Source organism: Dryas octopetala, chromosome 3, assembly GCF_963921425.1.
Source record: "Dryas octopetala chromosome 3, drDryOcto1.1, whole genome shotgun sequence".
NCBI lineage: Eukaryota > Viridiplantae > Streptophyta > Magnoliopsida > Rosales > Rosaceae > Dryas > Dryas octopetala.
The window spans coordinates 17156647-17228735 of NC_141368.1; the positions used below are offsets into that span (position 1 = coordinate 17156647).

General features: G+C 34.6%; 4 protein-coding genes, 2 long non-coding RNA genes and 1 pseudogene across 10 annotated transcripts in view; 4 read left to right on the forward strand and 3 right to left on the reverse strand.

Annotated features, from left to right (window-relative positions):
* The first annotated feature begins 11703 nt into the window (after positions 1 to 11703).
* On the forward strand, positions 11704 to 15128 carry LOC147291441 (uncharacterized; annotated as a pseudogene).
* Positions 15129 to 20494: 5366 nt separating this feature from the next.
* Positions 20495 to 24606, reverse strand: LOC147291442 (uncharacterized). Of its 2 annotated transcripts, XM_086238540.1 has the most exons (3): positions 24121 to 24606; positions 21267 to 21293; positions 20495 to 21043 (listed from the first exon to the last, which is right to left on the reverse strand). In XM_086238540.1, exons 1-3 carry the CDS (start codon positions 24589 to 24591, stop codon positions 20573 to 20575), a joined length of 969 nt encoding a protein of 322 aa, XP_086094666.1. In that variant the 5' UTR covers positions 24592 to 24606; the 3' UTR covers positions 20495 to 20572. The 2 variants fall into 2 exon arrangements, with proteins under 2 accessions (XP_086094666.1, XP_086094668.1); XM_086238542.1 differs by lacking the exon at positions 21267 to 21293 and having other exon boundaries at positions 24121 to 24588.
* Positions 24607 to 33875: 9269 nt separating this feature from the next.
* LOC147291443 (uncharacterized) lies at positions 33876 to 34868 on the forward strand. Its single transcript, XM_086235944.1, has one exon. The coding sequence runs from the start codon at positions 33894 to 33896 to the stop codon at positions 34866 to 34868; it is 975 nt and encodes a 324-aa protein (XP_086092070.1). The 5' UTR covers positions 33876 to 33893.
* A 1084-nt stretch (positions 34869 to 35952) lies between these two features.
* Positions 35953 to 40202, reverse strand: LOC147291444 (reticulon-like protein B17). Its single transcript, XM_086235946.1, has 7 exons — positions 40078 to 40202; positions 37714 to 37788; positions 37520 to 37619; positions 37352 to 37448; positions 36710 to 36775; positions 36498 to 36620; positions 35953 to 36071 (listed from the first exon to the last, which is right to left on the reverse strand). The coding sequence occupies exons 1-7, from the start codon at positions 40200 to 40202 to the stop codon at positions 35953 to 35955; spliced, it is 705 nt and encodes a 234-aa protein (XP_086092072.1).
* A 6654-nt stretch (positions 40203 to 46856) lies between these two features.
* Positions 46857 to 50809, reverse strand: LOC147291445 (WAT1-related protein At1g25270-like). Its single transcript, XM_086237878.1, has 7 exons — positions 50604 to 50809; positions 49752 to 49814; positions 49238 to 49354; positions 48538 to 48799; positions 47997 to 48155; positions 47519 to 47670; positions 46857 to 47064 (listed from the first exon to the last, which is right to left on the reverse strand). The coding sequence occupies exons 1-7, from the start codon at positions 50804 to 50806 to the stop codon at positions 46857 to 46859; spliced, it is 1164 nt and encodes a 387-aa protein (XP_086094004.1). The 5' UTR covers positions 50807 to 50809.
* Positions 50810 to 53511: 2702 nt separating this feature from the next.
* On the forward strand, positions 53512 to 57611 carry LOC147291446 (uncharacterized). The gene is made up of 4 exons (XR_015121455.1): positions 53512 to 53743; positions 55730 to 55797; positions 56346 to 56429; positions 57446 to 57611. It is a non-coding gene; the product is annotated as an uncharacterized LOC147291446 (long non-coding RNA).
* A 12957-nt stretch (positions 57612 to 70568) lies between these two features.
* LOC147291447 (uncharacterized) overlaps positions 70569 to 72089 on the forward strand; it is a 2496-nt gene continuing 975 nt past the window's right edge. The window contains exons 1-3 of one of the 4 annotated variants that reach the window (XR_015121410.1): positions 70569 to 71016; positions 71353 to 71508; positions 71854 to 71986. This is a non-coding gene — a long non-coding RNA (uncharacterized LOC147291447). Of the gene's footprint in view, positions 71509 to 71853; positions 71987 to 72089 lie in introns of all 4 variants that reach the window. The other 3 variants (XR_015121411.1, XR_015121412.1, XR_015121408.1) reach the window with 3 other exon arrangements.

A 72089-nucleotide genomic window follows, 5' to 3' on the forward strand; every position in this document is an offset into this window, starting at 1 on the left:
ATAGCCATTACAAAAATAAAGGGTTCTTGACTAAAATGCTGCTATGTCGCGCTTCCACTCTTCCCTACAGCCACGCCTAAAGCTGGTGAAGATGTGTTCTTTTTTTGTCTTCTTCTTTGTTTTTTTCTTTGCATAAATTCAATTTAGACACATAATTATATAAGCTATTTCAATAGGGTCCATGAATTTTAAAATATTTCAAATATACACCCGATCTATTATCTAAATTGAAAAATGAATTTCTGTCCATTGATTCGTTGAGAAATCAGTTAAATGACAGCTTGGCTTTTGCTGACCGAGATTACTTGACTACGTGGCGCTATCTCAGCAAACATTTCTCGCCAAATGAGCGACACGGGCCCACAATTTAATAATAATAGAGAGAGTGAGAGTTTGTGGGCCCGTGTCAGGGTTAGGTGGACCCGTGTCGCTCATTTCCCGCCAAATGAGCGACACAGGTCCACCTAACCCCTGACATGGGTCCACAAAGTCATCATCTCTTTCTCGCTCGTTGAACACAAGTGAGAGATTTATATTCAAATTTGGGGGAAACGTGATGTTTTTTTGAGACTAAATGGTCAGGAGAGCGTTCGACGAGCGGGAAAGAGGTGATGGGTGTGTGGGCCCGTGTCAAGTGGACATGTGTTGCTCATTTGGCGGGAAATGTATGCTGAGTTGGTGCCACATCGCCAATTAATCTCCGTTAGCAAAAGTCAAGCTGACATTTAACTGATCTCTCAATAAATTGATGTACGGAATTTCATTTTTCAATTTACATAATAAATCAGGTGTATATTTGAAATATTTGAAAGTTCGTGGACCCCGTTGAAATAGCATATATAGTTATGTGTCTAAATTGAATTTATGCCCTTTTTCTTTTTGTCTCTTTGCTAAAGTGTCTTTTTTTTTTTTTTTTCGCTGAAGCTACCTTCTTTTTTTTTTCTTTTCTTTTTGCATACAACTTACAACTCTTTAATATATTCTTAGTTATGAATTTGAGTCAAAGCACATAAATCGACAATAGCTAAAATAGTAACAATTCATAATATTAATATTATTGTTATTATAAAATAGTAACAATAACAAATCAATCAATAAAATAGTTATAAATGTGACAGTAATATTTTAAATATTAATAACCAACATAAAACACAAAAAATCAAGATGAAGGAGTCCCATTCATAACTTAATCTTTTGCGTTTTAATAGTAAATATAATTGTTACTATCGAATAGTAACAGTTCATAACATTAATATTATTGTTACTATATAGTTACTACTCGACAGTAACAAATGACCTGTACTTCCAAATTGCGGTAGCACATCCATATCGCGCCCACAGTAACAATAATTGTCACTGTATGATAGTAACTATCATCTCAGATAGTTACTACTCGACACTAACAATAATTGTCACTATTCTAAGGCCTCGTTTGAGATTGCGGTGGAGGACCCAAAAGCTGCTGTGGATGACAATTCTTAATCATCTACAGCAATTTTGGTGTTTGGTAAAAAAAAAAAAAACTGCTTTTCCCCACAATTCTCAATTCCCCACAATTCTCAACTCCCTACAACAAAAACAGAAAACAGGTTTCTAGGTGCTTTTGAAAGCTGCACTTTGAAAGCTGCAGTGACTCACAGCAACAATGAATATTTTATTTTACCCATAATACTCTCAATGATTTCTATGATTTTTATTTGTTTATTTTAAATTAAAAAATATGTCCATTGTTAGTTATATTTTATATTGTGATAATTAATTATGATATTTTATATATAGGATTAAAATTATAATATACCTAAAAAAATAATAGGCATACTTATTTAATAATGTTGTTCTTAGAAAAATTAATGCTAATAAAAATTTGTAGTCAAAAATTTCAAAAACAAGTAAAAAAACATATTATTTTTACCAAACAAATAAGTGAAATGCACTTTCAGCATCATGTCCATTTTAGTAATTATACACAGTCATAGCATTTTTATATTAACATTTACCAAACACTTTGATACTGTTTTTTGCACTCACAACACTTTTGAAAACATAGTTTACCAAACACTCAACTGCTTTACTTTACAGGTGACTTTACTTCACAGCTGTTTTTTCTCACAGCAATACCAAACTGGCCCTAAATTGTTCCTAGCACCTCTAGATCGTGCCCACAGTAACAATAATTGTCACTGTATAACAGTAACTATTGTCCTAGATGGTTATTACTCGACATTAACGATAATTGTCCAAGTCTACTCTACCGTAACAATAATCACATTTCATTTCAACAACTAAATAAGAACCATTAGAACATGGAAGATCCATGTCCACCTGATCACAATTAAATAAGAACCATTAGAACATTAATGTATGGAACATTATAAAGGAATGTAAATTAAAACAGAGCAGGACTACCTGACCAGCACCAACATCAATTATTGCATGAGTTCTGATACTGTTCGCAACTGAATTTACAACAGCAGAAAGGACTTCTATCTGCACACACAAGATCATTTTTTGATGAACTATACTACACATAAATAGGAAAATCTAGAAATCAAAGTCTATTCATAAGAAGCACTAAAAATGGGGAAAACAGTTCAATATAAATAATTCAACCTACTTCATGCTTTGTCTTCAAATTCATGCTTTTACTTCATGCAATTGAGTGAAGTCAAGTTCATGCCAGGTAATACCTGCCATGAAGGAAATGATATATTATATTGACATTTGACAGAATAGCAAAGCTTCATTTGTTTGCCCCGATTTGAGAGAAAAAGAGAATAACATATATTTTACACACTACAACAAAAAAACCCTTTCCATGACGCCCAAAAAACGTCATGGAAGAGTTTTCATGGCGTTTTCCAGGCGCCACAAAATACGTCCTTGATACCAGTGCCATGGAAAGGTGGTCTTATTACGGCACCCAAAAAACGCCATCTTAAACAGTTTCCATGACATTGAAAATTTGTCATCCTTTTACACTTTTTATGGCGTTTGATTCGTGTCATGTAAAATCTTTCCATGGCGTTACTGGAATGTCATTGAAAATGATTGACTTTAGATGACTTTTAATCCATGTCATCTAAAGTGTTTACATGGCATGGCTCAAACGCCATTGAAAGGGTGCAATTATATGGCATTGGATTCATGTCATGCAAAACCTTTCCATGGCGTTAATGGAATGTCATTGAAAATGGTTGACTTTAGATGACTTTTAATCACTGTCATCTAAAGTGTTTACATGGCGTTGCTCAAACGCCATTGCTTTTGGCGTATTTGAAAAAAAAATAATGATAATATTAATAAATTTTTATCAAATGCAATCTAAAGCTAAACCAATAAGAATGACAACCAAATTTGAATTCACATTAAAGACAACCAAATTGTTCAAGGTTTTCGACCATTACAACAAAAGGATAATTACATAGTAATGAAATCCTAATACTAATATAGTCATTGTTTCTAGCTAGCTAGCTAGTACATACACCACTAGAAACTTAAAATATATATTGTCCCAAAATGCACATATATATGACCTCAAAAACCAACCTAATAGTGGTAATTTGAGTGAGGATGATTCTGTCCAAAAAGCAGCACTACTTGTGAAGGTCATTCCTAGCTAATTCCACTCTTTGCTTCTTGATCTGCAATGACAATGATATATAACAAGTGTGAGCATATAGGCTTTTGGATGAAAAAAATCATGCACATCAGGTCTCTTTCAATCCTTAATTCATTAGAAAACAGACACACCAAAAAAAGCCATAAGAACTAAAGTTCAACACTTACTAGCTAGTATGCGAAATATAGATGTTGTACAAATACCTTAACAGCAAGAAAATTAACTAGTTGTCAACTAGGTCTCTTCTAAAACATTTCAGATAATTGAATCATCTTGACGTACACAGAGAAAACAAATACCTTTTGAAGGTAGTCTAGTCTAATAAGTAACTAATTAGAGAGATGAAATTTAAATGGCTCATCTTGGCAGCATTTGTGCCGAATGCCACTAGTTCTTAAGATTTTAATATTAGCTTTTATAAAACTATAAACCATATATCATATATGACTTGGCTGAGAAATTAATATGCATTAGCCCAAAAAATTATGCACATCAAGTCACTAGCCATATGTATGTATGTATGAAAAGCTAAATCCCTAGTTGATATAAACTTTGATCAAACTCAAGGCAAAGCTTTAATTAATCAAAGCTAGCAAATACAAGGATGTTGCAGAGGACAGAAATGATGAGGTTGGAGTCTGCCAAGAAAACATATACTAAATGGGACTTCCCAGGCCTAGAGTCCATTCTCAATTTGATCTCAATTCTCAACTAACCACTAGAGATGAGCACTTTGAGATTAGGCAGCGCACATCTAAATTCTCAACTCTCAGAACATAAAAATTTGGGACTTCCCAGGCCTACTTTCTATTCTCAATTCTTAAGCACAGATAAATGCAAAATATAGATGCTATACAAATACCTTAACAACAATAAAATTAAAGATTGACAAAAATAAAAAAAGAATTAGACTCTCACTGTGATGGATTGAAAAAATAAAAACTCAAACTAGCACTTGGTTGCATATACATTGGATATCCAAACACAAGCTATATGTATACACACCACATAAATATTTTAGTGCCCCTTAAAGTAAACCACATGATTAGGCCACATATTTGCAACTTTTGACTCTCATTAAATTCAAAACAAAGTGGGAGAATAAATAATTAAGGAAACAATCATAAAATTTATAACGAGATAATAACCTTGTCAAGAATGGCAGATAATGGCAATTTAGAAGATGATTAGCAACAGTTTGCAACCAATGTCTTTCCTGTACTTGCAACCAGGTAGCTTAAACATCTTTGATATGCTATTCATCCAACCTTGTCTGCATATTTTATTCAAAAATTCCCAAAGGTAGGCATATATAAGTCATCTTAGGGTGAACGAGACAAGTTAGATAGTGCAAACACGCAAATGTAATTGGAAAAAGTCAATATGAGAAAGAGAGAGAGAGGGGGAAGGTTAGAAGAATTCATACCAATCCATTCTGATATTGCATGGCCAAGAGTGCAGCAATGAAGAATGTCTAGCCAAAAGACAGAAAATTGTAACTTTAGGTCCACTTTGAATTCTAGAAGCATACATATGATTAAAAGAAATCATGGAGAGTTTCAAGTCTGGGAAACTAGCTTTATGACATAGTTTTCAGGCCCATAGTCGAAATGTTTAATCCAACATGATAGCTCACAACAGTTATACGCAATCTCAGTCAATGTAATGACCAAACCTTATTGGCAGCCAAGTGAGACGTAAAGATGTACTTAAACATTCCAAAAAGTGAAATTAATCTTCAAATTAGCAAAGTACAAAATTATGATCATCTTAGCCCCATATCCCAACTCGAGAAAAATTGTCATCTCTAGTAGATTTAGTTACATGGATCTTTTGCACCATAATACATTAGTTTAGGTCACTATTATGCACTACTCAAGAAAAAATTGTCATCTCTTCTCTTTCTCCCTCTTATGTTTCTCTTTATTGGTTCTGCATCAAGTTTCTTCTTATCTTCCTTTTAATGGTCCTAAAATTCTCTAAAACCTTAATGCATGCATTAATTTTTTTGTCAGGTATAATAGCCAACAGATGATGTACGTATCACCCCACATATATGTCCCACATATAATTCCTTTGTCAGTACAATAGATTGTTTTGAACATTGAACATCTAATTCTAGTAACACTTTTAAACCGTACGACAGACCCCTAAAAAAGAATGGGTCAACAATTCAGTATTCTGAACTAGCCAATGACATTATTGAGATGGACAAACAAATGAATGAAGGGCACAAACAAATGTATTAGTTTTATTTGCATAAAAAGAAATGTATTAGTTGAATACAACAAGTCTATCACATAAAAGGAGAAAAGAATGCCACACAGCCTAACATAGAACTAGTTCCCAAATGTCATGAATATAGAAAGAAAAGAGAAGACAAACTTCTATAACATCTTTTTACCTAATTATAGCTTGTCGCCAATTTCAGAAACAAATATTAAAGAGAATGCAGTTGTGAATCCTGATTTTGCAATTGCTGCTACAAGTGTTGAAGGTCCCCCTATTACAAAGGCAATCAGAGAAAACACTATGGCACACCCAAGTAGCACAAGAGCTACAGAGAGAGGATAAGGGATTCGAATCAGAGGCTTCTCACTGCCAAATAATGAAATTATTATACATGAGTATAGTTATATAAGGTAGATTGTTATGGATTATTAGCAGTTTTACATACGATAAGTCAAAGGAATCAAATCGAAGATATATAATAACACTCCTACCAATAAGGATAATGAATATCAAAGCATCTTCTATGTTTCTATATGGTTGGGGAATCAAACACATAAAAGAGAAGAGCTATATGTTTCATTCACTACAAGAAAAACTACATTTAGCGACGACTTTTTGGGCGACCGACCTCAATTCCGTCGTCTATATGTGTAATTAGCGACCAAATATATTATCTCGTCGTCTATGATTTCATGTTTGGAAAACTAATATGTAAACTCATTGGCGATGAAACAAATATAAATTGGCGACAGAATATTTCGTCGCCAATAGATTATTGGGCGACGAAATAAATATTTCGTGGCCAATTCCTTGGTGGGTCTATGAGCGAAGTGACTGAACTTTAGGGCGACCAAATGGTTGGTCGCCTATTGTATTTAGGTTCGTCGCGTATAATTAAGGCGCCAAATTTTGGCTCCCATAATATTTTTCCCCCAGTTTTTTCCCTTGTCCATTTTTTTTAATGATTTTTTACATTTCCCAAAAAGAAACTTCTCATTTGTTCTGAACTCTTTCTGATAGAATTCTTTCTCATTTGTCCTAATTTCTCTTCCACTCTTTCTTTCTCTTCCTCACTCCGATTCGGCCCATTCCGACGGCGGCGCTTGATTCTCAGCATATCTTCCCAATCTACAAGTGCCAAGCTGAGAGGTCTTCCATTGTTTGTCTTCAGGTTTGCATTTCCTAAACCCTCTGTGTTTGTTTAGTCGTATGTCTGAGTTGGAATGACTGTTTGGTTAATTTTCATGGATTAGAAAGGAAATGGGGATGCAGTATTTCTCTTTTCGGTAACTACATGGAATGAAAATTACATAAGATTGCCATTTATCATTCGAAAACCATACAAATAAAAAATAAAAACTAGAAACCTTCTTTATCAGAGTCATGTATAGCCTCTAGAAAATTTGTTCTTCACTCTGTATCTTATTGGTCTCTGCAAATAACTATATTCTTTTCAAGAAGAAGACAAAGTAAAAACTTAAATTATCTCTAGCAACCTTTTGAAAAATCAGAAACCAAAATGTGCTCTGCTAGTGCTGTCTTCTCCAAATTTCTCATTATCTCATTCTCTCCCTTCGTTCCTAATTGACTTGTCATGAGTCTTGATGACAAATGTTTTTTCTGCTCTTTCTAAGTATTTATTTATTTTGGGGTGCTGCTCTTTTTTTTTTCCCCTACTCTTTTTTTTTTCCCCCTACTCTTTCTATGTAGTAGCGTAGCAATCTGGACTGTATTGAAAATGTTTCTCTTCCGTGCCAAGTTGTTGGACTTGCTGGATAAGTTGCTCAACAAGTTGAAGAAGTAAAAGTTTCTGAACAAGTTAATTGTTGGATTTGCTGAAAAAATTGCTGGAGAAGTTTATGAAGAATCATTGTTTAGTTTAGGTTGAGTGCTTGTAAGTTGTAAGACACATGTCCTATAACACTGAGAAAAGGCTTTCTTTTAGCTTTTAGTTGGGGACATGGCCACCCCACTTTTATCTAGGGAATGCTAAAAGGGAATAATGTTGATTTGTAAAATGGGTTTGTCCAATATTTGCTTGGTTGGTCTACTTACGCTAAGACACTCTTATGTTGGCTTACTGTTAATGGGGAGGTATTACTAGAGTGAATGTTCTCTATAATAAAGGATGTAGGCAATGAGAGACATGGCAAATTATCATTTAAACAGTCTTATGATGAAGGCTGTTGCAGAGGCCCATTCCTAGCCTATTTAGGTTGTATTCAATAGCTATCTTTGGTTTTGAATTGCCGGCCTGTTGTTCAATAGAGGTTAATTATAAAATTAGATGTATATCAAATTTCTTTGTTGTTATGCGTGTGGTGAGGCAAGAGGTAAGTGGTAAAGCTTTCCTTTTTAGTTGCATTATGGAGATTCCCCTTTTTCTCATTTTTTCTCTTAAAAGGATTTTGGTTTATATGTCACTTCCTCCAATAACAAATAATGGAGAGTTAACATCCTACCTCCTTATCTCAAAATTATACAAAACCCAGATTGCCATTACAACCCATAACTATACCAAAATACACCGTGCAAGTGAGAACATTAGTTAGTAATTAATTCATTTCTTGTGTTTTAAACCCCCAATATAGAGTTAATTAATGTGATGATGTGTTATTTATAAATTAATTGCAGTACTTCATGCAATGGCAAAATGAAGCCATCAACAGCTTGATTGAGGAAGCCATACTTGAAGCAGAGGAGAAGGGTGTCAAAGTTTTAACTCTGGGTCTCCTGAATCGGGCAAGTTTAATTTGTACTTGTATGTATGTATGTATGTATGTATGTATGTATGTATGTATGTATGTATGTATGTATGTATGTACGTATGTATGCATTTCTCTGTATGTATGCATGTATGTAGAAGGTATAATTAATATGAATTTATTAATGGACCATGCATCCATGTGGGTAAAGTCATCTGTCCTACAAAAGTACAAAGGCAGCTCATTGAGGGCTCTGGTCTTGGATTTAAGACTAATTGTGATAAAGTAAAAGCTTGTGTTGCTGTATTTTCTTAGTATCAAGTTGATTTCTGCCATTTGCATATGCATACCAAAGGAAAATATGCGCAATTACACATCATGTTAAAAGGTTTTTGTCCAAACTAACAGCCAAATTTATATCCCAAACTGCATAAATAGTACAAAATCAACTTAATGCAAATGTTATCGTCTCATTGACCAGCAGATTATATACATACCCATGATATGTTACTAAAAAAAGAAAAATAGACAAGAATTATGTTGCTAATCAGGTTTATATTTGACGAAATCCAAACAAATTAACAAGGGTCAACCCAATATGCTTGCATAACACAAATGAATTGATCTTTCCATTACTTTTACAGTTTTACAGAAACAGAATACATTTTTCATATATTAGTTCGAATGGGTGTTAATTGTATCCTGAATGCTTTCGAAAATTTGAAATTGAGATGATTTGTATTAAGTTCTTCTTTATTAGTACTTTCGGAAAGTGGGTGTGGAAGAGACCAATAAAATTAACTTTATTTGATCCATCAGTTCATATGCATGAGAATATCCTTTCCTTTCACTCTGCCCCCAAGTTTGCTTTTGCCTTGCTGTTATTTGGAGTGATGCTACATTCCTCAAATAATGTAACATTTTTTATTTAATTAAATTTGAGTTTATTCTGAATTTTATTTATTTGTAATAAGTGTATTATGTATATAATAATAATATGTGTATACGGACACATAATTTGGTGAAACAATTGAACCTGTATTGGTAGGAACAGCCCTCCAATTGTCAGAACCATGTTCTTGAATGTAAGAGACTAAAATGATATCTTCTTTTGGAGTCCATGGTCCTTTTTTAACACCTTCTTTATCACAGCAAGGAGGCCTGCCCATTTCACCTTTGTTTTTCTTTTCTTAATTTATTTCTCTCTGTATATTGATGATTTTCACCACTACACTAGTCTCCTAAGTTTCTTCTTATGCTCAACAAATAGGAACAGGTCTTCCCTAAATAGATAGATAGATATAGCTAATAGCTTCTCTCTCTTAAACTAAACTATGTTTTTCTTCTCCTTGGAAAATGCTGAGAGTAAATAATTAAAAAAAAAAAAAACCTTAAAACTGCTGTCCTTTGGGGCTCTTAGTGTTCATGATTGATTGAAGATATTTTACATTATTAAAATGTAGAGTAGACAAATACTAAAGGGATTTGTTTCATATGCATTGCAACTTTGCAAATGTAAAATACTAAAGATATGACGCAAACTTTGTAATTATAGGGATGACTTTAGTACTTTATTGACTTTAATATTGCTCAGCTAAAGATATGATGCAAACTTTGCAAAGATATGACTTTAGTAGTCAGTACTACTCTACCTCTAATATTTGCAAAGATATGACTATATTGACTTTAGTACTACTTTACCTTTAATATTTGCAAAGATATGACACAAGCTTTGCAAACAAAAATTTAATATTTAATTGAATAATGTGCTTTTAGCTGACTCTACTCCTAGTAAAAACCAACACCTCTAGTAATGTTTTGCAAGCAAAGTCTTTATCTCTCTATCAATTAAATCGTTGCCTCCAAAGTCCAAAGCATTTATGCTCACTTTTCTATTCCTTTTTCTTTTTTACTAAGAACAAATACCATGTTAAGGTTTTCTAGAAAAGCTAATAAACGGACGGTATTGCTTGTGCTTGTGCATGATTTTGCTTGTGATTGCCTTGTGTTGGTGTGTTGCTGCCTTATTGATTGAGACAATTAACCTTAAAAATTAAAATTAAAAGTAGCAGTAAGACTTCAAGCACATAAATACCATGAATTCAAATTGTATGAAAGAATACTTACATTATGTCGACGATTTAACATAGATGCATGCCTTAACTAGAGTAAATATTTTTTGACAAATCTGGGTATGTTTCTTCAATCTTGAATTTAGCTTACTTTTTTTTTTTTCCCTCTTTCAGCTCTTTAGTTCTCTCCTCATCGGTCAAATTTCAGCTTGGAAATTGCAGTCGAGACGAATTGAGCAGTTGATTGTAGGTAAATAAGCCTATCAAACCATATTAATTGAATTGCAGTGTGTGCATAGTTAGCTCTGTTTATTTAAATTAACAAAAATAGGTTTCTAATTGTCATGCACAACACAAACCAAATGGGAACCTCTAGTAGCAGCAAATGCATATTAGTCAAATTGGGAACTTGTATTTAGTCATTTTTGTTTGTGTGTTGTACTGGAAATGTATCTGCACTCTCCTGAAATGTTCTTACGACAGCTTCTTATACTCTTATAAATGAGAGCAAAAAAATTTAATAGGTTATGAATATCTGATTTTAATTTGTGAATGACTTGTTAAAGTTCACTCATCGGTCAAATTTCAGCTTGGAAATTGCAATCGAGACGAATTGAGCAGTTGATTGTAGGTAAATAAGCCTATCAAACCATATTAATTGAATTGCAGTGTGTGCATAGTCAGCTCTGTTTATTTAAATTAACAAAAATAGGTTTCTAATTGTCATGCACAACACAAACCAAATGGGAACCTCTAGTAGCAGCAAATGCATATTAGTCAAATTGGGAACTTGTATATTAGTCATTTTTGTTTGTGTGTTGTACTGGAAATGTATCTGCACTCTCCTGAAATGTTCTTACGACAGCTTCTTATACTCTTATAAATGAGAGCAAAAAAATTAAATAGGTTATGAATATCTGATTTTAATTTGTGAATAACTTGTTAAAGTTCATTGATTGATTGAATATATTTTTTTAAATTTGTGAAGTTGACAAATGTGTAGCTTGTTGTTTATTAACAATTGAAAATGATCAAACTTGGTAGTTAGATTAGAAGAATATTCAATCAGTTCAAGATGGACAGAGGATGGATTCACAATCCCAATAGAGTGAGTCAGCAATATATTGAAGGTATTCAATCATTCATAGAAGTTGCAGGCCAGCATGTGAACTCTAGTAATGAGACTCCATGTCCATGTGTGAAGTGTCAGAATCTGAAATGGCAGTCTTTATCGGTTATTGAGATGCATCTAATTCATTATGGGATGTCAGTGGTTTATGACACTTGGATACATCATGGAGAACAAGTGGGATCACAGAGACAAGATCCCCCTTCTCCAATTGCTGGAGGGGCACGCAGACCAAATGATGATGTACTTGATATTATGGATGATGCATTCCCACAAGTTGTAGACATGGATCAAGATTTAGTGGTAGAGGATGATATATTGGGAGCCACTGAACATACAGTGGGGGATAATGGAGGAAACAATGTGCATAGGGCAGAAGCTGCTAAGTATGAAAAGTTAATGGCTGAAGCGAAAAAGGAGTTTTTCCCTGGCTGTGAAGAATTTACAGTTTTAACGGCTATTGTGGAATTCATGAACTGCAAGGTCCTTAATCATTGGACTAACAAGTCTTTTGATATGCTGTTACAAATTTTAAAACGAATGTGCCCTAAACCCAATAACATTCCAGAATCATATTATGCTGCAAATAAGATCTTGAAAGATCTGGGTTTGGGGTACGAAAAGATTGATGCATGTAAGTATGATTGTGCCTTATTTTATAAAGAGCATGCACATAAGGAAAAATGTCCAGAATGTGATGAGCCAAGGTATTTACCCACTCCCAGTTCTAGTGAAGGTAAAAAGAGTAAGAAGGTTCCACAAAAATGCTTGCGCTACTTTCCATTAAAGCCAAGATTACAAAGACTTTTCATGTCAAGACATACAGCAGCAGATATGCGGTGGCACAAGGATAGAAGGGTTGATATTGAAGGTGTTATGAGACATCCAGCCGACTCTATTGCGTGGAAGGAATTTGACCGAATGTACCCATCTTTTGCTGAAGACCCGCGCAATGTCAGGTTAGGTCTTGCAACCGATGGGTTTAACCCATTTGGAAATATGAGCTCATCTTACAGTATGTGGCCAGTGGTGTTGGTTCCATATAATCTGCCATCTTGGAAATGTATGAAGTCCCAATACTCTATCATGACGTTGCTAATACCTGGTCCAAATGCCCCTGGCAAGGAACTTGATGTGTATTTGCGCCCTTTAATTGACGAGCTTAAGGAGTTGTGGGAACAAGGCGTAGGCACTTATGATAAACTAACTGATTCCGGATTTAACCTTAGAGCAGCTATTTTGTGGACGATTAATGATTTTCCAGCTTATGGAAATTTATCAGGTTGGAGCACTAAAGGTTTTTTAGCATGTCCTGTGTGTAATAAGGATACATCATCGCATGGGCTGCGGAGTAAGGTTTGTTACCTAGGGCATCGTCGTTACTTGGGTAGAAACCATCATTGGCGTATGAGTCTTGATTTTGATGGAAAACATGAGATGAGGGATCCCCCTAGGGAATTCTCTGGTGATGATGTCTTGTTACAATTTGATCACCTTATGCCTTCTAAGCCTGGTAAACACCCTGATAATAGGGATAGGAAGAGGAAACGGACACCTAATGAGTTGAATTGGACAAAAAAGAGCATCTTTTTTGAATTAGAGTATTGGTCGAAATTAAAAATTAGGCATAATCTAGACGTAATGCACATTGAAAAGAATATATGTGATAGCATCTTGGGAACATTGTTGAGTATAGAAGGGAAGAACAAGGACACAAACAAGGCTCGACTAGATTTGGCAGATATGAAAATAAGGAACTGCATCTAAGACAGCGTCATAACCGAATTGAGAAACCTCCTGCATGTTATACATTGTCACCAACTGAGCGTAGAGAATTTTTGCAATTCTTAAAATCAGTGAAATTTCCAGATGGCTATGCAGCCAATATATCACGAAATGTTAAAGATGGTAAGATCTCGGGGTTGAAGAGCCACGATTGCCATGTCTTGTTACAACGTCTTCTTTCTGTGGGAATTCGACCATACTTGAAAAAGGATGTGTGTTCCCCACTTGTAGAATTGTCCAACTTCTTTCAACAGATATGTGCAAGGACATTAAATGTTGCAGACCTTGATAGGTTGGAGATTGAAATTGTGTACATACTATGCAAACTTGAAAAAATCTTTCCGCCTGCATTCTTTGATATCATGGTACATTTAGCAGTGCATTTGCCACGTGAGGCAAAACTTGCCGGACCAATTGGATTTCGATGGATGTACCCGATAGAGAGGTACTCAATACTTCTATTCTATTTGTTTCATATTAATTTTAAGTTAGTTAGTTTGAATTGTAATTTAGTTTTTTCTAATTGTGCTCAGGATGTTGGGAAAGTTGAAGGGTTATGTGCGTAATAGAGCTAGACCAGAAGGTTCAATTGCGGAGGCATATATTTCTAATGAGTCGGTGACGTTTTGTGCGCTGTATCTCCAGAATGTTGAGACATCATTCACTCGACCAGAAAGAAATGTTGATGGGGGTGAAATTGATGCGAAGCTCTCAGTATTTTCTCAGAATGCAAGTCCATTTGGTGGTTATAGAATGGTTCATCCCTCAGACAGTGAAAATGAATTATCTTATTGGTATATCTTAAATAATTGCGACGAGGTTGAACCGTTTCGAAGGTACTTTAATACTAATAGCATTCGGTTCATTTTTCTTTGTTAGAATGACCTTTCTATTTATTTTATGAAATTTTTTTAAGCTTCCAGTAATGTAATTTAACTTTCAACATGTGTTGTTTATGCAGAGAGCATTATGAATTGTTACGAACAGAGAGTGCAGTTGACCTAGATAAGAGACATAGAAAATTATTTCCTAAGTGGTTTAAAGAACATGTGAAGGCGCTTTATGATGAGGGTGATGAGTCGGTGACTGATGAGTTGTATGCACTATCATATGGTCCAGATAATCGGGTAGAAACTTACACAGGGTGCATTGTTAATGGGATTCGATGGTGGGTCAACCAAATTGAAAGAAACCGCACGACACAAAATAGTGGTCTTATGGTGCCAGGGTCACATGATGATGATGATTGTGATTTTTATGGAAAGTTGGTTAGTGTTGTTAAGATACAATTTATATATGGATATCAGGTGATCCTTTTCAAATGTGAGTGGTTCGACACAGATAAGAAAAAGAAAAGACTTGTTAAAGATTACCATCTCACCTCAGTGAATGTAAACTGCCTATGGTATCATGACGATCCTTATGTACTAGCAACCCAAGCATGTCAAGTATTTTACTTGGACGACCCAAAACTGGGGTCTACTTGGAAAGTTGTTCAAAGGATTCAGGAGACCACAATCTGTTTTTGTGCTTTGGCTTTGGGTTTCGCTTATCTGATTGCTTGCAGCCCATTTTGCCACCAATAGAACTCTGCAGCTAATTGTATATATATGTGTTCTGAATTATGAGAGACAGAGAGAGACATGCAGGGAGCTAATTAAGGTAGGCTATGATGGGGTTGTACATGAAAGAGCAATGAATAGTTGACCTCTGCTTTACTTGGGCATTCAGTTAGCCCCTAAATTGTGTTTCTTCTTTTCTAATATAGTTTGTTATACCTATTCACATTGAACAATCAGCTGAGCTTGTTAGATGGTTACCAGGAGTGAAGAATTGCAAATTTACTTTGTGTGGTGTTTTGCAGTAATTAAAATACGTTGTGATGAATTTTTGTGGTCGTTTTATGACCTTTTAGACTTGTGTCTTTGTTTGTGTTATTGCAACCATCAAATATGTGTGTGTGTACTGCAGCAAAGAATTTTCCTTTTCTTTTTTGGAGGGATTGCATTCTGAGGAAAACAATGTACAAATTGAGCATGTTGATATTGTTGGATATGCTTTTGAATAGTCCTTCACAACAATAATAAGGCCTTTTCTATTTAGTAATTACTGCTTCCAACCTTGAAATCCCTAAGTTTTGGTTACTTGAATATTCAATAGTAACCTTGGGATTATTCAGATAAGGAACTAAATGGAAGATAGAGAAATTGTTTGTTTTGTTCTTTAGCTCATATAACCTTGGGATTTATTTTTTCTTGTATTGTAGGATAAGATGGTGGCAGAGTTGAATGAGAAGAAGAAGGAGCTGGCTGAGAGTGCACCTGAGGGTACCCCACTTGAGGAAATCATTGTACCTGTTGAAGATCAGTTGGAGATCTTGGGGAGAGGAGTTGGGGTTGCTAAAGGTACGACTATTCGAGGTGTGGGATATGGTCCTCGCCGAGAAACTACTTCTCACATGCATACCACATCAATTGCTTCAGCTGCTGCAAGAGATAAGAAAATTGAGGAGCTTACAGGAAAGGTGGAGGAACTTACCTCTTATATTATGCAGATGAAAGATGAGCTTGCTGCCATTCGAGGTTCCCAACAAAACAATTCTCATGGTGTTTTTGGTAATGATGTTGGTGAAAATGATGACACCTTTGATGATCTTGATGATATTAGGTCTACTTAGGCTGTTACACTTTTACTTGTGGGTATGGTATGTGTTTTGGGTATTTTGATATTGTGGTCTTTTGGCTTCATGCTGACCATTTGGTAATCATTAAGTAAGTTAGATGTGCAGTAGAAGTGCATTAGGTATGTGCCAAATCAGATGTACATGCATTAGGTAAAATGCTTTCAATGTTTTTGAACTGTTTATAAACTTTGCTCCTTTTGAAGTGTAATTAGATATTTCGATCCTAGATGAAGTGTTCAGATATTTAGGTCTCTTTGGCATGTATATATTCATAGGCTCTGGTCCTTTTGAAGTGTTGGAACACTTGTGTATGTGTAGGTTGTATGTTACATTTAAACTAAAATTATCTTTATCTTTATTTTAGTATTTGTTTCATATTAATATTTACATAAATTTCATTTATATTTTATAATATGATTTAAAAATGTCTATTAATTTATAAATGAAAACATAATAAAATTAATCCAAAAAATAAAGCATATTAACTAAATACAAAAAAAAAAAAAAAAAAGCAATAAATGAATTGGCGACAAAATTAGCTTTCCTCGCCTTTGACAAATTCATCATTTTGCGACAAAATGAACATAATTGGCGTCAAAATTTTGCGACGAAATGAATATAATTGGCGACAACACTTGCTGCCAAATATGTGTAGTTCGCGCCATATCCAGGAAACTTGGCGACGAAATTTTTACAATAGGCGACCAACTTTGGCGCCAAAATTCAAATCTCGCGCAATTTTAATTGGCATATTGGCGACAAAATAATGCTATTTGGCGACGAAATATATTTTCGTCTCAGAAAGCAATCCACGACGAAATCCTTCTTTCTTGGCCAATTATCAAGGGCGACGCCCTATAGGCGACGAAACGGGCGACGAAATATTTCGGTCGCCACACGTTTTTTGCGACGAAACAGCAGTTTTTAACGACGAAATAGGGTTGTCGCTAAATGTAGTTTTTCTTGTAGTGATTGTACTAATTAGGTTCACCTAGCGATCCCATTTAAGTATAGGTTTCTTAGCCATTATAGTTTTTAGAAAGATATAAATAGCTCGACCTTTCGGAATAACAAAATTTTTATACTGGAAAATAAAGAAACCAAAAATAAGAAAATAGAGAAACAGGAACAAGAAACTCTTGGATCCTTTCTTTTAATTAAGAGTAAAAAATTGCATTTAGGTTAATCCTTATATGAGTTCTAGGATTCTCTAAACTTGTCTGACATCATAAGGGGTAACTATCCTACATCAATGACAATTTTATAACTAGAAGTTCATTTTCTATTATACTAACCAATTCTGTGAATATTTAAAATTAGAAATGTGATACATCCATGACGGTAACTAGACATCAAGCACTGTTTCACTACCAAATTTCACTTTGCTGTCATTTTATATTAAATAATAACAGTAGCAGCAATGACATCTCAAACTTTAAAACCACCATCTTCTTTCATATAACTCACCTTTCAGATGAAATGTCACTGGGTGCATCATTGGTAAAAATTTTAGTATAAATCCCACAAATTGCATGAAACCTTGACATTCATGATTTAATATAAATCCCTTACCCTTATTAAATACAGAAAATGTGTTAGACATAAAACGAAAAAAGAAAAAGAATGGCATACATACATATTAATTAGTTTATGTATATAAGAAAAGTCACTTACATTGGGATTTGCCAATCAAGACCATCATAAAGTCTTTTCTAGAGGTGGTACAAGCAGCATGGACGTAGCTGTGTAAAAAACCCAGAAGCCCATTATATGTAAGAGAAATACTTGAAACTAATAGAAATAGTAAAATCAATGACCATTTGATTTCTAGGAGAATTTGTAAACTGAAAAATAGTTATGGTGATGACATTTAATTTCTAGGAGAATTTAATATGCAAGAAAATTAATGTACCTGACTGAGCACTCGGTGGAGCCAAACTCTGGCTTGTGAAACTCTGTTTCTATTAGTACTATCCACTACAAATATAAGACCCTGATCAAGTTTCCCATAAACAGCATCTCCAAAATGGTGGAACCTAAATTTATAAACACCACATAATTATTCATTACCCATTTATCAACTGAAACAAGATAGAGAAGAAAAATTTCCATTCATGATTGGGGCAAATATATAAGGACTTGGGGAAACTTTCTGCATGTATTTAAAGGAATTACTAAAATGGATTCTTTTAGCTAGTGAAAATGATGATCTAATAAAGGTTTAAAAACTAAATGGATTCTTTTAGTTTTTACTAAAATCCAACAACATTGAACCCTCTGTATTGAAATTAATTATGGATTCTGCAAGTCAGAATTCTCATGTCTATTAGCAACTATGAAAGCCCAACACCATTGAAATTTAATGTCTTTCAAATTTAACCCTCTGTATTGAAATTAATTATGGATTCTTCAAATGTGTTTACACTGATGAGATCTCGAGATTGAGGGAAAACATTTTCTAGCAAAAAATGCACACAAAACGACGACAGAAAAGGTGAGGGAGATTATTAACTGACCTAGGAGGACAGACAAGGAGGAGGCGGCGGAGAAGACGAGTTGGAGGGATCGCGGTGCAATGTTGAGAACTTCTGACTCAACGACTTCTTTAGCTTCCGAAACGTATCGGCAATCAGAAATCAAAGAAATAGTAAGAAATGGTGAGAGGATGGATATATGTTGGTGAAGATGAAATCGTCTGAGAAACGGTGAGTGGATGGATGTTTGTGAAGTTGAAATGGTGAGACCATGAGAGTGTAGTGACCGAGACAAAGAGAGTGAGGCTAAGTCTGGCGGTAGGTGAGGCTCGTTTATCTGTGAAAGTTTTCAGTCCCGCCTGTTGGAGCCAAATATTTTGGCTGAATTTTTTTTTTAATCTGCCAAATTTTCCATGGCGTTGGAAGAATGCCCTAGAAATCAAGTATCCATGGCAGTGTTTCAAATGCCATTAATTTTATGACATTTATGCGAGGTCATGGTTTAGTCAAAGTATCCATGACGTTGAGTAAACGCCATCCCCTTTTTTTTTTTTTTTATGGCACAGTTTTCACGTCATTGTTTCACTATTCAATGGCATTTTTGCTTGATTGTCATAATTAACAATCTATATATTGCATTTCATGACATTTTGTTTTAAAACGTCATAATAGTATCTTTTCATAACCATTGATTTTTAAAACGCCATTAATCAAATGTCATGAAAAGTGAATTTTGTTGTAGTGACAAACTCCCTTCTAGCCTCGGATTTGGAGGCCGGCGACCTTGCCAGCCTTCCTTCCCGTCAGGTAAAGAGAGTCGGCGATAGACAAAGAAGGGAGGCGAGAAAAAGAGAGATCGCCATAAGCATATCCGAAAATTGAGCAGATCGAGAACGTACAGAAGGAACAAATTAAGCAACAAAAATAACTTCACAGAGACAAGGGCAAAAGCGGAATAAAACAAAAGAAAATATACTGATCAGTTATAAAGTGGACCGGGAAAATAGTACATGGACCTACTTAGAATCTAATTTAAACCAGTGGATGGAAAAAGTGGTTGATAGTCTAAAAGTGGGTGTTAAAATCATTTACTTTTTTTTTACTGGAGATATTTGAGTTTTTATGTTTGTAGGTGTTTTTTTTTTATTTTTTTTGTCTGTTGGAGGTGTATTAGCTAATGTAGGTTCCTTAGTAATGTAGGTTCCTTATTAAATAAATATTCTAATGTAGGTTCCTTATTAAATATGATACCGTAAGTTCTTATTGAATAATTCATGTAAGTTCCTTAGTTTTTTTCTTTTTGTTACAAATGTTTATTCCTTTGTTGTTGTAGGTTATTTACTTGTTTATAGTGTAGGCTCATTATATTCCTTGAAATTTTATGGTGTAGGTGTGTTTTAGTATATATATTCCGTAGATTTCTATTTATTGCATAATATATTCCAATTTTATTAGTGTAGGTTGTTTAATTAGAAGTTTATGAAAAATTAATATTTGAAATAAAAAAAAATAAAAGTCCAAACAATGAATTATGAGCATTAAAATCACCAAAGATTTAGAAAGTAATAACAACAGTTACCAACAATAAATAGTGGAATAACAATCTGACATAGGACTGAGAGCATAAAAAAGATTTACAATATTTAAATTTAAAAAAAATGCTGACTAAGAATATATATATATATATATATATATATGAAAAGTAGGTGAGTTGACAACTAGTCAAAAAGGTTAAGGCATGAAAAAAAAAAAAAACATGTGGGTTTTAATAGAAGAAATATAAATTTGTAGAGGATTTTCTTAATTGTCTATTTTATTATTTGCGGAGTTCAACAAGAATTCTGAAATTTGTTAAACAATTAATTCAAAATGTCTATAGAACATATGGAATTAGAGCCTTGACATTTCGGGGAAAATCTTTAAACTTGGAAAGATACCATCTCCTGGTGGCATAGCTTCTTCCCATCAAGTAGAATGCTGATCCTATGGTGAAGGAAAACGCATACAGAGTTTGAGAAATAAAAGAAACCCCTACAAATCCTATGATTTCAAAGAGATAGTGTGGGCATATCACTAGCGAAAACAAACCACCCTTGGGAATCTTATACTCCTTGTCTCCCTTTGATCTTGTTCTGGAAAGAAGGTAGTGATGGAAGAAATTGCCAGATATCCCTATCAGAAACAACAAGATCCCAGGGTTCTTCAGATCAACTGGTGGCTCCGGAAGTCCTTGCGTTAGATGTTGAGCATAAGTCATGCATGCAGTATACAGGAAATAATTGACAGAGATAAAAACCGAAGTATCAAGTCTCATCCCTCCACTATATTTGTGAACAAATTGAACCTAGATGACAATATAAAACAATATTGTTGAATGAGTAAAAGTACCAAATTGAAGCAAATTCTTAATTTGGAACCCCCCAGAGAGTAGGTGAGGTTCTTTCAAGTAGTTAGTTAAACCTTCCTACATTATTGTTTTCTTTGTGTTTTACTTGATTATTTGAATGAACTGTTAATGATACAATTACAATAAAGCTTATCTTTCATAGACATAGAGAGAAACTTACAACTAGGCATAGTGATGTCGGAGAGACCTGCAGATAGTTAAAAAGTATACAAAGACTCATATAAAAAAAGAAAAAGAAAAGAAATAGTATACGGAGATAATTCAACCACAAAATTAATAAGAAAATAACAAGTTTCTTAAATTCAATATGTACATGTATATACAGCAAAATATGGATGGGTCAGTTGAGAATGTACAAATAGTACGTTTTATCACATATAATATTTGGATTGACAAAACTTAGCTTAGATAGAGATTGCTAAAGATTATGCATGTTTTTCCTCTTTCAATCATTTTTTTTCCTTCTTTATACTTAAGAAAGAGTAGTTATGGTTGAATCGTTTTTCCAATAGGACATCAAGGAATAAATTGAGTGGAATTAAGAAGTTGCATGATGAGAGCCAAATAGAGAAGAGCTAATTTACTAAATAAAAGACTTATCAATTCATAGCATAATTCCCGAAAGCAGTACAAGACTTAAATATGTAGGACTAAAGGTATTGCCACGTAGCAACCCATTAACAAAATAACCAGTAATATATTTCTATATATTTATACTAGATAAGTAACTCATCATTGCATCAAATGGGTGAATGAAATAATGAGGTATATATCATCAAAAGCCCATGTCCAAAGATGAGGCTTTAAGTTCAAATTCACCTTCTTCAAATGCTATAATTGATTGAAAGAATTAAAATCAGAAAAACCCCATGTCCCAAGAGGTATTTTCTTTTGTTCTTTTTCTTTTCAGGAGACACTATTAATGTTAAAGATACTTGACTTGTATTTCGATTACTTGTTACTTAAGTTTCCTACTTGTATAGGGATATATATATAGGCCTCCAATGTACTATAAATATGTGTAACTATATATTGTTCACTAACAAGTTAATGAGAATAACAAGTTTAGAACTATTGGCACTCCTCTTATTTTTAAATTATTTAAATTATCGTTTAACAACTCAATTATCAAGACTACCCTTAATTATTTATTTAATTATTTACACATTTTTAGCTTCTGTTGATTTCTTCTTGAATTTTAATTTTCAAGATTTTCATTTTTCTTCAACAATTAATCCTTTTTGTTACTACCAGTTTTAATTTATAGGATAAATAATTTAGAGTTTGATTTGCATATATCAGCCATCAACCTTTGCTTCTGCTGCACTAGCTTGATGTTGATCTTAGGCTCTCTTAATTAGCCCTAACTTGATGCTTGACTTAGAATGAAGCTTTATGGGTTTAATTTGGTCCTTCATGGAATCACAACGTTAAGTGGTGCTCCTTTGTTCCCTCCGTCGCACCGAGTTCTTGCATGTTGATCGAATTTTTGCATAATAAATAAAAGAAATGAGCTAAATGCAGGTAGATCGAAGGATTTATATAGGAACAATTATGATAGTTGAGTTGTTAAAACAAAACTAACAAAAAAAAAAAAATTAGAGCAGTGCAGGATTACTTTTGAGGAGTGTTAATAACTGTTAATTTGGTAGTTCTCATTGATTTTAATAATGAATATTACAAGGTATTTATAGGGTACAATTATAACCTAGCTAAATACAATAGAAGACTTGAGAAGCACGATACAAGAAATCCTAACGTGTACAGGAAACCAAAGTGAGCTAGGATACATGACCAATATTATTAACAATAACGTCTCCTTTTATTTTTTTTCTTATAAGTTGTTATTCATATATAGAACGAATGGAAGGCATGTGTATTATGTAATTTTCTTTCACATGGACTTAGGTTAGAAGTTAGAACTTAGAGCCCGGCCAGGTGGCAAGGATGCTTTTAAAGCACAAAAACACATTTTCAGACATGATTCTAGAGTAAGTGGAAGCAATGACATGAAAAATTTATCAATAATAAATTCATCCCTACTCTCTTGAATTGTCAAGAGTTTCATTAATAAAAAAAAAAAAAAAAAAATCTAAGTTCATGAATTTCTAACTTAAGACGTGCTGCTATAACAGTATAATTAAATCAGAGGGTTGGGAGTTGAGACCCTTAGGTTAACTTAGACTAATGGACTTTTATTTTTCTCAATTAATAGCTAATTTGATGTAACCAAGACACATCAGTAAAATTTATTAAATTTAAAATTTATGATGTGGCAAATGTCATTGTCACAGCACTTGCTGACCAAAGTTGGTGAAAAAATCTGGTGCCTCTAGTATAACGTACTTAATGCTAAATATAAAGAAATCGATCACTGCTATTAGATGAGAACCAAACATTAATAGAGCCTATTTGGCACTTCCGTTTAGATCACTAAAAGTGTTTTTGAGAAACAATTGAAAGTATTTTTTAGGTATAAAGGCACTTTTAACCAGCTAGCAAGTAGCTCCCATATATTCAAAATATTTAATGCCCTCAAGATCAGGAGAATAATAAATACTAACAGGCTTTGCTAGGTGGATATATCACTTATTTTGTAAAATTTGTATTGCCTGTGAACTAGTAATATCTATCTAATATAGGTGGGGTCTACTTATATAAGTGGTTTCTAGCCATCTAATAGAGAGGTGATATACATTTAATACTAAAAATTAGTACACCTAGCAATTTTGATCCTAACCAATTAGGTGTATTTGCATGGTCTTATATACATTTCTCTTCACTTTAGCATGAATAGCTCAAGCTGGAATTTCCCATCTCGGGGATAAAAGAAAATAATAAAAATGATGGAGAAGCATTCAATGATTGAATATAACAAATTTATTGAAACAGATAACATTAAAGTGGTTTTAGCCATTAAATGCATTATCGGCCCTCACTTATCCTTATTTAATTACTCCCTTAATTAAGCACTTTACTAATTAAGAATTTAAGTGTGGGAAAATTATAAGTACCTCAAGAATCCTTTTGAGAAAATGAAGGGTGAGAGCTGAAGAGAGCAATAGCTCTCTCATATCCTGCCGGGGAAAGAACACCAAGGATGTGAGAGCAGCAAGAAAAGCGGGAGTATAAGCTATTTGCATGCCTCTTCTACCAGATACTTCAATAACTTTCTTATTTGCTTCATCAGATTTTTGAGTCGACCTGGAATTCCAAAACTTGGAATACTGCATGTGCTTTCCTCTCAGCTCCGAGAACCCAGATTTAGCTAATGATCCGAAGGTTATCACTGATATGGCTGTGATGAAAACAGAAGGCGGTGGTGGGAAAATAAATGTCACTAACATGGTCAGTGCCATATGGATCGATTTCTGTTTCGATGAAAAGTACTCTCTGATATCAAAATAGTAAAGAATTAATGAGACGATAGTCAATAGTAGTACTGCATTAAGCCTCTTTGAATGAATGGCTTTCAAACAAGCCATCAAGGTGTGGTGTTGGGGTGGACCGTGCTGTACTACTGTCTATCACCTAACCTTTCGATTTGTCTTTTGTTTTTTTTTTTAAAACAAAAAATTAAACAGAGAAATTGGTTTTAACGGTGTCCATCAGTATCTTATCAAGATAAAATTGGCCCTGCTTATTCTTTTTGAGGGCTGCTATTTGCACATTTTTTTTTTTTCACACCCTTTTTAATAAAAAAACAAAAAAGAAAAATCAATGAGAAAAGACTAATACACCCCTCCTTCCTTAACACACCCCAATCAGACTCCAAAAAAATTTCAGACCCGCACAAATCCAGTCTAACCGCAACCCGCCCAGATCTTCGCCATCCGGCCACCTCTCGACGCAAGACCGGTCAGGATCTCCTCGTCTTGGCGGCGCTGACCTCCCTGTGGGTCAAATCCTTCATCCAGACGCCGTACAATCCGGATCGCAGCCGAGAAGCTTCAGCTGCCACCGGCTTTCTTCATTGATTCCGGTCGTTTTCTGCTACCAGTGGCCACAATTTTGGTATGGTTCTCTTCCTTTCCTCATGGGTTTAAAACCCATATAAGATTGCTTGTTTTTATTTAGTAATTTGAAAGTTGGTGATTTTGTGCAGTGATAGGTGGGTTGGGTGAAGGGGGGAGGGAGGGAGGGAGGTGGTCGGATGAGGGGGGGAGGGGCTGGGTGGGTTGGGTGAAGGGGGGGGGGGGAGTGGTCGAGGTGAGGGAGGGGGAGGTGTTTATTGGTCAGAGTTGGGTGAGGGAAGGAGGGAGGGGTGTGTTGGACTTTTTCTTTTAGTTTTTTATTTTTTTTAAAAAAGGGTGTGCAAAAAGAAAAAAAAAAGATGTGCAAATAGCAGCCCTCTTCCCTTTTTCCAAGATGATGTTTCTGCTTGGTTAAATTCCATTCAATTAATATGGCTCTTAATTTGCCTTGATAAAAAAAAAAAAAAAAAAAAAACCACAATTCAAGACAAAATTAAGCATATTGGAGGATTCAAGACTCATCAAACTCAAGCATATACTCAAGTAAGGTGTTCAAACACATGACACGTTTTATCAATTTTTTGTTATTTTTTTTTTATTTATAATTTATATTATGATTATTTTTTTAAAAACTCAATTAGCATAGAGGATTGTAACTTCTAAGTAGAATCTTTGAGCTAAGTGTGCATTCAAACACCCAAATAAAGCGTTCAAATGACTAATACATTTTTTTTTATTTTAATTACTTTCTATAATTATTATTTTTTGTCCAAACTTTAGGATCGTAAATTTTATACATCACTTCAACCAAGTAAAATCTTACACACATTAAAGTAAAATATAAATTGGTGAAAAATACACAATTCAACAAAATGTAACTCAATAAAATAATAATATCTAACTCAGTGCAACTTACATAGTTAGTTAAATTAATTTTTGAATTCTTTTTAAAGCTTAGGGTTCATGGTACTTTAGAATTTAGAGCTTTAGGCATGCTTAAACCTTAAAACAATATTATATCATTCAACAAAATGTAGCTCTATGAAATTATATAACGTAACTTTACAAAAGTTACATATATATTGCATCAGAACAAAATAAAGTGTAACTCTGTGAGAGTTATATACTGCGTCAAGAAAAAAAGTTTCGTTTTAAGTCATTCCGTTTGGCTTAAAAATAAGATCTTTTACATCGATGAGTGAAACCTGCAACTTTTTATGGCCGATTTTTAGGTAGACAGTTTTTATGGGGCATACGCCTCCCAAAAGGTAACAGAGGCGTGCAAAGGTAATTTCATCGGGCCAGACGGAGATTGGCCCTCGAGTGCAAAGTATACCCTCAAAGTATAAATTCGTTTTTCACTTATGTTTAACAACTAATACCACGTTATTGTGTTAAAGTCACATTGAACAATTCCTTGTAAAGGAAGTACGCCTCCCAAAAGGTAACGGCGGCGTGCAAGGTAATTTCTTCGGGCCAGATAGAGATTGGCCCACGAGTGCAAAGTATACCCTCAAAGAATAAATTCGTTTTTCGCTTATGTTTAACAACTAATACCACGTTACTGTGTTAAAGTCACATTGAACAATTCCTTGTAGGGGAAGTCTTGGCTTTATAATGTGGGTAAGCTTTATACTGGAGTGATAATGATGTAGAACAACTTTGAGGGTCAAAGTTGAAAGTTTGTATTAGGTGATTTATCTACTTAATAAACTTGATTAAATTCACTATCAGTAATCAGACCCCAATTTTTGTTTCATATGATCATTCAGGAACTAGTCAAACAAACACAACTCTGACGATGCAGTAGCTAAAATCTGAAACTCCAGATTGACTTATAAAACCAAAATAACTTTAGTAAATACCACAAATCAGAACACACCAAGGAATTGAGTGACAACCTATGCACTCAAATGATCCATCAATGTATGCATCTCAGTGCTATTAACAACTAAAGTGGTGTGTGGGCAGATTTATCAAACTTTCATTTAGCATTCATGGGTTAAGTTAACATGCTAAAGTGAAGTGTGTGATCTTGTGAAGTTATTTCCAGATTAATAATTAGCAACACATAGGAAACAAACCACAAACAAGGCACAAGATTGTTCACCCAGAAAACCACTAACGGTTAAAAACTAGGGGTCTTTTCCAGTTGACCAAACAATCCAATATAAAGGGTTTCAATACAAGCAATCACACAAATGGTTGGAAAGAAAAATTCCTTTTGGTGGCTAGGAAAGAAATTCTTAGAAAAATGGTTGCTCGGTCAATTCCAGTGTATTTCATGAGGGAAAAGTGATAGAATTAGAACATCCAACCCAAAACCAATTGGCAATGGGTGGAGAGGCCCAAGACTTATAAGCACATATGCTAAGCTCTAGTTTTCCGATGTGGGATATTGCTCAACATTACTCCCAACACACCCCCGCACGTGTGGCGAGATTTTGAGCCTTACACATGAACAAATTGTATTGGGTGACGTGGGAGCACGTGTGGCCGTTAGGCCTTACACGCGGATAACCAAGCTCTGATACCATGATAGAATTAGAGCATCTAACCCATAACCAATTGGCAATGGGTGGAGAGGCCCAAGACTTATAAGCACATATGCTAAGCTCTAGTTTTCCGATGTGTGATATTGCTCAACATTACTCTCAACAAAAAGATCATATATGGGTCTGCTGGATCAATTGGATGGAAGGAATTATGGGAAAAAAGCAATTGGTTGCTCAATCAATTAGATGGTCGAATGTGGGAAAAGAGCATATATGGGATCAATTAGGTCTGCTGGAAAGAATTATGTCGAAATATATAAGTTGGAGGGTGTCCTTGGTTTTCGGGACTTAGCTGCTTTTAATCAAGCTCTGATTGCCCCTTTTTGTTGGCGATTATTCTTATCTCCCATTTCTCAAAGTCAGTAAGACAGTTGCCGTGCTTCTTGCTATTCTTCCTAATGGTTTTGGGCCTGAATATTTGTCGTAGCTAGCCACTTGGGTGACTCATGGCTTTGGAACGGTGGTTGTTCAGGAGAATATCAAGGGAAAAAAGTGAGAAACAACACAAGATTGTTGCTTCTCATAGACGACGCCCACTACAAGAAATATGAGCAAAGTCCACCCTCATTGGTGGCATAGAATGGGGTGACAATTGGGCAATAAGGACTGAAGTATCTTGATTTTAACAAAAATTGATGGGAATTGGGCAATAGGGACTAAAGTTCCCAATTGCCACCCCATTTTGTGCCACCAATGAGGGGTGTGATTTGTTCACATTTCTTATAGTGGCCATCTGTTGATGCCTAAGTCTGGTACCAATAGTAGGTCGGTCTCTTCAGGGTCGAGACTCGGACAATTCCTCTCAATCTGGCAAGTCGGACCTCCCTAAACCGTCTAACTAAAATCCTGCAAGATAGAAAGAGGCTATCAGGGGTGAGACTGGTGAAGTGTTGGCCAACAAAGACCTTCTGATGCTTAAGTTAGCAAGGTGTGTATGAAGTGTTTAGCAGAGTTTGGGTGCCAAAGAATCGTTACCCTAGAATAGAGGGGTCTAGGGCCTTTTATAAGAGGTTGGTCATCTCTTATTCCGAATCAGACTATGTCTCATTTAGGTAGTTATAATTACCACTGTTGGAGGGATATTTTAATATCTGAATTTCACATTAATTAGGGCATAAACATTATTTACTATACCGAAACTCTAGAATCATCGTGTAAGTGAATGAATGCGTCTATGGAAATCTAAGAGAAGAAACATGATGAGCTTGGAGGACATTGAGACTCATGTTATCAGATACTTAGATTCCTAAATGTTCCTAATCGATGAAGGGAATGTTAACTGCACATTAACATTCCAATAAGTCGAAGTGATAATAAAGGTGAGATATACAAGTTCTAAAGCTTTCTCCATTTCTTTCAAGGTACCAGGTTTGAAACTATATATCTATTTCACATCGGTGGCCTCGAGCAACAAAATACTCAAGGATCGCTAACAAAGCTTTTTCTTCAAATGACAACCATTTCTTCCTAGTATTTTTCTTCACTTGTTCAGGAGTTTGAGTACTCTCACTTCTCATTCCTAAACATCCAAATATGCACCTAAAGTTAATGCAATAATCAAATCACAAATACCCACAATCTGCACTACAGCACCTGCAACTCTCAATGCAACACCAAAGTTAATTCAATTTGTATATCACAAAAGCAAATACAAACAAATACATTGTTAAGCAAATACATGAGCAAATACAAACGGAGGATGTCATCCATAAGAAAATACATAAAAATGGTCATGGCTACCCATGCCTTTCCCTCCACTCATTATACATTTATAAAGCCATGTCATTTCTCTTTGCAGTCCATTCGTCAGAGGATTCTACGGTACCAAGCATTTCACTTTCCATCACATTTTCTTCATCTTCAAAGTCATTTATTGCATGTTTCATTGGATCACTAGACATCTCCATTCTAATAAAATTATGTAGAAGACAACAAGCGGTTATATATTATTCAACATTGGGTCTTTATTAGATAGAAAGACGGACTCCTAAGTAAGGCCCACCTAGCTTTTATCAATTCAAAACAACTTTCAATTACATTCATTGGCGATGAATGCTTCATGTTAAAAAATTCCTCATGATTGGAAGGTATATGTCCATCTCTCCATTCGAATAAGTGATACCTTGTTCCTTTATATGGTGCAAGGAATCCAGCCTTCACCGTTTGTATAACCACCATCTACAATGTAATAATATCCTAATAACCAAAATGATAACTCCTATTAGCCTGTGAATGTATACATACAAAAACTAAACTACCTTATAGATTGGACAATAACTAGTAGCCTTACCAATAGAAACTTTTAACTCATTGGGCCTAGTTATTGCATCATGGAGAACTCAAGAGTTTGATGCGGAACCCTCCCAACCCGGTAACACAAATATGAATTGCATGTCTCTTGAACACACACCCAACACATTTGTTGCAATTTCACCCTTCCTTGTTCGATATCTTGGCTTGTCAATTGCAGCTACTCACATTTTTATGTAAGTTCTATCTAATGCTCCCAAGCAATTCTAGATAATAAAATGGTAAATTTTCATTACTTTATACAAAAGTAAGAGAATAATTAACTGAGTTTGTAGGAATTTCAAAAAAAATGAGAACATACCTTAAAAACTCTTCACCTATTATCTGTACTATTATCATGTTCAGGATCTGGGACTTTCAATAGCCTACCTTGCAATCGCAAAACTCTTTGCAACACTGAATTAAAGTACCTACTGACGATCTCTTCTGATCGGAAAAATCTACCGACAATGGTACGATTCTTAACATGATGTGCAAGTACATGTAAGAATATACAAACTTACTCCTCAATAGACACCACACCATCATTCTTGACCCGCCCATCATGGCGAAGTAACTCACATAATAGACCAAATGTCCTTCTATCCATTCAAAGTTCGTTCACACATTCTATGTTATTATTCCATATTATGCTATCTAGATAATGTAAACGAGTCTCATGTCTCACAATGCACGATTATTCAATGATCGTCTTTCAATATGTCTCCGTTTTGATTTTAGTAGGGCTGGCCTTGAGTTTTGGAAGGCCTATGGCGAGAATTGAACTGGGGCCTAATCTTGATTGAACATGAAAAAAAGTTATAAATTTTCGCAAACTTGAAGTTTGCTTGAAAACCAAATTTAGTAATTTTTGCAAATGAATATTTTAATAATAATTATAATATATATATGACAAAAATTTAAAAGGTATATAAGACATAAATTAAAAGGAAAACACTAAAAAATCAACATTACCTTCTTGCCTATTTTCTTTCTACCTAAATCTGAAGCCATACTAACAAATTTCCCCAAACTTTTAATCGAATTTAAAGAATTTAGAATCTTTGATATATAAATCAATAAAAGAAATTAGAGTTTGGAAATTGGGGATAGAATCAAAGAGAGAGAGTGAGAGCTAGAGTGAGAGACTGGGAAATAGAAGACAACCCAAGATGCAAGAGAGAAAGAGACTGAGAAAGAGAAGCTGATTCAGACAAAGAGTAAATTCAGAGAGAGAGAGAGATTGTGGTTGCGTGAGGATTGATTGAAATGAGAGAGTACGATGAACACCAAAGTTCACCCAGTTGCTCGACCTTGGCTTTTCAAAATTATATTGGCCCAAATGTTAAAATTATTTCTTTCATATTTTGGCTACAGTCGACTTTTTGGTTGATTCAGTTAATCAATTCATCAACTCAAGGAGTATTTTTGTCTGAAAAATGGTTAAAGAGCTAAAAAAGAAATGATTTCCCCCCCGAGGCCAAAAAGTAGGAGCCTCATTAAAATAGGCTATTTCACGGAGAAGCCCATTATATTTAACCTGATTGATATCCTAATTTTAGATGTTAGGCCAAATTGCATTTTGGTCCCTCTAGTTTCAATCATTTTCAACTTTCGTCCCATAATTTTAATTTTGGCAATTTTAATTGTGAGACCATAGAATTTTCTGAAAATTATTTTGGAGATAATATATGAAAAATTTTGGTGATTTTCGAGAAATTATTTGGATTTATTTGAACATTGATGAACTATTTGAGGTTATTTGAAATTAAATTGAATATTTGTATCTATTTAGAGACATTAGAATTTATTTGAGACATTTTAGAAGTCAATAAAAACAATAAAGGTTGTTAGAAAATAATACTAGTCGAAACGAGTCTATAGTATTTTTTTAGAATGCATTTCAGATTCTAAATCTATTTATGGTGAATTATTTGGATTTTAAAAGATTTATGTGGACTAGTGAGGAAAATTAAAGAAAACCTATTGGAATCTAGTACTTGCTTTTAGTCTAGATAGATAGAGATCGTGCCTCTACAAGCGTTTACGTGCAAACAGAACACCAATTGATTATGTGGCGTTGGAACCAGCTTGATGACGTTGACCTCCTTATGGGGTTCGTTTTTCTATTCGATCATCGACTTTGAACACCTCTCGGCCCAACTCTAGTACGTACCTACTTTTGCTCTTGATGAGTTGAACTTTGTAGTGTCCTTCCCTACTTCGACAACTTCCCACGACAGAAAATTAAAGCTCCAAAGGTCATGGACTCTCCGACGTATTTTTGGCTGCGGTTTGGGTCGAGTTAGGTATTGATTCTCACGTGGCAATATGCACTAGGCACGGAGCCCAGCGCGCCTTAGCTTTTTTTGTTTTACTTTAGGAGAATTGCCACTGTCCAATAGTGGTAATTATAGTTACTGTTGGACAATGGCAATTCTCACTATGCAACAATCAAAAAAAGCATAAAACCAACACAAAACACAAAAATTCAAGCTTTTGGAGTAAAAATTAAATCTTAATTTTAACAATAACAAATAATTGTCACAGTCCAACAGTAACTATTGTCCCAGATTCGGCACAGCACCTCTAGATCACGCCCTCGACAAACTTCGGCCTCTATACTTCCAGATCGAAGGTTGACAAACTCCAATCTGGAGGTCACCGACTTCTTTTAAGGCTCCAGCGATGGGTTAACGTTATAGTGAAGAAAAGAGAGAGAGAGAGAGAGAGAGAGAGAGAGAGAGAGAGAGAGACAGAGAGAGATATTCCAGACAGAGATTGAGAGGATATCGGAGAGAGAGATGGTTGTAGTCTCGTCGGCCTTACTCGCCGAACAACGAGGGTTCGATCGGAGAAGATGGAAAGAGAGAGAGAGAGGCCATTGGAGAAGGAGATGGAGAGAGAGAGCAATAGAGAAAGAGAAAGGGAGGAGAACCACCAATATTTTTAAAAGATGAGTTTAAAACTAATTAAGTGGGTTTTTTTAGGATATAGGTAAAGTACGTAAGTGAGTTTAATTATCATTAAGAGTCCAAAAGTGGACTTTATAATAATTAGAGATAATTAGGCTTGAATTCTTTAGGAAAACAATTTTTAGATTGAGACCGAGGTGTTTTAAAATTTATAAGAAAATCATTTTAATTCATAATAAAGTCCTTTAATTGATAAGAAATTTTTTTTAATTCATAATAAAGTCCTTTTAATTTATAATAAAATCATTTTAATTCATGATAAAGTCATCCCCGGATTTGAAATATATTTCCTCTTTTAGGGTGTAGAGTGAGCTTTGTAGAGACTGCATGTTAAGTTTTAACTCCGCCCAAAATTCCGGAGTTAAAACCTAACATAAAGCCGTCAAAAAAGAAAAATAAAAAGACGTACTTGATTAAAAACACTAAATCACTACCGGTCTTAGTATAAAAAATACTTATAAAATAGACTGCACTATAAATTTCCCTAATACTTGTTTAAAAAAAATTACATGTTTTGTTGGTTAATTGATCGACTTTAGCTACTGAATCACAATATTTTTAATATTAACTACCAATTTTATGTCATTTCGATCAGTTGATCCATATTAGTAGCTAACTAAAAAATTAAGATTAGTCCCTTATTGATTTGCTGAAAAAATTAATATAATTTGGTATTTAATCTTGATTAAATTGAAATTGTCACATAATTTCACATATATACTAACAATTTTAACGCGTTTTACCGAGTTAACGACGTACCCTTTCTTTTCCACATCCTTCTTGGAAACTTAGAAGATCAGGTTACCAGCTAGAACAAGACTTGCTCTTTGTTTTCCACATCCTTTTTAGAAACTTCGAAGATCAGGTCACCCCCAGAACAAGACTTGCTCTTTACGCCACTCCACTCTACTTTACTAGGTTACTCCACTCCTCCACTCTCTCTCTTCCACTCTGCGGCGACTCTCTCACTCTTTCTCTCAAAACTTCATTCTCAATGGCGGTGTTGGCTTCTAACAAGCGTAGAGCATCGGAACCCTCTGTGGGTGTGGCTCAGACTCAGACCCAGAAGAAGCAAAAGCTTGGTTTGGGTTTGGACGGCAGATTGAAGGTGTGTTGTTCTTCGATCTTAAAGGGTTTAATGGAACATCGCCATGCCCGGTTCTTCAACAAGCCAGTTGATCCCGTGGCTCTGAAGATACCCAATTATTTTGACGTGATTTGGAGGCCGATGGATTTGGGGACTGTGAAATCCAAACTGGACAGGGATGTCTATTCTTCTGCCAATGCCTTCGCTGCTGACGTTAGGCTCACCTTCTCCAACGCTTTCAGGTATTACCCTCTTGGCAATTATGTGCATGCTGTGGCCAAAAAACTTAGTGGGAATTTTGAGGCCAAGTGGAAAAAGGTCATGGACAGAAACTCAAAGGTTTGTGATAGGAGAAGACTACCTGTTTGTGAGGGATTGTCCAAGAAAAGTTTGATCGAAAATCCGGCCAAGAGGTCCACTGTTCCTGAGGCTAAAGGGTTTTCTCGCTCGACCCACTTTGCCACTCTTGTTAATCATGCAATTCAACATTCTTGTGCCTCTGTCTCGGAGCCTACTGCGAAACTGTCTCCGGCTAAGGCTCTCCGAGTTGAGATGCTCAAGTGTCGCTTTGCGGACACAATATTGAAAGCAAACCAGAAAATAGCGGGTCTACAGACACAGAGGCGTTGCCAAAGGGATAAGCTTAGAGAATCAGCTCGTGACAGTATTTTGAAGATGGAAAAATCTGTTGAATTTGAGGATCACTTACAGGATCTCAAAGAACTTGAAATGCTGTGTGGCAATGGAGATACTTCTCTCAAGGTATACCTTGGACTGCCTCTCAAAAAGTTGGGTTTATGTCTCAAGACTGATGATGACTTGGATGAGGAGGCATTTTTAAATGGAGATTGGGATGAACACAAGATCCGTTTCGGAAGTTGAATGATTGACAACTCTTGGTTTATGTTTATGTTCTGTTTCTAGTTTTGGTTGTTTCCAGTTTATGTACTATAGTTCGTAGTTTTTTGAATTTTCCAAGTGTTTCTCTATTTCCAAGTGTTTCTCTATTGTGTTGCAATCAATGTTAATTTGTTACATTATGTACAGTTAAAGTGACATATTTTTTGATAATGAATTCATGCATTTTTTCTCATTCCTTAGTGGCACAGTGCGCCCAGGATGAATTACCAAAGAGCCATTATGGAGAAGTACGTAGAAACATCAAAGTTGAGAGAGTTATATGGGTACTTCTGTTAATTAAGTAGAGATGTAGTCTTACAAATAAATTGTGCAAAAGTCAAGCACTTCAAGTGCTTCGTTCTCCTTAGCTGTTAATGGAATTTTCTTTTCTTAACTGGGGTTAGCTACCGTTGTTACTCTCTTTGGGTTTTGATTTTCCGATAGAATCGCATTAACTCTTCAAATGGAGCATGATGTTATGTATAAGATCAGTGACAAATTGCATACAGAAATTTAAAAAGCGCGCTGTACTGTTTAAGAATTAAATCTTTGGCACGCAATTTTTTAAGATAATATCTGAGAATTCTGTGAAAATATGCTTCACATTCTCAAATACTGTAGAATGTAATTATGAACTATATATAGACTAGAATGCTCTGCAGCAGTAGATTTGACATTGAGTTCTCTACTAGCTAATTCTTACATTTTTAGTGGATCATATAGCTCTAATTCAAAGAATGCCCTTTTATGCAATATTATTAGCCTTTTCTGTCATTGTCCATGAGCACAAAGATATACTTCCATTCACTTTTTCATTCATCGTCACTGACACTGAAAATCAGATACAGTATTGAGAAGGTGAAAAGTGAACACTTATTTCCACTTCCAGGTTTTAAACAATTCACAGAGCTGATGCGGGCACTCCATATAAACAAAAATGGAAACCATTTTTATTGTACATGTTAAACATGGTCCATGGATCAGTCACTATTTATTGTCAACATTGGATTAGCTACAAACACATTAGTGTACGTTAGAAATTTGTGATGGACAAACTGAAACTAAACTATTGATTGTTTGCCAATTCGGCCACTACAAATGCCTGCTGCTGCTCCTGTTCTACATCTTCCAATGGTTGCACCATATGTTGCTGGAAATATCGAAGAATTACAAGAGATATAAATGCTGCAAAGGTAATAAATAACATCACACATATATAAGAATCAACAGTATTCATACTATAAATGTCAACGAGGCTGGAACAATTCATACAAAGGAAATGACTGCTTCTCCTACAAGATTACAAACAGAAGCTAGCTATCACTTGGATGACTTTTATGTCCTCAGAGATGTATAATTTTAATTTAATCATGGCATTGATCTATTTAAATCACCACTCAGCCACTGTACCTATAAATCACTAGTCAGCCAAACTATGAATTGGAAAAGATTACAAGGTGACAAATTAAAGGAAAACTAATACTGAAAACATATGTACCAAACTCCATATTTTCCTTTTGGATATTTGTAAATTTCACTGTAACCTTTATATATAATTGCCACATATGTTGTTCCAGAGATCCAAATATTCAGCAATGTGATAAAAATTACCTGTGAAAATACGGATTTTTAGAGTAGACTGATTCCAAAAAGCAGTGGCTGCTGATGCTGCTACAACCTTTTTGTGTGAGCATGCTCCCCATGCTTCCAACACCCACCATTTCAAACACTCAACTGCACACCCAAATTACACTTCCTTTAATGCCACGTGAATATAAAGACAGACCAAATAAAATCCAAGTACATTAGGGGATTCTAGATACCTTTTCGGTTCATTTGAATGGAGTAGCATAAGTATAGTTTTGGGATTGTGAAGCTGATGCAGAACGGATGGCGGAGAAGTTTATGCAACAGCTTGATCGTTGCAAACCCAAGAAATTTGGGAAATGATTTCTACTAGTCGGAGGGTTTGGCTCTAAAAGTTGTACTAATGCATATCGTTTCGAAGGGAATCGCGAGACTAGTCAAACACATCGCTATGCCATGACGTATGGGCTTTTTCGGCCTTCTGAGGTCGTTGATGGCCTCAAAACTGCATTTTAAACTTTCAGACATTTTATTTATTTTCGTTTATATTTTATTTGGGTTTGTAATTACCCGTGGGCCTTAATTATAAGGTTGTTTGCGCCCTAGGGTTTCTTTAAGCGTACTTAAGCAATTTTACAATTGCTAGCCGAATTAGCTATGATTATTTTTTTTATTAATTATTGAGATTTTCTCTCAATTTCCTGGTGGATTCCAGGCTTCTTGTTCTTTTAAGTTTACGCTTGTAAGCCTTGGTTGATTGTACTGCATCAGAAGCTGACCAAAACTGCTAAGCCATAATTTCACAAAAATGGTTAGCAACATTTATACACATAGAAGGAAACAAAATAATGGACAACAATGAACAACAGTGATCATACCAAGCATACATAGCCTCCACACTGTTATAAGATGTCCATACTCTGCTCCTAGAAGAAAGAATGGAACTACCTCCATGTAACCAGAAATTTGAGCCGACTTTAATAATCATTGGACATTGAACTAATCTCAAACTCTGTCTTAATGTTCAACTTTTGTTTTGAGATTACCTTGAGGGTCATGGATGGCTCCCCTGGAAGTATCATTTTGGTGACACCAAAAATGTCATCTTCTTTGGGCATGAAAATGCGCTTCTTTTCGGTACTATTTCTCTGTATTCACAGAAGACCAGTGGTAAATTCTTAGCTAACAGAGAAAAGATAGTAGTCCCAATTAAGCAATACAAAGTCAGAGAAAGTTGTACCTTCGACAGATTGAATTGGAGACAAATGAAGCACCCAAAAACAGAAGTATTAGTTGGGAAATCGTGGAGAAAATGCTGAAAACATGGGATTGGAAAGAAATAGATGTTCCATACTATAATTAAATAGGAGAGTGAGGGAAAAGTGAATGAGAAAAGTCACCTAAACACTGACCCATCACAAATTGTAGTTAAATCCTAAAAAAAAAAAAGTGTCTAATCCTCGAACGGAAATTGCAAACTAAATATGCCATTTCTTTTAAGATTCCATACTCCATATACCTTCCCTACAACTAGCCATTCCTTCGTGTGACCTCATGTAGGACCCCTCTTTTAGGTGGTCAAACACGTGTACAAATTGTACATCTTTCGGATGACCAAATGGTTCTTATTTGTGGTCTCTATCAAGGCCGGGTAACTTACACTATGTATTAGTTATTTATCTTAAAAGCTTAAGCTAGAAGAAGTTGAGAGGTACAATGAGTATTTATGACCTTATTAGAGGCTTAGCCCAGCCAATATGAGACTAATATATTCAATATAACTAACTATTGAGAGAAAATTTTCACCATCTTGTTGGAAGATTTTGTACATTTGAATCTCATCTCCCCAATATAAAAATAAATTAATTAATCAATACTCACAAACATTTATAATTATATATATATATCACGCTTCTTAATTCTATTGAGATATACCTCAACTTATTTATGTTGAGGTATGACTTTGTTAGGGCCCACACGAGTCGTTTTGTGGAGATCCGCACCATTCGCAAGGATCATCTTCATTGATAGATCATCATTGCAAAATATTAGTCAAATCCGAAATCATTTGTCTATTTAACTTTGATAAAACAAATGAACGGTTTTATTGAAAATATTTGGTTCGTCCATTTATTTGATCAAAGTTAGATAGGCAAATGATTTCCGATTTGGCTAATTTTTTGCAAGGATGATCTATCAATGGAGGTGTAAAAAATGAATGGTTTGGATTGACACAAAACGACTCGTGTGAGCCCCAATAGGGTATACATCAACATAAATAAATTGAGATATACTTCAATATAAGGAGCCTGATATATATATATCCTCTAAAATTTACTAATGTTCTCTGCTAAGACATACTACTATTTGATTGTATGTTTAAGTATCATGGTAACTTAATTAAAAACATCATCAACTAATTAAGCATAATGATAATTACTTATAAAATAAATATTTAATAAATATTTTTTCTTTTTTAAATCATAATTTACAAAGAGTTATTTACACTTATAGTTCCTAAGGTTTATAGTCTTTTCACATACATCCCATGAGATTTCAAAAATTACACAAACACCCCGTGAAATTTCAAAACTGTTGCATATAACCCTTTGCAAAAAAAAAAAAAAAAAAACACAGAAAAAAATATTTGTATTGAGGTTGAACTTTACACCTTGAGTAATCTTATTAGGCCATACCACCCCTTAGCATGTATTTTTGTATACTTTCTCATCATTTTTTGTCTTATTGTACAGGGTTATGTGCAATAGTTTTGAAACCGCAAGGGGTGTATGTGTAATTTTTGAAACCCCAGGGGGTGTATATGAAAAGACGATAAACCTCAGGGGGTGTAGATGTAAATAACTCAATTTACAAATGTAGTCGAAATACTAATTATCTAAATAATTATATATGATAAACGAGGACCGCTCGATCTAAAGTTAACTGGTTAATAAGTTAATACAAAGCTAACCACCATTTTCGGCCCACCACATGAGTAATTTCAAAATCTAAACTGTCCATTTTTTAGGCCTCATCTCAAAGATTATTATCGCAAAAAATTAACCAGATAAAAAATCATTTAGTCATCTAACTGCGATCAAATAAATAAACGAACACTATGTTTCGATAAAAGTATATAAATGATTTTTATTATAATCAAATGGTTAAAAAACTTTCAATTTAAGAGATTTTTTACAAAGATGATCTTTGAAGTGGGACTTAAAAAATGAACGGTTCAGATTTTGAGATTACATTATGTGGTGGACCCAAAAAATGTGGTTAGATTTATATTAAGTTACTAACCAGTTAACATTTTTGTACAGTAACCAAACAAATAGTCAGTTCATTTCTTACCAGTGTAGCTCATAGCCCACCCCGCAGTTAAAATTCAAATAATAAACCCTTTATTTTCCTAACGGCTACTTTTTTAAGGGCCGCAAACTCAAAAGTCCATTTTCAAGAAGCAACAATCAAACCCAAAACCCCCAGATTCATTTCCCACAATCTCTTAATTGCAATCCATAATCTTGCACTTGAATCAAAACCCATAAATTTTTCACCAAGAAATTGATAAATCTTGCATTAAAACCCAAAAATCCTTTACAATCTGATCCTATAAATTGTGTCCCGTTCACGAGCTACTTTTGCCTCTTGGAAGAAGGTCCAAGACCTGTCTTGCAGATTGGCTTGAAATGGCTGATGAGAGCGTCGCGGAGTTGGCAGGGCCATGTCGGAGGTGCAAAAGCAGAGGTGCCCAAATGGGCTTACTTGGCTGTGCCTCCCCGAGGAACACTCGAAGGTCGGAACAACTTGAGATTCAAAAAGATAAGGATTTGGGTTTGGTGGGGGAGATGAGAAAGCCGAGGAAGGATGGCCTAGTGGGCGGTCCAAGAAGGAAAAACTGAGCTTGGTCCCCTGTCTGCCCTCCCCAAGTTCATCTCCAGGTAACTCTAATTCCCATTTTCTCTGTTTCTTTAATTATTTTGTCTTTTCAATTTGTTGGGTTTTTTTTTTATTATTTTTTTTTTATGTTTTCTTTCTTTTTGGCAGTGGATGATGAGGATATGGGCAGTCTGGATCGATTTGGGCAACTAATGAATGATCTGATTATGTTGAGGGATGGAGCAAGGTCAAGCCTTTGGTTTGGTTTTGGGTCTCTATTCTTCTTTTCTTCTTGCTTTGCCAAAGAAATTAACTTTAAGGCCCCCTTTGTTCATCCAAAAAAAATTGTCAACTACTTCTATCGAAAATAGGATGATTATGAGTTCGAGCAATGGCACACGGTTTCAGAAAACAAGCCTTCCGCTTTTCCCAATCAAAATAAACTATGGTAGATTATGGATGACAAAATTTCCTAGGTTAAAGTCCCCCGCAAGGACTCCCCCCAATTAGGTGAGGATGGGAATATCGATCCGTACTCGCTCCGTTGCCCAATTTAAAATTTTTAAATATAAATTTAAATAGTATACATATATGTTTTTATAATAATTTTTCAATTATTAGCTTTAGTTTTTGTTCGCCTTTTTGATTTAGTGTTGATAGCTTATAGTTTAACGTTGTTATATTAAAATATAATGTGTTTTTGTATAATTTTGTGTACTATATTATATCTGTAATTGCAATGATTTTTATCATTGTAATTAAAAAAAATAATTCAAAAAATGGTATTGGAGATCCACATACTAAATGGGCTCTTTGAATCCTCAATGGGGTGGGGATGTGAATGGTGAAAAAATATTATGTATAACCATTATATTGCCACTTGGTGTAACTGATTCATGTTTTATAATATGGGTGGACAACGAGTTTATATTTGTAGGGTATAGTATTAATAATGTTCACCTATATTAATATAATACATAAGATTGATTATACCACGTGACGATTAACGCTTATACATAATAATTACCCAAAACTGACAAACCCCAACCTTATCCCACCTTGCTATCATCCCACATATTGAATTTAGGTGCTTCTATTGGTATTTCATTGGCTCTTTGCACCACCCCCCATTTTTTGTAATTAATTTTAAAACTCAATTTTGTCCTTAAACAAAAATATCATCATCTTCCCTCACATTCTTAAATCCAACCCTAAACTGTAACCTAACCTCACCCCACCACTACCAGCGGCCGCCGATCATCCCATCTCTTCATTCACTGCCTATCGCCCCTTCGCTACCAAACTGGTGAGTTGACTCAGTTCCACATCCATCCTCTTCAATGCAGTGCTTACTATATCAGATTCTGGAATTCGAATTAGGATTGCAACATGTTCTTTGATGCTTATTTAGTTGTGCTATATGTGCATGTATGTATGCGTTTTCGTACATGTATCTATGTATATGAGTGTTAGGGGTTAGTAATGGCCTATGGATCTCAACCAGGTGAGTTGACTGGATTCCACATCTACCCTTGTCAAATTTATTGCTTGGTATATCAGATTTTGGAATTAAAGTTAATATTAAGGATGGAAAAAATCCCCATGGATTCGGGTTCCCTCGATGACCCAAATTGATTAAAACAATGAGGATGCTAAATGGGGAGGGTTCGGGTTCGGGAATTTATACGAGGCCTCGAGTCAGGGATATTAGTACCTCCGACCCTGAACCTGTCTCGATTATATATATTTTTTAATTTTTAATATTAAGTCTATTAATAATATATATATTCTTATATATTAATTATTATAAAGTCCACTTTTGGACACTTAATGATAAATTCACCCACCTCCTTGACCCAAATGATAAAAAGATCCATTTAATTAGTTTTAAACCCACCTTTTTAAAAAAATAGGTTGCTGTTTCTCTCTTTCTCCAATCTTAATTCTCCAACCTTTCTCTGATCTCCTCTCCGATCTCCTTGTCTGATCTTCTCTCTGATCTCTCTGTACGTTCTCTCTTTGTGCCTCTCTCTCTCTCTCTCTCTCTCTTTCTCTCTTATTTTCACTATAACCGATCACCGGAGGCTTGAAGGAGGCCGGTGACCTCTGGATCAGATTTTGTTGACCACCGATATGGAAGTATAGAGGCCGGAGTTTGTAAATCACACAATCTGAAGGTACAGTGCCGATTGTTACTGTTCGACAGTAACTATGTGGGACGAAAGTTCCAGTTGATTCCTGGATGGACCCATTGAGCCAACCAATTATAAAACTTATCCAAACCTAAACCAGAGTCCACAAAACGATTGAAGCCCATTGGTTTTGTTCAAAACCGTGTCCTAGAATCCTCCACTGCATCTATAAAAATGATGTAAAGACTGAGTTGGTACGTGCACAAATTTGCTATCATCTCCTTCTCAATAGTTTACTTGTTGGGTTGAGGCCTTCCAATGAGAAAATAGTGAAGATGCCTTCTGAGGGGTGTGGAGGCCAAGATGAAGATGAGAATGGTCAAGTATCGGAGTATGGAAAACATAACGTGCAAACTATCGGATGAATGATTTACCAGAGGTATATATATTATTAATCCTCAATCATTTCATCGGCAACTCTTCTTGAATATATGAACATGTGTTGTTAGGGTTTCATTAATAGGGAGAGCATATACGAGGGAGTGACCGAATGACCCACTATAAAGACAATTCAATGGTAATCCATTGGTTACTTTTTAGAGTAAGAAAGACTCATTCTTCCTGCGTTCGTGCTCCACACCCGTGGATCACTCTCTCCCCTTAGAAAGAGCAGCTAAACGATCGAACCAGACAGGCGCAGGTAGCTTGACCGCCTTACCCGTCATTGAAACACAAGCTGGAGACGTATCGGCCTATATTCCAACCAATATGATCTCCATTACTGATGGACAAATCTGTTCGGAAACAGAGGATAAGGGGTACTTTATCTAAACTAGGCAGGATAACTTGGCTAACTTTCCTACTCTGATAGCATCTCTGAACGGCAGGTACCCTCAACCGCCGTAACATTTTTTTCTTTTAATTCCCTTTTGTCAATCACATATAAATACACACACAACGTACACTAATGTTTCCCTGATACCAGAATGTGTTTGGGGGCTGAGATATTGAGATCAAATCTCGCCCAGTGTAAATGTGTGTCTGCATCTATATCTTTATGATTTTATTCCTTTTCAGTTTTACGTGTCTTATGTTTTTAATTTAATTCAAAAATTTATGGTGATGCTCTTCTGATTGTAAATGATCTGAATTTGTGTATGTCTTGTTTGGATCCGGATCTAGAAAATCAGTAGGACGTCGTTTATAAATCTGTATGATTAATTTGTTTTCAATTTCTTTTTCGATTTGATTTTTTACCTATAAATGTGGAGTCTTGTAACGAGTAGGAATGTAGAAAAAGAAAAATTGTTAGTTATTGTCATTATATAGAAATGGTTTTTTGATGAAATTGATCTTAATTTGCCGTCTCTAGCTACTCTTCGAAACGTACGAATTTTGGGTATGAATTCATATCAAATTTTGCTCCACATCTTTGAACTACGTAAACGAAGTCCAGGCTAGGCTGTGATAGACGTACTTTTATTTTTTATTAGTCACTAAAGATCTGATAGTACATATATGACTTTAGCAATTGGACATTCTTTTTTCCAACTCGAGTACATGGAGCTCTCATATACATCTGGTTCAAATAACTAATTAGTCTGTCATTAGCATTTTTTAGATATGAACACCAAGAGTTTTAGAAAAGTTGTGAGTGCTTCTTGAACCCTCCTTGCACATCTTAGTCTTATCTCATGCACTTTCAATAAGGATGAGAATCTTGCATTTCCTTCTTCCTGGAAAATGCATATATAGGAATTGATTTCTCAAGAACTCCATTACGCGAACCTAAAGGGACCAACGGTAATTTTCTTTAATTTATACTTTTGTTGTTAGAGCCTGCATCATCATATATTCACACTACATCGTCTTGATCTTGGTTGTTTATGAGCAAAAATTTTAAAATTTTGGATATTTAACCTCTTATATATTCTAGGCTTGGATAAGTTTGTCCTTCACTTTTTGTTTTTGTTTTTCCAACTACTAGTCCTTAAAGAGGCAATAAAGCCCCTAAAGAGGCACATGTACCCAATAAAACATGAGATAACTATAACAAATTAATGCATGCTCAAAAGAATTGTCTAATCACAGCTAGATTAATCCAAGATATATTGAAGTTTATAGTAGCTACTAAAATCATTAAAGGCTATGATGATAATGAACCACCTTTTTTAATGAATACCGACAAATAAATGAACCAAATTGGAAAAGATTGATAATCAACCACTAAAATTGAATATCATTGCAAAATGTACTCGAACATATATATAAATGTTCAATTACTAAACACCAATGCATGTTAAACCAAATGTTACATATGACTATATGAGTGTTTGCAATAAAGCTGAAATGCAATCACTAAATAAAGCATAATATTTCTTTATAGAGACAATAGATTATGATCATAAAGACACAAATTATCTTGTTATCATTAAATGGATAGTCAATAAATTCTAAAATTTTACTTGTCTTAAGAAAATACTTTAATTAAAAAGACCCATTATGTTGAATATAGCTTATCTTAAACATAATGAGGTATGACTTGTAGAACCCACTTCACATGATTGTAATTTGATAATAGGAAACCATTAAGACATCTAATTGTGATTGAATAAATAGACGAACATAGTGATTCTGTAAATACTTGAAATGACAACACTTTAATCAAATGATTAAATGATTTCCAATTTGTAAATTTTTGCAAAGATATATGATTCTTGTATAGAGACTATATAAGAAAACAGACAGCTTCAATCATCAAATTACAATGTGAAATGGGTCCCACAGGCCATACCTCATTATATTTAAGATGATATATACCTCAACAGAAGGACTCTATAGAAGTAAATCTATCTCAATACATATAAATTGTTATAAATTAAAGCAATACAAGAAAAGAAAAGAGGTAGGGAATTGATCATAGTGTACGTGTTTTCAATTCGTTTTTATTAACCTCATATTTATAGGCTATAGAATGACCATGGATAGGCTCTGGGACTCTCCTAGTTTACATTAAAAAAAAAACTCTAAGTTATTATCAAGGTATTGTCACCTTAGATAAATACATAAGATAAATTACATATGATGATCGAGGACTTCCACATAAAATACTAATATTTACAACATATACATATGTATACAAGGTACTTAAACCATCTTTCAAAAAATAGTTTGTCGAATAATTTGAAATGAAAATGATAGTATATTTAAATGGCTAAACAATTTTTTATTTATATATCTGAGCTTTTACAGGGACAACCATTGATGGAGGAGGGCCTAAACAATAGACGTTTCCTATCATTTGGATTGCAAGCTAGAATGGAGCCAAGGAATAAAATTTCGATTTTTGGGGTCATGAAAATTTTATCACCTATTCGTTGATATTTCATCAATATTTCGCTGAAATTATCGAAATTTCGCTCACTTACTGCACCACTTGCTCTTCCCCTGTCTACTTCTCAAGTACCCTTTATTTTTTGATCAAGCTAAACTTTCTTCAGTTTTTGAATTTGGTAATTCTGTTTTGTGGTCTTGAAGGAGATCCAAATTAAGTTTGTGTAAGAGTTATGGGAAAGAGAAGAGATCGGGGAGGGAGAGGAGGAAGAGAAGGAGGAAGAGATCAGGGAGGGAGTGGGAGGAGAGAAAAGAGATGCGATGTACTGGGAGGAGGAGAGAGAAATGAGCTAGAGTGAAGAAAATAAGTCACAAGAAGAAAAGGAAGGAAAGAAAAGAAGAGAAGAAAAAAAATAAAAAAGTTTAGGGTTAATTGGGATTTGGGGCCTTTGGGAAATTGAAAAGAACAAAAGGGTTTGAGATTTGATTTGGCTCTTTTGAGATTTCGTTTAGTTGTTTTTAAATCCTAAACTCTAATACATTTTTATATAAAAAATACTCTAAATGGTTTAAACCCTAATATCTTATATTCATCTTATATCACATGAAACCTACTATATAATTTGGTTTTTTCAATGTTTTTTATCAATGTAGTAGATAATATGTTAAATAAACATATGGTAAAGTTTCATTTAAAATTTCCGTATTTTGATAGTAATTTTCGTTGTTTCTGTCTAATTTTTGTCGACATTTAAAATTCATCGAAATTTCTTCGAAATCCGAAATTTTACTCTTTGAATAGAGCACAGTTTTTAATTTTCTTTTGGGTATCTTCTCTCGATCCTCCTTCCATTGCTCCCAATATTTGGTAATCTGGAGTTGGAAGGCTTTCTATCTACATGGTTACATTTACAACAAAAACATTATACATAATATAAACTTCTATCAGTCCACTTTCAGTCTTGAGACCTCTTCATTTTTCAATCTCCAACGTACGTATCATGTTGTCTATATGTTCCGATCCTGTTTTAATGAATCATGTTGAGAGAGTATTTGGAGCATTATTGTTTATGCTCTCGTTGTTGTTGTTGCTTTTAGAATCTGGAGGCATTATAACAATTTCAGTTGTCCCAGTCTCCTGAAAGTTTATTGATGGCACTGATTGAGTCATCTTCTTCATTTCTTTGCCCTTGCCCCACAATACCGCATATAAACCGCAGATTATCAATATTGCTCCTAACACACTGTTATTTGCAAATTAAATGAATTATATGTAGGGAAAAAAAAATATATATATATATATAATATGCAAACAAACTCACATATTCACATATAACATTTTCTTGACTTATTGTGTACTGGCTGGAAATGCATTTGAGCCATATAATTTAGGTGCTTATGAGCGCTGTACACGACTATAATAGTGTTGCTGAAATAAATTAGTAATAAGACTGTTTTATCTATATTGGTACTACACTACTACACCCTTAATTGAAGTGTAATCCATTTATATAAATAGGTCTCATCTTTAATAGAGATGTGATACTATTATAATATTATTATGCAGTTATCCGTGTGTTCATAGGTGCCCAAATTACATTAATCATATGAGCAGTTTCATTTTTAATAGAATAAAAACAAAACAAAAAAAAAATTAGAAACAAATTGAAAATTAATTATAAAAGATCGAAGTGGTACCTTCCAAGGTGCAGCTTCTCGTCCAACACCAAAGACCCAACAAGGGCAACAAGCACCAGCATGAGAGGGTTGAAAACAGATACGAACAATGGGCCTCTCATGCGTATACACAGTGAAATACATGACACAGTTACTCCAGTAGCCACAATCCCCTACAAAATAATTAAAGTCAACAACAATAAATATATAGATCACTAATCCTCTAAAAATTGCTGACTGCAAACTTAAATTTTGGTCATAGGTATAGAATGACTTGATATTTATATTCAAATCAAGTCATCATATAGGCAAGTCCTATACATGAATCCAATCATCTTATACATACTCGCAAATTTTAAGTTTGCAATCATTCTCTCTAGATGATTTTTTTTTACAAATCGATCACAGATATTATATAATATTCACTCTATCAAATTAATAAATATAACTTGATGGAGGTGATGAAAATTAATTAAGAAGAAGAAGACTAAATGGGTACCGAGTATGCAACTGAAAGAAGCCGTATATTCCAACCTAATTTCCATTGGCTCCAGTTCCTCTCCATGCAGAGGGCAAAACCAACGGACTGGATCGAGCCCATAATTGACATTAGAGCAGTGCTGGAATAATAGCAAGGGTATGTCGCACCCATTTTACTCTATTTGACGAAAACAAAATAATTAGTAAAATAAATGAAAAAAAATATATAAATACAGGTTGGATGTAAATATGTATTTATAGGAATTTGTTGGGCATTTTGGATGTAAATATGTACAGGTTCTTAGATATAGTCGATTCCATTTTGTCATTGAAATATATATTAGATCTAATCCACGAATTTTTTTTCTTTTGATTTAGACGAAATATTTTTTTTCTATTTTTGATGTCCATTTTCCCCCTTGAGAGAAACAACGGAAATAATATTTATAAATAATCGAAAACCCCCAATTTTTATGGTTCTGTCTCGAACCTCCCTTATCTCATATTCTCATGGTTGGCCTTGATAGCATGTTTGTGGACTTTATTTGAAATTAAATCACCTGAAGAATGAGCCACAAAGCAGAGCACAAACAGGTGCCGAGAGCGAGTATAAAGCCCAACAGTTGATTAGAGTTTGGATGTGAGGGTGATGCCAAGTGTTTGTTTGGTTGCTGACTCTTATGCAAAAGGTCAACATGTGTGGACCATATATCGATTTCCACACCTTTATAAAAGGTCAGAAGCATTGCTCCACCTATTCCCATTAATGCTCCCAACACCTTAGCCTTCCCTTCTAGGGTTCCAAAATTCAATCTCTCCAACCTATTTAAGGAAATTAATTAAATTTGATAAATTACAGAATCAACAATATCTCCAAGTTATGACTTATGGGTTATGGCAATTAAATTTGATAAGAATAAATTTGGGAAATATATAGGAGAATTATATCATACATTTACAATTTATGGAGCATTATTATTATTTGAAACATAACATGTATCTTAAGTGACCATCTTGTTGACTACGTTTTTAATAAATTAAAGTACGTTGGATCTATCTATGTGAGATCTATCTGTGTGGGTCTCACTTTATTAGAGAAATTGTCAATAAATTAAATCATTAGTTAAGATGGTCTAAATAATTCCATTCTTTAAATTTTTGAATTTGATAGATTCATTTTTACAATATGAGAAAATTTGTTTATGTATGCCATGCATGTACATATTATTAACTAAATTAATATTATAAATGTTTAATTACCTCATGGAGACGGCCAAGATAAAAGTTATAGCTGGGATGAGTTGGGATATAGCAGAAGCAAATGTTGCTGATGTTAAGGCCAAGCTTTCGATGTACAAATTTTGTGACAATGATCCCCTGCAACATTTCAAGTGCAATCCAGATAAGTACTGTACCTGGTGCTACTTTATAAAAAGCGCGCCTAGAAGATATACCAAGATTAATCACGTAAAAATGAAGCTGTGAAAATACTCATAGGGTCATAGAGATATTGCACTGGACACAGTTGGCTATATCAATATCTAGTGGACCACCAACTGTACCCACTAAACTTATACAGTGCTCATTATGAGATTTCTGGAGGCCGGTGACAAACTATAAAAATGAAGCTCTCTACTTTTTACTCGTAAATATCTTAGTATAATTAGCTATGCAGATGAAGATATTTATCATGATCATATCTTAATTTGCTAGCTTCAAATATTAATTTGAAGAGGTAGAGACATGAAAATGCACACGTGTGGATGCTGCTTACCCGAGCAAGCCAGACATAAATGATTGCAAGAGTACCACCCAGGTGAGTTTTGGCCTGCTCTTCCTGCATCAGTTTACAAAAATATTAATTTAGTACCATGCTTAATGTACTAATTATTAGTTTTATTTCTATTCTTTAATTATCGTGGCATCAGTTTATTTTTCAGAATTTATTCTCTTTTTTTTTTATTAGAGATTTTTTAATCTGAGTCGCTCAAAAAGTCAAAAGCAACTGTGGACCAAAATCAATTACACGTGTAAAATTAGACCAAAAAAAAAGTTACACGCGTAAAAAGCTGCAGGAAAACATTGAAACTTTAAAAGGCTTCACTCGAAAAGTTAATGTTTATCAGACCAAAAAATAAAAATAAAAAGTTGATAAGTATAGCAACTTTTTAACAGAAAATAGCCGATGTGGCAGTATCAGCATCTAGAAATGCTTTCCTTTTATCTTTTTCTGTACACAGTTTTTGTACTGTAAACTTCTCGTGTATATTGAAAGCTAGCTCTCAAGGATTACAGAAAAGACGTCTCCAAGAGAACTTTGTGAAAATCAGGTCCAAACAACAAGTAGTGTATAATATAGCAATAAAAAAAATTAAATATATTAATTTTTTTCTTACAAATGGATTATAAAAAATATAGCAACAACAATTAACTATATTCATTGAATATTAGAAAAACAAAAGGATAATTTATCTTCTTACATGCTTCCTTTAGGCAATTAAGCTATTGCTCTAATTGTTAATGGGTTTTCGAGGCATATACGTTTAACAAAAGATGCAATAAATATGTACATTTACAAAAAAAGAAAAAGAAAAAATATATAGAACAAATAAATATGCAATCTTACCTTTCAAAGAAATAAGCAATAGGAAGAAGGAAAGCGGTTGCAAAAATGAAGCGATATGCAATGATAACCCTTAAGTTCATTGCATCATTAGCAGCGAGTTTGTAAACCACATTGAGCCCAGCATATACAAACTGAACCGCCACCATTAACAACACTGGCTTCAGCCCATACAAAGCATTACAAATCTCACCACCCATAACCATTATCACGAGAGAGAGAGAGAGAGATAGAGAGAGAGAGAGAGAGGGTTTGAAGGTGTTTGGTTAAAAGAGTGTCCCAAGGTTTAGAGAGTGATCAAAGAAGTTAAGGAGTGAATTGGGCAATTGTTTGTGTTTGAGATTTTAAGGCTCTGTGCCTGGCCTCTGCCTTTTGTGGTATTTCCCCACGTAACCCACCTACGTACCACTTGGATGCCTATATTCAACTAGTTACAAAAATCGGTGCATTGCTTTATTCTTTTTTAGCTAAAATTCATTTTTGGTACCTGTAGTTTGCCTCAACTTGCACTTTCATCCATGTAATTTATTTTTATGGCATTTTTGTCTTCGTAGTTCATTATGTTAACACGTACTATTAGTCCAAATTGTAAGTTTCGTCAAATTGCAAAACATTAATTTGAGTTTTTCATGTCCAACCCGTGATGTTCAAGCTCATTTTTTACCTGTAATTAAGAACTCCATCTCAATACTCAATATATGGGGTTTAAAACTTGTAACAATAGCTTTCAAGTCATGTAAAAAATTTTGAGGATTGATTAACCATAGTGAGAAATCCACGCTCAAAACTGAACAGAAAAGGTTTAGGTTTAGAGTTTTCAATATGATTTCTGCTTAATTGAATAAGACCACAAAGTGTGGTTAATATACATGGGCCTATAACTAAAATACAGGAATTAATAAATAACCTAATTAATCCTAATAATTACACAATAATATATCGCACATGCCCAACTTGTCTAGTGAGTCCAAAAACACCCTATTTGCTACGGCCTTGGTCAACACATCTGCAAGCTGATCTTCGGACTTCACAAATGAGAAGTTAATAATCTTAGCTTCAAGTTTCTCTTTAATGAAGTGTCAATCAATCTCAATGTGCTTTGTTCTGTCATGCTGAACAGGATTATGTGCTATATCAATAGCAGATTTGTTATCACAAAACAAGTCCATAGGTTTGGTAGGTGGACACCCTAAATCGGTCAATAGATGTCTCAACCATAAAAGTTCGACTACTCCGAGTGCCATACCTCTGTATTCAGCCTCTGCACTTGATCTAGATACAACTGATTGCTTCTTACTCCTTCAGGTCACCAAATTCCCCCCTACAAAGGTAAAATAGCCTGAGGTAGACCTTCTATCATCTGCTGAACCACCCTAGTCTGCATCAGAAAACCCTTCAACATTCACATGACCATGATTAGCAAACAACAACCCTTTACCAGGTGCAGATTTTAAATACTGCAAAATTCGCTCCACAGCATCCATATGGGGTTTACACGAGGCATGCATAAACTGGCTTACCACACTAACTGCATAAGCAATGTCAGGTCTAGTGTGAGACAGATATATCAATCTTCCAACAAGTCTCTGATATCGCCCCTTATCTGCAGGCAAAGCCCTCAAACACTCGAAAAGTCTATGATTTTGTTCCATAGGCGTGACAGCTGGCTTACACCCAAGCATACCAATTTCAGACAACAAATCTAAAACATATTTCCTTTGAGATATGAATATGCCATGTTTAGACCGAGCCACTTCTATCCCAAGAAAGAACTTCAAGTCTCCCAGCTGTTTCATTTCAAACTCTTGAGACAAGTACCTCTGCAAATTAGAGATTTTCTCATAATCATCTCCGGTCAGAACCATATCATCAACATAAATGATAAGAGCAGTAATCTTCTTCCCCCTTTTCTTTAGGAACAAAGTATGATCAAAATTACTCTGCCGATAACCATAGTTCTTCATTGCACGGGTGAATCTCCCAAACCAGGCTCTCGGAGATTGTTTAAGACCATATAAAGACTTTTTCAGTTTACATACCAATCTTGTATTATCAAACTCTGGTATACCTGGAGGAGGATCCATGTATACTTCTTCAGTCAAATCACCATGGAGAAAGGCATTCTTTACATCAAACTGAACGAGTGGCCAATCTTTGTTAGCAGCCAAAGACAACAGAACCCGTACTGTGTTTAACTTGGCCACTGGAGCAAACGTCTCCAAGTAGTCTATGCCATAGGACTGTGTATAACCCTTTGCTACCAACCTTGACTTATACCTTTCAACTGACCCATCAGCTTTGTGTTTGACTGCAAACACTCATCTGCACCCAACTGTCTTCTTCCCCTTAGGTAGAGAAACCAACTCCTAGATTGAATTCTTCTGTAATGCCGCCATTTCTTCAGCCATAGCTTTGGTCCATCTAGAATCTGTAAGAGCATCCTGCAATCTACTAGGAATAGAAACAGAAGATAATTGCAGAACATACGATTCATATGACTTTGAAAGCCTAACAGACGACACATGATTATTAATTGAGTACCTAACTTTGGCATTTGGATATGGCTCATATTTAGCTAGTGGTTGTCCTCGGTTAGACCGAGGAGGAAGTGTAAATTTAGAAGCATTAGAAATAAAATCTGAACCAGAATGTGAATCAAGAGTATTGTCGGTTACCTCAATGGACGAAGAAGATTGATTCAATGGAGTAGGAGAGATGGTGGTACTATCATGGAGTGGTGCACTACAACAAAATGTATATATTATAGCATATTACTATAGCATTTTTTTCAAACTGTTATCAAAAGTAACATAATTACTGCATATTGATTTAAAAACGCTGTAAGAAGTTTTAGGCTAAAATAAATTCACGCAGGTTCTTCTTCCAAGACAGAACGTTCCTTCTCCTTCTTTCTCTCTGTCTCTCTCTCTCGCTCTCTTTCTCTCTCTCCGGCTGCGTTTGTACGCGATCTCTCTCTCTCTCTCTCTCTCTCTCTCTCCCTCCCTCCGAGCCTTTTCGCTCTCAAATCAATCGGTCTGGAGACGAAGAGGAAGAGAAAAAGCTTTGACTGATGTCGTATTCCTCCAATCTGCCGCCAACCACCACCGATCGAGCATCTTTCTCTAATCTGCTCGTTTCCATGGGTAAGTCTATTATCAATCTTCCTCTAATATCTCTCTCTCTCTCTCTCTCTCTCTCTCTCTTACTACCACGTCCATGGGTAAGCCCATTCTTTGATTTTAGGGTTAGTGGGTTTTGGGGAAAATCGTGTGCTGTAGAGTCAATTTTGCTTTAGAGAGGCTTAACTCTGCTACATTGTTTGGGGTTTGAGGTAACTAGTTTAACTCTTTGATTGGAGAAATGGGTATCTGGAATTTTAATGGGTGGATGATTCATCTTAATTTCTGAATACATAAATTTTAGTTTTGTGTTTTTGCAATCTATGGTTGTTGTGGGACTGATGGATTATTATATTTTATGCTTGTTTGAGGTTTTTACGTTTTGTGTGGCTGATGAAAAATTAGTGTAAAGTAGAAACTAATTGGCTGCTGTAAAATTAATGCAAAGCAAAAAGTAATTCATTTATGAAAAATTAATATAAAGTAGAAATTTTGTGGGAGCTGAATGTTGTTATGACAAGTTTTGGATATGAGATAGGAGGTACTCTTTTAGGATCAAGTCTGGAAATTAACTTGTTTAATGAGTGAGGGTTGAGGGGATTTATCAGTCTAATGGGGTTTGGGTCTATGACATTCATTCCTTGTGACTTGTGGGATTTATCACTATGGAGTATTTCTTGGATTAGATTCGAAAAGGGTTCCTAATTGGGCTGTAGGCAGTCAGTTTGCATTTGCAGAGGCTTTGGCTAAAGCTTGAACTGAATACAATAATCCCAGGTCCTAATTCAAACGATGGTTCTTTTGTTTCCTTCTGCTGTTACATGTGCTTATAAATTTAATGTGTTTAAGTTTGATTGAAATTTGTGAACAATACTTTTTGTCACTATCACCAATTCATTTGTTGAGATTGAGGATTGAGGAGATTACCATTGAGTTGGAAGAAACGGCTGCCACAATTTACTTGAATTGATTTTATTCTTGATTAGCTGTAATTGATTTTTTTCTTTTAGATATCAATCCTCATTGTCATAAGATATGCCTACTCTGTCAATAATCCAAAGACTATTAGGGTGTGGAAAGCTCCTGTATAGATTAAACAACAACTTTAATCTGATTGTAACTATTTTTAATTTTTTTTTTTCAATAAAAATATCCTTCAATTTAAAAATAAAACCAAGCTTGGAACCTGCCGTATAATCCACATTTCGAGGGACAAATAAACAAAGATGCTTTATTTAGAATACATCAAAGAGAAATCTTTTTTCCTTTCTCATCAACATTGTTCTCATTTTAGTTATGCAATGAATTATTATAATTAAAGATGACCATTAATATAACTGTACCTGCATTGCATGTAAGGGCTTAGAGACATTTTGTGTAAGATGAAAACCAAGAGGTTAATTTACAATATGTACAAAGACTAATCATTATGATTTGGTAATATATATTGTATAATTTTTTATTTTTTGCTAAGAATAGTGTATAGATTAAGAGTCCCCCATTTTTTATAATTGTCAATGTTGATAGTCTATTATTTGGGTTTTAGTCTTTAATTATTTCAAAATCTTATTTTGTGAGTAATTAACATAATTTTTCCTTTTTAACTAGAAAAACATGTTAAGTTGCAATTTAGTGAGGCACCAAACACTATGTATTGCTGTGATGGAGTTTCTTTTTGGAGAAATAATTGTTAATAAATCTTTTTGTGCAGCAGAAGGCATCAATTCTCTTAACTTTTTTTTTTCTTTAGTCACTCATTTTGCAATCATTATTTGGAGATCTTAAATTTGAGAATTCACAACCTCATGCTTATATGTATGGAGACAATTCTTTAGCCAAGGTTTTGCTTATATGTATTGGTAGTTTATTTTGAGTTGGAGCTTAGCATCCATAAAAATTTTTCTTCCATCTAACTACGTACTAAATCAAATTCTTTGTTCTATTAATTGATCTGAGTGTCTCATTCTTATGTAAACTTCTCTTTTTGTGGCCATCCACCCTCAAAAGCAGACCTTGAAGCTCTCAAGAGGCAATGTGGGAGCATTCCTTTGAAGTTCTGTAATGTGGAGCAGGGGTGGGTGAGTTTCTTTTCCTTTGACAAGGTGGAACTTCCTGTCCTACCTTGACATCCGGATTTTATGTTGTATTGTACTTGTACTATAGGATTAATTGCTAACAGAAACAAGTTCTGTATTGTAATTGTCTTTAATTTTCATTGGACTTGTTTCAAATGCACAACTCTCTGAAAAATGGGTGACATCGCTTCATGCCATGCTCTTAATTTTATCTAATATCAGTGTCTTAAATTTGAAAACCCAAGTAGGGGAGTCAATCCACCAAATTAATGATTCCCTGAATAAGACCAATTAATATTTCTTGCATGGTAATAAATTCCATTATCTGTTATGCTAAGCATGTCTGTTGTGTTTGGTTGTGTATTAATTGAGTAGAAACTATATATGTGCTCTCTCTCTCTCTCTCACTCTCTGAAACTATGCCAAGCTATAAAATAATGAAGAGGAGAGATTAATAACTTGAGTCATGCTATGCCTATTAAATATGTATTATTATAATATATTTGCTGGATGTGTAAAGGGAGAGATTTCATCATTTGTGTTGCCTGCAGGCAATGGCAGATCCTGCAAGCCCTGAATGTATTTTAAAGACAAGAAAAACTGCCTCAAGTTTATGTTTGGTGGATAAGTGGGCGGTATATATCTTTTCCTTGCTTCTACTACACACCAACACACACACACACACACACACACAACACACATACATGTTCTTTCCTGTTGTATATTAATTTTGCAACCTTTAAGATTTGTATCAATACACTATAAATCCTGTCAAATGGATCTATTTGCGGAGGTGGAAATGTTTTGCAATTCATCATATGGTTCACTATCATGCTTATATCTTGATTAAAACATCCCTAATTACTGCTAAGTTTTTACAAACATTCTTTGAGTTGATTTGTCCTGCATTTATGTTGCAATCTATTACAGAATGCTTAGCTCTTTCTGTCTCTGATTGTCCTGCATCATATGCCCTACCAAATACAGTGACATATGATTATTAAGTAAAAAATACCTATACTCTAAAACTTATTTTATTACTTAACAGATTATGACAATTGGATGGATTAATGAAAAACAAGGAGTAACTGTTTTTCTCTTTACTGTATTTTTCTCTAGCTTTACTCTAATAATATGTCCTATAATGTCTTGGGGTGAATATGGAGGTGCATCCTGGGGTGTGACCTATATATTGTCCCTTGTTTGGATGCTGCCTTGTCGAATCTGACTTTTCAATGCAGTTTTTTTGTGGGGAAAAAATAATGGGTTGTTTTATCTACCTTGGAAAGTACATTAGTCATTTGAATGTCTTCCAAATATGTTATATATATATATTTATCAGTTAGTGAACCTTGTGTATGAAATTGAAGCTTGGCCAAATTGGAAAAATATTCTACTAGTTAATTAAATATATATGAAGTAGATATGGACCAACACAGTTCGTTTGTTTGGTTTTGATTTCTTACACAATATCTAGATATGCTAATATGGAGGGATCTAGATATGCTAATACGGAGGGATAATGTGAATTGATATAACATGTGTTGATTTAGCTAGCTCAAGCACTTGTTTTGATTTAGCTAACTCAAGTACTTGACTTTTGGTAATTTTGTTTTATTAGTTTCTTATAATTGGTCTTTTCTTTTGGCAGCTTAGGGACACTCAGCTATTGGAATTGGATGCTTGCTTATGAGAAGTATCAAATTGATTTAGTTGTGTTTGTTACTATAGGGGCCTAATATATGCATTACTATTATATAGGGAAAAAATAAGACATTATTGTACTTATGGAGCCTTATGTAATATATTTAATTGATTCTTTTGAGGATCATTTAATGAGATGTGTCTTACCATTTACTATTGATAGCATTATATAATTTACTCTTGAAAGCAAACAAAAAAATGACATTGAAAAAATGCTACCTAAAAGCTATGAAAAGAACTATAATAGTATTCTAAACACTAACAGCACATATGATAGCATTTTTGGATAGTTATATAATCATTTAATGATAGCATTTTAGAAATGCTATGAAAAAGTAGTATGATAGCATTTTATAAATGCTATGAAAGAGCAGTATGATAGCGTTTCTAAAACGCTATAGAATAGTCCTTTTTGATAGCATTCCAAAAATGCTATAATAGGCCTTTGATCTATTATTGCGTCGACTGTCATAGCGTTTTGGAAAACGTTATAAAAGGGCTTTTATAGCGTTTTTTGAGTGCTATAAAAGCCCTTTTGTGTTGTAGTGGTGACTCCTCAGGCTCAGAATTGGTAGGTTCTTGTCCTACCACATCCTCAGTATCATCTATCATTCAATGGGTGATCAGCAGTCTGTTCTGACCCTTTCTCACTACTACTCCCAAACTTATCAAAAAACAACACATCATCTCGATTCTGCACTTCACTAGTCTGCACTTCACTAGAAACCTCCCCCTGAAGGGTAGAATCCAGTGGACGTGGAGAATAAAAAAGATGTTCATGAAAAGTGACATCCATAGAGACATAGAAGCGCTGAGTAGAGGGATGATAACACCGATACCCCTTCTAGGATGGACCATAACCAACAAATACACACTCTAAGGCCCGAGATGCGAGCTTGGATCACTGATGAGAATATAAATGCACAAAAACAACACACCCAAAAACCCGGGGTTCCAAATGAAGGATACCTGGTAGAGAGACAAAATTCGAGAGAACATCCAGAGGTCGCCAAAAGTCAAGGACACTAGATGGGGTCCGATTAATCAGATAAACGGTAGAACTCAAGGCATCACCCCAGAACAGAGATGGCACGTGACCCCCCAAAAGAAGGGACCGAGTGACTTCCAATAAATGTCGATTTTTGTGTTCAGCAACCCCATTTTGTTGTGGAGAATGAGCGCAAGAAGTCTGATGAAGGATCCCCGCAGAAGCAAAATACTGAGTCAACTATGTATTAACGAACTCACCGCCATTATCAGAGCGCAAAAATTTAATAGGACATGCAAACTGGGTGAGGACCATATGATGAAAAAGGCGAAAAATAGCACACACATCACTTTTATGTTTCAGAAGATAAACCCAAGTCATCCTAGTACAATCATCAATAAATGTCACAAACCATTTCATTCCTTTATGTGTACTACACGGGGCCGGACCCCAAACATCCGAGTGGACCAAAGCAAAAGGAACATCCATACGTGTAGCACTAGAATGAAACATTGAACGATGGCTTTTGGCCAACACACAAACTTCACAATTAAAATGGGAAATGTTCAATCCAAGAAATAAAGAGGGAAATAAGCGCCGAAGATAACTAAAGGACGGATGACCAAGTCGGCGATGCCACAACCAAATCTTCTCCTTATTTTCGGAGGAACCATCACTAACTAGACTCACAATGCCACGACCATCTGAAGCGGAAACCCCACTATCCAGATAGTACGATCCACCACTCTTTCTACCACTGCCAATCTTCTCCCTGGTATGAATATCCTGGAAAACACAATGGGTAGGAAAGAATGTGGCCACACAATTATGAGTTTTGGTTAGTTGACTAACAGAAATAAGGTTACAATTTAAGGAAGGAATAAACAACACATTATGTAAAGACAAACCAGATGAGAAGGATACCGTGCCGCCCCCTAGAACAGGAGATGACACACCATTGGCATTAACAATAAATGGTTTAGGACAGACAGATGAAAGATGACTAAAAACATAACGATCAGAAGTCATATGATCCGTAGCACCTGTTTCAATTATCCATGCACCATTACCAGTACAAGCAGAAGTACTCAAAGCAGAGTTAGAGGTACCTGACTTGACAACAAAGCTGGAGGAACTAACAGAGTTCACCCTGGAATGCAGCATTTTTATATATATATATTTTTTCCCCTTTTTTTCTTTTTTTTTTTCTTCTTCTTGCGCAGAGCTACACAAATCAGATTGTTTTTTTTTTCCTGCGCAGAGCTACACAAATCAGATCACAACTTCTCACTACCCGCACGCAACGCAAATCATAGCTGCTGCAGGCAGCGTCGCACGGAGCCCCACAGCAAGGGAGTCCAGCCGCGTTGCACAGCCGCCGCGACGCGTTGCACAGCCGCCGCGACGCGTTGCAAAGAACTCACGCAACAGCAGCGGGTTGACGTCTCTGGCAGACAAGCAGCAGTCGCCGGCGCTCAAGGAAGGTGGAGGCGGGGCGTCGGCGTCGTGTCGAGCAGCCGGGTCGGTGTCGGGTTGAGCAGGCAGGGCGGCGTCGCGTCGAGCAAGCAGGTCGGCAGAGGTGGAGGTGTGCCCAGTCGCCGGCGCACGAGGAAGGCAGAGGCGGGGCGTCGCTCAGTCACACACGCCGTCGACTTCATAGGCGTCGGCATCGCTCAGTCGCTGGTCGCTGGAGGAGATGTGCAGCGAGCAACGGTGACAGAGGGGTGCAGTGAGCGACGGTGACAAGGGTGGGGGGTGTTTAGCCAGGTGGCTTGGTAACCAGACAATGTCAAGTTTGCAGCGGAAAGGGACAAACAATTAGATAGAGTAATAGAATTTTTCTGGAAAAATTCTTCAAAAACCAGTAGGATAAAGAACCATGCTCTGATACCATGAACAGAAAAGGTTTAGGTTTAGGGTTTTCAATATGATTTCTGCTTAATTGAATAAGACCACAAAGTGTGGTTTATATACATGGGTCTATAACTAAAATACAGGAATTAATAAATAACCTAATTAATCCTAATAATTACACAATAATAACATGGGTTGACTCACACCAACAAAAACTGAAAAATGCATTTTATGAATTTTTCTTCAAAATCTTTCAACTCAGCTCGAATGGCCGAAAAACATGGCTTTCATTTACAAATGGCCAAAAAACATGTAGGATATATGACTCTAATTTTGTTAAAACATGAATCAAAGAATTCTCAAATTTAAAAATTAAACTCTAAAAAAGTTTTGAACTCAAATTACTCCATTATAAAAAATCAAAATCAAATTGAAACATAAATTTAGAATGTTGAAAGAGTATTCTTTAAAAACACCAAGGTCACTTTAACCGATAACCAACAAACCAAAACATATGGAAATCAAAATGAATGAAAATCTACTCGATCATTTCATAATTTGATCCACCAATGCTAACGAAATGAAACTATATGGACAAAAATGACAAATAATAAACTACAGGGACGAAGATTGGCCAAATTAATCTTCTTACCCCCCAAGTCGGCCTAACTGACCGATCATGACCTTCAATTGGGGTTTATTCAATTCGATCAACTACTTGTGGAAATGTCTAACTGGCCTTGTTGCCACCAACCCTATCAATAGTGGTTGCCTCAAGCTAGGCCGTATCTTGGCCTTCTTCTTTCGGCACTTTTTGGTCTGACCATCATCATACATTTCAACTTCTATCTCTAGCCAATATATGCACGTTTCCTTTCATTTTTAGTACTATAACTAACAAACATGCATGTATTGTGGACATAGCCAAATGTGCGCAACTTATTATTTCCAATTTAACATAATAATCCAGATATGTTTTTTCATCTTTTAAACTTTTACATAAGGGAGGCAAGACCATAAGTGCCCCATTGTTATATATATAATTCCAATTAAATCTAACCAGACCAGAAGCTAGCGGCCCTCAAAACTAAAGAGAAATGCCCATATACTTTTGGCTGAATTTCATAAATAGTGCATGTGGTTTGGGTGATGTGAATTGCAATGTTACTTCAATATGTTTTCAATCTCACTCATTTTGTTAATTTGTCGTTAAAATTCTAACATGTGCGTGTCATGTGATGGTTAAATTTGCCTTTTCAAGTGATAATAATCAGAACTAGCAGGATGGCCTCTATGACCTTTCAAGTGAGGCACACATGGTAGACTTATATATAACCACAATTTTTCAAAATGAATGAGATTGAAAACATATTGAATCACAAGTGTATAATTATTTTTAAAAAACAAAAAAACACAAGTGTAAGAATGAAATATCACCCATATCACATGTACGATTTTTGAAATTTGGCCTATACTTTTCGTCATAGTTTTATTTTTTTCGAGCCACTATTTTCCACCTTCCATCATATTTTAATATTTTTTATAAAGACAAAATTATTCTCAAATTGGTCCATCAAATAATACTAATAATTTGACTTGCTTTCCAAAAAATAAAAACCCAAAAAAGGAATAAAAGAAACACATAATGCACACCTTCCAAACGCTAACATGAATTGAAATTGTTAAATTACAAAACATTTCACAAGTTTTTTAGAAACAACAAAGAAAGAGAAATGCCCATATATATACTTTTGGCTAAATTTTATAAATAGTGCATGTGGTTTGGGTGATGTTGCAATGTCACAAATATGTTTTCAATCTCACTCATTCCGTTAAATTTGCCTTTTCAAGTGATAATTATCAGAATTAGAGGGGTGGCCTCTATAACTTATCAGGTGAGGTGCACATGGTAGAGTCATAACGTCAATTTGACAAAATGAATGAGATTGAAAAAAGAGCTAATTAGGGTTATGTTAAAAAAATACAGTTTAGACAAAAGCCGACAGTCATTTCAAATTCATAGTCAAGTCATATATTTACATTCGTATTTAAGTCCTTCTTGGAATGCCAGACTATTAATTACACGTTAGCATTTTTTTTTCTAATAATTATCATTTATTGTGTACATATTGTTCAACATTATATATCTTCTTTTATTATTATTTTTATTTAAACAATATTATCTTATTCTGAATTTCAATTTAATACATGAGATAATTATCATAAAAATATATCTCTTTATCTCTTCATATCTCTTCTTCTTTCTTTCTACATATCTTCCCATCTCTGCTTAGATGGAAGATTCATAGGCATGTTCCATCTCCAAATCGTTATCTTCCATGTACACATGTAAAGTTGTGATCTCATGGCATGGTTGTCATATATCATGGTTGATTTTACTTACCATTGGGCGATGACTGTTCTCTCTCTCTCTCTCTCTCTCTCTCTCTCTCTCTCCATAAGGTGTGTTGATGTAGTTCGAAGCTTTGATTATAGCAATCAAATGAATGTTAGTTTAGCCGAAATGTACCAAGTTATGTATTGGTACATTTGAAATGTACCAAAATCCTTATTTGGTACAATTAAAATATACCAATCTCTGTATTTTGTTGTCACGCCCTGGCCCAATCCGGGATTAAGAGTAAATCTCGGATTAAGGAGGAGTGAATAACACTCTAATTATAGAAATAACTTCCATAACCATAATGTGATGGAGGAAAAATAGGATAAATATATAGAAATAAACTTCGTAATATTATTGTACCACAAATGGGATTCAAGCTTAATAGACAAAATAAGTCATACTTCTATACTTTACATTCTCCACAATTCGAAAATCAAACTTAATTTCGACTCGATTCACGTACTACTCCCAATAACTACTCCTAGTTTGTTCCGTAGTTTTCTCTTCTCCATACCTGCAAAGTCTATGAGGGGAGAGCTCTAATCGCTCAGGTAGGGATGTTCGACCTTATCATGCATAATTGATTAAACTAATTAAGGCTTAGTGAAAACATACAATATGTAATAGATAATAAATAATATAATAAGACTAAACTAATGCATGAATATTATGCTACACTTCCTTAATAGTCCCTTGAAAGTAAATTGAAACACATCTTCACTTTAATCGCAATTGAAGTCCAAGACATCCTAACTTCGATATGCAACCGAAGTTCCCAATGCGCCTAGGGAGATTAGATTGTTTTATTAGTACCCAACTGAAGGGGCTTCTCTCCCCGCGCACTCTATGAAATTTAAATTTAAATTCTCAATCCCTTCTTACCACCGCGATCTCCACCTCTCAATGAATCATGTTTCACATTCAAATAAATGTTACATTAAGATAAATGCACTACTAATTAATATATAACAATTAACTAACTTCATATTACTCAAACAATGCTTAGGTAATTCATATAATTCACGTATTAGCACGCATATAATATTTTTTCAACAAAGATTCAATAAAATCAATTCACAGTCAAATGTTTCCCAAATCCCCTACCTCCAATTTAAGCTTAAGCCACCTCTAGAAATTGTCTTGTGTCTCCTGGTCGTCCTCTGAGCCTAATCTCGTACATGAAAATAACAAAAAACCACAATTAAATAATGAATAAAAAATCGCTCACACTCTAACGTTAATGTGTGTAATGCACTCGCTATATAAATTACAGGCCTTATATCCAAAAATGGAGGCCACCATCAGACTCGGAATCGAAAATACAGTGGGGAGGGACTTTCCTCGGCGACCGGATCCGCCACACATGCTGGCGGTGGCGTGGGGGTTGCCGACGAGTACTGTTCATCGTCTTCAACCTCCAGCCTTTGTTTTTTTTTTTTTCTTTCAGTTTTTATCTCAACTTTGGCCCAACTTTTAACTTATCAAATCTTCATCAAATTCACCAATATTATACTTGTTTTGAAGCTATTTTTTTAAATCAAATTTCCAACTGTGTTATTATTATTTTTTTTAGACATCCAACATCTAAAGTAGAATATAAATTGTCTTAATTAAATCCATAAATACTAGCTTTTTGAGTTGACATCTATAACTTACAATTAAAGTTTCAGTAATTCTTTCTCAATCATTGTTTATTTCCTTTTTAAGTTTTTTTTTTTTTTCTCATGTTAATTCCTAAAGTTCTTTTTTTTACTGTTTTTATGAGCTAAACATTAGCACACATTTATATAAGTAAAAACACATAGGCAACATGATGCAAGGATATGGATAAAAGACAGTAGATTCAAGTATGTTACTTTTTCACACACTGTCATACAGTCATTGAATTTATTTCCTTCTCTAGCATTCCTTGGAAATGCCTTTCCTCCTAGTTTCTTACTTAAAGTTCTAAAGAGTGAAAATGGGGATATCTACTAGGTTTTGTTTGGTTATTTTTCCGAATGCACACACCACTTTCCTCTTGATCACTCACTTTCAACAATTGTTTCTCTCTCTCTCTCTCTCTCTCTCTCTCTCTCTCTCTCTCTCTCTTACATTTTTTTGTCTTTGGCTATTTAAAATGGGGATATATATCTAGTAAGTATTGTTTTTGTTTTGATATATGTGTCACAGTATTTGTTTTAGTGATTACATTTACTATTTTCTTTTTTGTTTGAGTTGGACTATGAGTAGTAATTCTTGAGTTGGACCTAGTTTACGTATCTAAAATTTTCTATGTAAAATTGGTGATTGTCACACACTGACCGACTCAATATCAGTATGTGTAGCAGGGCCTTGCTGAAATGTGTTGTTAAAAGTGCTATTAGCTCTACACTTGATTGAGATTTGGACTTAATTTCTCAAACATTTGTATTTATTTATCTCTCTAGCATTCCTTGGAAATGTCTTTGCTAGCTCTTAGTCTTTACTCCAAGTTTTAGAGAGTGAAAATGGGGATATCTACTAGGTTCTATTAATTTGGTTCTTTTTTTAATGCATTACACAATAACAAAATTTAGGGTGAAATTATTGAAAAGAGTTTAGGTTTTTAGTGTTATTTTGAAGAAACCTTGGTTTTTTTGCTGCAGGCTATAGCCTATAGGTCACTCTAATTTTTATGAAATTTGCAAAGGGTTGGAACTAGATAGGAATATATTTTTCAGTTTCCAGTCGTGAAGCGATTTCGTACCTGTTTCAATTGGGATCCAATGGGAAGACGTATTATGTGATGATTATATAGTTCGATGAGTTTCAAAATTAAATAGTATTAGTTTGTTAATTAATCACAATTAGTTAGTTAGTTAGCTTTAAAAACGGTGACTGTAACACAGTCACCAATTTGACGTATATCCATTTTTTACATTTTAGTTGTTTTCATATACTATTATACAACTGATGTCTTGGTTTTTGAGTGACTTTTTTTTTTTTTTTTCTCTTTTTGTAATTTTTAAAATTAGGATATATTGCTGACATCAATGATGGGAAAGCAAAATGGCAGGGAGTGTAAATATTCTTAAATATTCTCATGGTGACGGTGTGTTGCTTTTTGTACAACTAAAATGTATTAACCCGCATATTAGTACAACTGAAATGTACCAACACGTGTATTTGGTACAACTAAATTGTACAAATCCATGTATTTAGGCTTGAGGATATTAGTTTTGGGTTTATGGTATAAGTTAGGGTAGGTTAGAGAATAGGTTTTAGAATTTAAGTTTAGAGTTCAATTCTCATACTTTGCGAGATTTCTAAAATTCAAATCTCATAAATATTGGGATTTAAATCCCTTAGATTATGGAATTGAAATCCCTTAATTTGTGGTATTTAAATCCCACAAAGTATTGAGATTTAAATCTCATAAATTATCCTTTTAGATATTTAAAATAATAATTTAGACATTTTGTATTAAAATAGTGTCGGCTTTAGTATAAAAACTAGGGAGACTTAGAGTCCAGTTCATTTTATGAGTTTTTCTTATAATAAGACCAGTAGTGATTTAAGGTTTTTAATTAAGTCATTTTATTTTTCTTCTTTGACGATTTTATGTTATGTTTTAACTCCAAGATTTTGGGCTCCGCAAAGCTCACTCTACATCCTAAGAGGGGAAATACCCTCTCAAATAGGGGGAAATACCCTTCAAATCGGAGAAGGACTTTCTTATAAATTAAAAGAATTTTTTTATAAATTAAAAGAACTTTTTTATAAATTATTATAAATTAAAAAGATTTTCTTATAAATTTTAAAACACCCTCGGTCTCTATCTAAAAACAATTTTCCTAAAAGATTTAAGCCTAATTATCTCTAAAAACTATTCACTTAAGGGACCTAAGTCAAAATTTTCCTTGAAAAAATATTGAACCACAAGTATATAATTAATTTTTTTTTAAAAGAACACAAGTGTACGTAAGAATGAAACATCACCCATATGGCCATATCACATGCATGTACCAATTGTGAAATTTGGTATATACTTTTCGTCATATTTTTATTTTTCCCCTTGCCACTATTTTGCACCTTTCATTATATTTTAATCTTTGTTATAAAGACAAAATTATTCTCAAATTGGTCCATAAATAACATGACTAATTTGACTTGCTTTCCAAAAAATAGAAAGCCAAAAAAGGAATAAAAGAAACATAACACGCACCTACCAAGTATTTGTAAGAAGGCAAATGAAACACGAATGCACACATGCTAAACAAATACAGGACGAAGACCTAAACTAGATAAGAATTCAAATTAAAACTAACGAAACCGAAAGCGGCCCGACCAGTGTTTTTTCAAAACTAGTACCTGGCCTTTTGGCCTTCTGGAACCCTCCATGCTCTCTATACATTAAACCAACACCTAAGTGGTATGTGCACAAACAAAAGCTCTAATAGTGTATTTGGGAGTTTAGCTTCTCATTACAAAGAGATGATAGTTAGGATGTGTAGTTGTAGAAAACCAAGATGAAGACAATGTTGATGATAAACCTGATGGTTCTCAATTATCGAATCAACGATTTACCATAGGTATAACTATCCATAGCCAATCTTTAAGCATTTCATCACTTCACTTTCTTCAATATGCATTCTTTGGGTTTGATTAATGGTAAACTACTGCTCTGATCCTTGTGTTTTTACTATAAATCACATTTGGTCTTCAGGGTTTAATTTTTTGTAATATAGTCCTTGGATTTTATGTTTTTTTATATTCTTAGGGCAATTTTGAAACTCAATAGTTAATTCAAAAAAAGCCAGATTTTCACTTATGGAAGAATGATTTGTTTATTTTCAAGAAAAATGTTGTTGGCCGGGGATTGAAAGACCATGTTATGGGCTTTCGAAAACTAGTTTAAATTTTTATTTTTGTGTGTTTTTGATAAATAATGCTAGGTTACCAAATGATGTGGCAGCGTATGTGAATAAATGAGTATAGAATGGGCCCTAATATGGATCTATGAGACACTTCCATGTGTATTTGGGGTCCAAATTTTGTATCCTTAGCAACACTCTTTTTCAATAAATGAAAAATCAAGCCTCACATAATTTTGAAGGCTTGAACTCCAAGTTTGAGATTATTTGTTTGACTTGTTGTTTAGAAACAATTCTATATACATGATTTTCGGCTATTCACGACAAAAATCCACAAGCTTAAACAAGTTTTGAGTTGAGATTTGGTACAAGGGGATTTGAAAAGGCAAAAAATATCATCTTGGATGCCATTACTTTGGGTGCCGTTGTGTAATGCTAAGTATACCATATTTTGGTACCACTTTTCTAATAGAGGTGGAACCGATCAATACAAGTAGGTTTCACCTCTATTACATAGATCATACACAAGATGACACCAAAATGTGGTACACTGCATTATTGTTATAACTTATATATCTTCTATCATATATCATGGTTATCAACAACCTTTTACACCACATTTATGATGTTGGTGCATGCACATATCACGATATTATTCCTTAGATTTCTTTGACTCTTTTTTCTTTTTTCCTGAGTTTCTCGGATATATATTATATTCTTTAGAAGGATAAAATATTATGTACGTACGTAGTAGACTTTAATTGCTAATTTGTTTTCAATTTCCTTAATTTATTTGAGTCATGCATGCTTAACAACTGAGAGACCAGACAAATGGACAATAGAAGCATTCAATTCAAATCTAATTATATATATATATATATATATATATAAAAGCATACAGCTGGCAAAGTATTATTAGTCTATACACCACACTAGATTGCCATGTGGCGCCGTATATTCAAGCTTTACAACTGTTAAAATTTGTCTGCCTTAATGCATCAGTGACAATTGGATCCTCTATAGAATTTCAATTTAAATATTTTCATAATTAGTTTTTATTTTGAGCACTCTGCAGTCAAATATTTGCATCTTATATATGATTTTCTTATCTAATATAAATAAGAGTTAAGACTACTTAACTAAGTATGATTAAATAATGTATGTCTATCAATTATGTTTTTTGATTATATGTTTCTGACTAAATCACTCACAAAAGTGCAAATGATTGTTTTTCAGGTTTGCAGCGACGACACACCCTCCGACCCGTACAAATGATTTTTTTTTTTTGAATGGTACCAAGATTATGAAATTTGATGGCATTGGACAAACAAGAATTTCTTGAAATGGTAGATAAATGGTAAAGGTATTATGAACAAATTCAAAATCTTAATTTCTTTACTTACTTTACCAACCCATAGCCAAATCAAAATGTTAATTTCCTTTCGTATTTGTCAAAAATTCACAAATTCTGCATTTAGAAGATATATGGAAAGAGATTAATTGTACCTTCTTCGGTCAATATTTGTACATTGTTTACAAAGAGACAAAGGAATGTACGATTAATCTCTTTCCATATATCTCTTAATTCAGAATTTGTGAATTTTTGGCAAATACGGAAGGAAATTAACATTTTGATTTAGCTATGGGTTGGTAAAATAAGTAAGCAAATTAAGGATTTTGAATTTGTTCATAATTACCTTTACTGTTTATCTATCATATCATGAAAATTCTTAGCTGTCCAACGCCATCAAATTTTAATCTTGACAAAAAGGTAACGTGGGTTTCTTCACTATAAGTCGACACCATTATCATTGTCAACTTCAAAGCTTGTTGGCTTGCTAGTTGTTATAAACATTTTTCAAATATATATTGACCTTTTCCTAAACCAGTCCAGCCCTAATTAACTACATGATCCCTAACTAAAAGAATAGTTAACTAAAAGAGTTTCCTTCTCAAATCAGACGCACCCAAATGCTCGAGCTAGCCAAAAACCTCCCCTTCCCTGCAGCCACTACTACAATAATGTAAATAGACAACGGTCAATAGATAACGGTTTGTATTTTTTCCGTTATCTTAATTTACCACACAACGGTTTTTAAAAAACCGTTATATTAAGGTATAATATCCAATGGTATTTGGTCTTATGAATTTTTCTAAATTATTAAATACAATAGTATTAGACAAAAACCGTTGTGTTGGACAAGTTACACAAAAATAAAGAATTTGCGGGTGTTCATATTTGGGAAAAACCGGAGGCGCGCGTTAATGAATTAATGAAACATTCATATCGCGCCTTAAGTTAGAGAAGTTCAAAGCCCTTCAGACACACATCCCTCTGACTTCACCGAGTTGCCATGGTTCTTCTCACCAGCTCCATCTCACCTCAACTCCTTCTCTCTCTCTCTCTCTTTCTCTCTCTCTCTCTCTCTCTCTCTCTCTCTCTCTCTCTCCAATCTTAGATCTCATAGAATGATCTATACAAGATCTGGATGAGATCTTATCAGATCTGGAAGACCAAAATAGCTCTCATCGCACCTTTCTATCTCTCTCTCTCGATCTCATCAAAACCCAAATTAAATCAGTTCTCCCCTTCTCTCTCCACCGCTGGCGACATCATCGGCATTACTCGAATCGTGGTCGAGGTTGGGTAGAACGACAGCCGCCACTTTGGGTCGCTCAAACCCAGATCCAGAAATATCACGCCCAACGACGAGAAGAGCCAAGCTCGTTGTTGGAGAAGATAAATTCAAGGCTCGTTGTAGAGGTTGTCGGTCGAGTTTCAGTTGGAGAAGAGCCAAGCTTGTTGTTGGTTGAAGGTATATTTTCTCTCTCTCCCTCTCCTTCTCCCCCTTTCTCTCTATATGTACTTCCTCAGATTTATTGAAAATTAGTGTTAGGGTTTGTAATTTGGGGTTTTCTTTAATTATTATGTTTTTTCTTTTTGCCTTTTGTTTTTATTTCTTCAATTAGAACTTCTCTCTAGAAAAAAACATGTTTACATATCTTCACAAGGTTATTGAACAATATTCGACACTTCAAGGAAATAAAGAAGACCATACTGGTACATGTTGTTAGTTTAGCTCTCTAAATAGCTGCTTTGATGATATAATAAAAGAAATACTGCAAGTGCGCATCCCTCATCATGTTTATTGTGAACAGATATAAATAATGTCTGCAATGACCTTTTGTCCAACCCATATTGGAATGCTAGCTATAGTTTCTTACAGCAAGACTACTGCAATATATAGAGAATACAATATGAAATTCTTATATGTATTACATGGCCATGAAGGTGGGATTACACATGTAAGTCAGCATTCCTTTTTCCTTCATTTGACCAGCCTTGATCATAACTCCATAGATGACCCAAAGAATTTTTCTCTCAAGCCCAGTTCTCAAAGGTGAAAATATATTATTTATATACTGGAGGCTGGAAGGTAAAATGCTTTACATGTTCTATCTTTTTTGGCATTGGTTTGATTTTTGGAAATGCAGTAAACAAGTTGTATGTAACAACTGTTAGTTTATGATCTATATATATATGTGTGTGTGTGTGTGTGTGTGTGTGTGTGTGTGTGAGCCATAATCTATTTCTCTTGGAATATTTTTGACGTATTCTATTAGATTAGCATATATATGACTTTTTCTTTCTACTCTAAACATGTTTGATATTGGCTTACTAAATTTACTTGAAGGATCCAATATATATATATATAGCTCAAGATATTATGTTTTTCTATCTTTTTTTGTTTCCTTTGTTTCCTTTGTTTCAGGTTGTTGGCTTTGAGGGGGATGTTCCGAAGGAAGATGCAAAAAGAGTGGTGAAATCAACTTTCCAGCATTTTGGTAGGCTGAAATACTTGTGAATGCTGCAGCTAGAAATTTTCTTGCGTCAGCAGAGGATCTATCCTCTAATGGATTTCAGACAGGTTCAATGTTATAACAATCTTTATAATATGTTTGCACATATGAAATTGATATAATTTCGAATGAGCACTAGGGTGTTTTTAATCTAAAATCTGATTTTGAGATTTTGATGTTTTTGTCTTATATAATTGTTTTTGTTAGTATTTGTAGAATTTGGTTGTGATTACTTTCATTTTCAATTGTTTTGGGTTTATATGATTGTCATTGTGCATTACTCTGTCCATATAGCGTTGCATATTTCAGAGTCGGAAGTGGACCACACTGCACTTGGCAGCCAAACTGCCAAGCTGAGGGGATTAACATAAAATACTTTTCTTAATTGTCACTTTTCTTTTTTTAACTGCAAGATTGACTATGAGAGAAAAGGTCAAGGTTGGGACAAGATCAGACAGGCTTCTCCGGATGATTGGAAGAGAAACTTAGCTACCATAGTGTAGTATGTGGTCTCCTTATTCAAGTGAACAAGATCTTCTTCAGCAAGTAAGTCTTTTCTTCTCAATTTTATTTTTTTTTTTCAAATTTTTGCCTTTTCCATATTTGGTGGAATTTATGGTTGAATCAATATTTTGGTTGTTCAAAATGT

Coding starts and splice junctions, on each gene's coding strand:
- LOC147291442 (XM_086238540.1), bottom strand. CDS start 24,591: ATGGCTTGTTTGAAAGCCATTCATTCAAAGAGGCTTAATGCAGTACTA. Junction 21,294..24,120: donor TTCTCAAAAGGATTCTTGAG/GTACTTATAATT, acceptor AACTATCTGCAG/GTCTCTCCGACATCACTATG. Junction 21,044..21,266: donor CGACATCACTATGCCTAGTT/GTAAGTTTCTCT, acceptor ATTGTCATCTAG/GTTCAATTTGTTCACAAATA.
- LOC147291443 (XM_086235944.1), top strand. CDS start 33,894: ATGGCGGTGTTGGCTTCTAACAAGCGTAGAGCATCGGAACCCTCTGTG.
- LOC147291444 (XM_086235946.1), bottom strand. CDS start 40,202: ATGGCCCTGCCAACTCCGCGACGCTCTCATCAGCCATTTCAAGCCAAT. Junction 37,620..37,713: donor TCCAATTCAATCTGTCGAAG/GTACAACTTTCT, acceptor GTGAATACAGAG/AAATAGTACCGAAAAGAAGC. Junction 36,776..37,351: donor GTGGAGGCTATGTATGCTTG/GTATGATCACTG, acceptor TTCTCCGCCATC/CGTTCTGCATCAGCTTCACA.
- LOC147291445 (XM_086237878.1), bottom strand. CDS start 50,806: ATGGTTATGGGTGGTGAGATTTGTAATGCTTTGTATGGGCTGAAGCCA. Junction 49,815..50,603: donor ATTGCTTATTTCTTTGAAAG/GTAAGATTGCAT, acceptor AAACTGATGCAG/GAAGAGCAGGCCAAAACTCA. Junction 47,065..47,518: donor GAGAAGCTGCACCTTGGAAG/GTACCACTTCGA, acceptor TGCAAATAACAG/TGTGTTAGGAGCAATATTGA.